Raw genomic sequence first — 72089 nt, 5'->3', positions numbered from 1 at the left:
AAAGCAATAGTTTTCTGGCAGACTGCATAGTTGAATCTAGCCAGAGCAGTCAGGGAAGGTTTCCCGGAGGAGATGACACTGAGCTGGGAGCTAAAGGAGAGCACAAATTTTGAGTGAAGAGAGAGGGGAAAGCAAGGGAAAGAGTTCTTCCTGCAGGTATCATGGTCAGCTCATTCTGCTTTTGCCTAGGACTTTCCTGGTTTTCGCACTGAAAGTCACACAGCATGAGAAGCCCCTCAGTCCCTCAGGCATGCTGGGATGGTTGGTCATTGGGGTCAGGGGAATAGCACAGGCAAAGGCTCTGAGGCAGGAAAGAGCATGTCCCACTTTAGAAACTCAAAGAAGGTACGTGGGACTAGAACATAGAGATTGTTGTGAGAGGAGGCAAGAAAGTTGTCTTCAGTTGGCTTTGTGTGCCATATCCAGGAACATATTCTTGGTCTGAGGAGCAACAGGAAGCCACTGAAGAGTTTTAAGCAGGGAGATGAGGTGAGCAAGGGTGGGCTGTTGTAAGGTTTACCCCACCTGCTGCATACAGAATGGACTGGAAGACGCTGGAAGGAAAAGAGCAGGTTATGGTCTCAAAAGATGTTATTTCTTACTACTACCATGATTGTTATTTCAAAGTGGGGAGAACCATTGATTATAAACTGAGTATTCCAGTTTAGATCTGGGGTATTTGAGGCTGATGGGGAATTAACTGTGAAAAATCTACAGAATAGGGTCTCCGATTTCCATTACAAGAACTTCCAGAGAATGAGGGACCGAAGACTGAATTATCCTCTTACTCAGGTCAGCAATAATAGAGTTCCCCATTGTGAAGGACTGAATTCAGTCAAAAATTTAATTTTTTAAATAAATAGAACAGAAAGGTCAAAATACTGTGAGCAGAAATAGGGATGTGAAATTGGAAATTGCTTAGAAATGTCTTTTACAAACTCTGTTCTATTAACAACTTTTCCAAACTCTCTCCCAAAGGAATTTCTCTTAGATATGCTAATGCCACTCCATTTCTCTAAAGCCCTGTGTCAAATGCTGCTATTGAAAAGACCCTAATAGAAGATACACTTGGAAATCACCTGTGATTAGCAGTTTGATTTAAAATGAAACACCCCTACAGTTTCAAGTGGCAGAACCCAGTAAGTATTGCCTCCTGGATTCTGATCACTGATGGCAATGATAAGGCCTCCCCTACTCTCTACCCTCTGCTAGGACTCTTCCCATCACGTGTCCCTCCCAAGTACCTGACTCCTGGCCGAGACCTATTCATCCTTTAGGATGTGGGTAAACATCACTTCCCACAGGAAGCTGCCGCCAACTCCCCAGGTTAGATTAGAGATTCCTCCTACCTTACACCACCAGAACATTGCTATTTCCCCCTCAGAGGGCATATCCCTCTCTACTGTTGCTACTTGAATTCTCCTTCTTCCCTCACTAGACTGTAATCTGTCCAGGGAAGGAAGTATGTGTTCATTTGTATCCTTTGCATTTCTAGTACATGGGACCAAGCCTGCCATGAGAAGGTTGCCAATGAGTATTTGGTACATGTTGAATGATTATTGCTACTTTGTGTTTGAAGTACTGTATTAACTGACCTGCTCTATGAACATTACCTGATTCCTTTTTTTTCTTTAATGGTTTTTTTTTTTTTGAGGCAGGGTCTCACTGTGTCACCCAGGTTAGGGTGCAGTGGTGCAATTACAATTCACTGCAGCCTCAACCTCCTGGGCTCAAGCAATCCTTCCACCTATTTTTTTAATATTTTTTTGTTGAGACGAGGTCTCGTTATGTTGCCTGCCCAGGCTGGTCTCAAACGCTTCACAAGTGATCCTCCTTTCTTGGCCTCCCAAAGTGTTGGAATTACAGGCATGAGCCACCACACACGGCCAACATTAATTTCATTTGATCCTCTCAAACTCTGTAAGTGGATATAACCAGTTAGTAAACTGAGAATCCAATAATCCGGGGCTTCGGTGAACTTTTCAAGGTCATGTTGCCAATAAATGGCTGGGTGTGGATTCAAATCAAGTGCATGACTCTAAATCCTGTTTTAAACCATGTCACTCACGCATCACTCACAAAGCAAGCGTACAGAAGTGAATAACGTGTTTTGATTTCAAGAAAACTTTTTTACCTTCATGAAATATTTTAGCCTCTGGTGCTTTCCTTCCCCAAGACAGAATGAACCTGAAAGGAAGACCATATCTTCATATGAAAGGCTATGGTCTTTTCTTAACAGTGTACTCTACCTGCCCTCAAGAAAAAACTGTTTGTTATTAACGATTTGAAGTCTAAGTTAATGGGTAATCAAAGCCCTTCCTCATCATCCCTGTAGCACAAATTTGAGACGAAAGGAAGACATATGGTCTGGACCAGGGGAGGCAAGAGAAGTATTTAAGGAAGCACTTGCTTTCAGGCTGAGGAAGCGCAGGGTCAGGCCCAGAGCCAAGACCCTCTTAAAAGCACCCCTGTACCTCCTTGCTCAGGCTGCTCCCACTCCCCAGAAAGTGAGACTGAGCAGGGAATCCCTTTATAGGGACCTGGAGCCCCTAAGCATGAAAATAAAGGAAAAGACTGAGTTCTTCCAAATGAAATTCTAGGTACCTAGCTAGCCCCAGAAGTAAATAAATAACTTGTTAAATAAGAAGGTAATAGTAACCTTAAAACAATAGCCTAAGAAGAGAGGCTTCCAGAGATGTTTGCTTTTCCCCACCGAAACTAAGGATAACATCTTCACATTTGTCCCCGAGTTGTCTTTCAGAAACTTGGACCCACACTGAGGACCTCTGTGGAATGGATCCACTGGCCCATACACCTCAGATAAGCAGAAGGTCAAGACTGAGCTTGTTCTAAGTATCTTCCTGAGGAGCCTGGGGAAAATCACACCCCCTTGGCCGGTTAACATATTTCTACTCACCCCAGATTTTTAAGCAAAGCTTCTCTTCCTTAACCAATGCAAATCAGAAAATCTCCAAATCTACCCATAACCTATAAGTCCCCACTTCAAGATATCCTACCCTCTTAGGCTGAAACCGGTGTGTAACCTCCATCCATTGATTTATGATTTTGCCTGCCTTTAAAAATCCTTTCCTGTGGCCGGGCGCGGTGGCTCAAGCCTATAATCCCAGCACTTTGGGAGGCCGAGACAGGCAGATCACGAGGTCAGGAGATCGAGACTATCCTGGCTAACACGGTGAAACCCCGTCTCTACTAAAAAATACAAAAAAAAAACTAGCCAGGCAAGGTGGCGGTCGTCTGTAGTCCCAGCTACTCAGGAGGCTGAGGCAGGAGAATGGTGTGAACCCGGGAGGCGGAGCTTGCAGTGAGCCGAGATGGCGCCACTGCACTCCAGCCTGGGCGACAGAGCGAGACTCCATCTCAAAAAAACAAAACAAAACAAAAAATTCCTTTCCTGTAAGCTACTGGGGAGGTCAGGATTTGAACAGGAACGACTTGGTCCCTCTTGCTTGGCGCCTGCAATAAAGGCCTTCCTTTCTATCACTGCAAACCTCCATGTGGAGATCTGTTCTTACTGCACTGGGCTACTAGTCGATTCCAGTTCAGTAACAACAGGGGTTGGACTCTGTGAGGTGCAGGGATAAAGAGGACGATTCTGGCTGAGAGATGAGGAAGAGGAAGCCAGAATGACAGGCACAAGAGGAGGGCCACCACCCAGGGAATTCTGGAGAAGCCAATGGAGAGAAGCAATAAGAGCCTGACCATGGGAGGCAGCTTCTTGCCACCACTGCCCAGCCTGCACCTGTGGACTGTCTGCGTTGAGCTGAAGGAGTCAGAGATGTTGACGAGCATATGTGGGACCGTGCTCCAATGCAGTGCTGGGAAAAACATTTCCCTCAAAGCCGCAGAGGTGCACCAGGTGGCACCTGGCTGTGATCACTGAAAGCACTCTCACCAGCTGGCCTTTTGGCCAAGGTCAGGACTTTCCACCACCCCTTCACACATGCCCCAAGGCCATGTCCCAGCCATGTCCTCAGGACCACTGTAAAGGAAGCACAGGGAATCTAAAAGGAATTGTGTGACATGTAGAAGGATGTGTGGGTGCTACATCGGGCATGAGAAAGTCAGGTTTGAATGGTGTCCTCTCTAAAACCTAAAGCCATCTGCAAGTCAGACAGAGAGGCCCTAAGAGAAACCAACCTTGTTGGCACCGGGATCTTGAATTTCAGTCTCCAAAATGATGAGAAATGAGTTTCTGTGGGGTAAGCCCCTCCCTCGGTGGTATTCTGCCATCACAGCCTTAGGACACACATCAGCCTTGCTCAGGAGCACATTCAGACACCGTCAGAAGGAAATCCGTAGCACTATCTCAGGGCTCGACAGTAACCCACACCACTTTGCATATATGAGCCATCAGCCCTTCTCCTTCCCAGAAGTCAGACTCTAACAGGATGCCCCACCCCACCCCTGTCCTGAACAGTCCACAGTTGAGCTCAGGGAGTCAGAGAGGTGGACAAGCGTATGTGGGACCGTTGCTCCAAGGCAGTGGTGGGAAACGCAGATCCCTAAAAGCTTCAGAGAAGAAATGGGATCTCCAAGGAATGACCTCCCCTTTTTCTAGACTTCTTGCAAGACCAGACGGATGTTTCTTTCCATCTAGCAGACCTGGCAGACACATCCAAGTGGCTGACTTCTCTCCCCAGGGCAGGCCTGGGGTCTTCTGCCTGCTCCTCTTCTTGTTCTTGCACCCCTCGGCCTCATCCCAGGGATCCTTCAGTGACTGGTTCAGTACTCATGCACAAGCAGTGGCTGAGAAGTGGTAGAGACCGGGCCCATCTTTTTCACTGTTGCATTCCCATGCTCAGAACAGAATTTTTCTTTTTTTTTTTTTTAGATGGAGTCTCACTCTGTCACTCAGGCTACAATGCAGTGGCATGAGTCTCACTCTGCCTCACTCTGTCACTCAGGCTGCAGTGCAGTGGCATGATCTCAGCTCACTGCAACCTCCAGCTCCCAGGGTCAAGTGATTCTCCTGCCTCAGCCTCCCGAGTAGCTGGAATTACAGGCATGCAGCACCGTGCGTGGGTCATTTTTGTATTTTTAGGAAAGATGGGTTTTCACTATGTTGGTCAGGTTGAACTTGAACTCCTGACCTCAGGTGATCTGCCCACACCCTAGTCTCCCAACGTGCTGAGATTACAAACATGAGCCACCACGCCTGGCATCAGCACAGATTTTAATACATGGCAGGCACAGATTAATATATGTGCAACATATATATTAACGTATATGTTAAGTTAGTAAATATTTGCTCATTCAATAAAAATGACTGATACAGAGAGAGACTGAAAATGACCTGGAGATAGTACAGAGTGGTGGTTAGAAATAGAATCCCAAACCTCAGCTTCTTCATCAGAGAAATTAGTGTAACAATAGTATATACACCCTTCAGGGCTATGTGAACATTAAAGGTAATCTACACAAAGTATTTAGCCTGGCAGTTGAAATATAAGTCCTTAAATGTGATTTATTACATGCTCATGCCTTTCTTTCCCAGGGGCAAGAGTTGGGTGATTTTTTTTTCTCCCTTCTCCTTCATCTGTACCTAAACTAGGCTCAGCGCAAAGGGGTGAACATTGAACATGTGGGTAAATATTCACTAAATGTATATTGAAGTTATCAAATAATTGAGCAAGCAAAAACATCCACTTCTGAAACAGTCTGTTGTATTTCTAGGGCTCATGTGGGCACTGACATTCAGCAAGCCTTCACACAGCTGCTGAATAGATGAGAGAGAAATAGGGAAGAAAAGGTGAAAACTGTAGGAAAGAAGATGGATGAATTGAAGTTCCTAGAATTTATTTCAGTCATGTATGTGGATCTCTATTGGCTTTGTCCCTCTTTTCAGGTAATAACATCCCCATTTTCCTCAGAGAGCCACCTTTTCCCATTGTCAGTCCAGGAAGTTTGGGCAGGGTGGACTCTATCTAGAGCTGTGAGAAGGGGGAATTGTGCCAGTCAGCACGATCCCAACCCACTGGCCATAATGCCTTATTCAGGCTGTATCCATGAGCTAAGTTCACCCAACTACAGTTGTGGGTACAACCTGTGGGTGCCCCTTAGAAGAAAAACTGCTTCTCCTGCTGAGATGAACCAGAGAAGATGTAAACCTGGGGATAGAGCCTGAAATTGTTTGGAGCCACCATAAGAGAGGTCCTGACTGAGGCTAGAGCTGTAATATGCAATCAGAGTGAAGAGATGGCTATAATTTAAGCCTCTGGATCTAGTCTTACTGAAGCCATAACCTCATGGAATTTTTAGTTCATTAAGCCAACTTTTTTTTTTTATTATTACACCCATTTTATTTGGCTTTCTATCACCTGCAATTGAAATGATATTAATAGATCACTGCTAAATTATCTTTGGTGCAAAGTAGGGTACAAAACGAAGAAAGTCAAAACCACAAATTACCAATTCCTAATTATGCAGAATAGCCACCATTTCTGAATGCCTACTACATGACAAGCTCCAGGCCAGGCCCTTGGCATACCCTGGCATTATTCCTTGAAACAGCCCTGCAATGCCCACATCATAAAACTTCTGGCTATCCAATAAATCATATGATCCCTTTTGAAAAAAAGGTAACATAAATAAAACATCCAAATTCCCAATACCCAACACTCCTTTTCTTGGTCTTTTAAAATGCATTTTGTGTCTCAGTTACCATTCTTTGTGTCAGGGGGGAAGAAAAACACACATACAAGAGAAACTCCACATAAATCAATCTTTATTCCATTTCAAAGCCTGCAAGATTTTCCAGATATTCCAAAGGTCTCCTTCCCTGAGTGAAATACTACATTTATTTAATAAAGCAGGTAGGATTTACTATCTGGGCACGGGTAAGCACTTTTTACTTCTCACAAGATAGATGACAGCTGCTGGCGGGCTTTTTCTTCCCTCCTTTTTGCTTTTTTTTTTTTTTCCTCCTCTCTTTTGCTATGACTGCACAACTTTACCCATCGCAATTGAACTACCAAACTGAGCCAAGAAAGATTGTCCCCATGAGAGTGCTATGTAGGTTTCAGGCTTTATTTTCTTTTAAAGACAGCTTTAAAGAATTAGAAATAAATGTTATCAACCGTGGTTTTAAATGATGCTGACTTACTGCTTTTGGGGAGCTGTAACACTGCTCCTCCCAACACACACACACATACACACTCACTTACTCTCCTCTCTCTCTCTCAGCTGAACTCACTGGGGACAGGAGGTGGGAAAGGAGCTCGTGGGGAAACTAAGTTCTCCAAGCCTTCCCAGCCTATATTCACCAGGGAAAAACGAAGGCTAAGTCAGTAGATTGCTGTCCCTTGGCTTAAAAGGAGTTAAGCAGCCAGCGCTTTAAATAGAGTCAGCCTGTGGAGGAGAGAAAACAGCTGGGAGAGGAAGAAAAGTGGTTTGTTTTCATTTGCTGCCAGCGGGACAGAAGGTGAGGGTTTCTCTCTCGACATCTTCACCCATAAGTTGGGCAGCAAGCCAGCCTGCTCTTTGGCTGAAAAACTCCAATTAAAAATGTATGACTTTGGTCTTCTGGAGAGGAGGGGCGAAAAGTCAACTCCGGGTTGTACAAACACTTGAGGCAGCAGAAGTGAATTGAGGAATCTCATTCCCTCCCTTGCCAACCTGCTGTCTGGGAAATAATGCCCACTGATTCTGGGCAGAGAGTGAGAAAGCTCCAAAGTCACATTCCAGAGCCCTTACCAATGCATGTGGTTTCAGCTTGAGCCCCCAAACTGTGATTTCAGAATAGGTTGCTTCAAGTGCATAATAAACCATTTTCCAATTGGAATAACCCCTCTGGTTACTTTTATGCACACGCATATACACACAAACATGCACAAGCGTGAAAACACACACGTGAACACACACATACTCACATGCACAGCTCAATATTTTTCAGCAGCAGTCCTCTTCTTGCCATTGGTCATGACTCGTCAGAGTAGCTGTAGGGGTTTCCTTCATCTTCTTAGGTCTGCTTGCACGTTAGGTGACTCTGGGCAGTGACTGTATCAGTCTTGTTCATCTCTGTATCGTCAGCACTCAGTGGACTGTGATGACTATTACATTTGTTGAATGAAAGGGTAGATGAATGCATAGGGGGTAAAACATTCAATTCTCTATTCCTTTTGCTCTGATGAATGTTTAACATTATTCAGAAGCTTCCCTCTCATCCTGAAGTTTCCTTTTCCCATAAGATTCCTTTTCCACAAAGCATTAGTGACGAGTGGAGAATTTTCCTAGTGATTTTATAAAGGGAAGAGGTATTTGAAATAGATCTTATTCCCAATCTCCTTTTGCCACAACAGAACCTCTCTTCAGATATTCTTGCCTCCAGCAAGGGGCCATGCTTCCTACCCTCTACTCCGTTATACTGAGCAATTTCACTCTGCACCCAAAGTTGCATTTTAGCTTCCATCAAAACAGAAGAAACTGCAGTAGCAAGGACCTTAAAGTAGTTTATGGACCATTGACGACCTTTTGAGTCTAATTCCTCATGCTGGTGGCTTACTCAAACTATTTCTTTCAAACACCGAGAGTTTTGGCCCTAAGTGAGGTTCTGTTAGATGAAATCTTATCAGTTGGTTAGCTCTAAGTTTTAATATTCTAACTCAGCATCACTAAAGTATAAAAGTGTCTTTGATTACTTTTGTTGACCTAGAGTCTTGAAACTAATTCTCTTTTTTTAAACATTTAAATTTAATTTTTTATTAAGACAGGGTTTCTCTCTCTTGCTCAGCCTGGAGTACAGTGGTACAATCATAGCTCACTGTGACCTTGAACTCTTGGGCTCAAGGAATTGTCCCTCCTGAATCTCCTAAGTAGCTGGGACCACAGAAATGCATAACTATACCTGGCTAATATTTTTTTGTAGAGATGGGGTCTCACTATGTTGCTCAGGCTGGTCTTGAACTCCTAGTCTCAAGCAATCCTCCCACTTTGGCCTCCCAAAGTGCTGGGATTACAGGTACAAGCCACTGCACCTGGCCTATGACCAAATTTTTATGCCAGTTACCATTAACTTTGAATTAATCGGAATTCTCTTTTAATGGTTTACTTTAGATGTAGACAGTTTTCTAAAATGTCTGCTTTTTAGTTTGTCCTTATTAATCAATAAATCTTTATTAATAGCCCCCAGAGATCTCTACCTATTGGTATTCTCTTGTGTAATCTCATCCTTACAATGAGGGCTGGTACTAGTGACTTGTTTCCAGTGGAAAAGTATGGCAACAATGATGGGCTGTCACTTCTGACACCAGGTTTCAAAGACTGATTTCCATCTTGCTTGACATTCTATTGCTATTTTGGCATGCACATTTTTTACTTCAATAATGTTTGAATTACAGATGGTTTTTGGTTACATGGATAAGTTCTCTAGTGGCGATTTCTGAGATTTTAGTGCACCTGTCACCTGAGCAGTGTACACTGTACCCAATAGAGTCTTTTATCCCTCACCAACCTTCCTGAGTCCCCAAAATTCATTATATCACTCTTATGCCTTTGTGTCCTCATAGCTTAGCTTCCAGTAATAAGTGAGATCATATCATATTTGGTTTTCCCTTCCTGGGTTACTTCACTTAGCATAATGGCCTCCAGCTCCATCAAAGTTGCTGCAAAAGACATTATTTCAATCCTTTTTATGACTGACTAGTATTCCATGGTGTTTAGATACCAAATTTCTTCATCTACACATTGACCAATGGGCACTTTGTCTGGTTCCACATCTTTGCAGTTTTCAGCACACACATTTCGATGAGGTCAACTGCCCTGTTGAAGAGGTGGTAAAGAAGTATAGGCAGCTTACAGTCAGCCATCAGGAAAGAACTGAGGCTCTCAGTCCATACACCCTCAAGGCAATGAATCCTGCCAGTCACCACTCAAGTGAGCATGGAGGTTAGTTCTTCCCCAGTGGAGCCTTCAGATGAGACCATGGCCTTGGCTGACACCTTAATTACAGCCTTGTGAGACACCTTGAGCCTGAGGTACCCAGCTAAACTATCCTCAGATTCCTGGCTCAAAGAAGCTGTCAGATTTGTTTTTAAGTGTGTCGATTTAAGCCCCTAAGTTTTATGGTAATTTGTTTTGTGGCAATAGGTAACTAATTCATCACCCCCATATCTGGCTCACCAGTAGCCTAACTAGAAATGCTTGACTTCTACTCTGTTGATAGCTTTATCACTCATAATTAAAAGTCAAAGAAAAGTATCTTTCTCCTTATATCACTTATTCTGAACAACACACATGTAGAAGTTGAATGCCACAAAATGAATCACTGGTAACTTCCATAAAGCCTACAGTATTTTACTGAAGTTCTGAGAAGCTCAAAACTAAAGATTAATGATTTCTTAAATCTTTCTGTGAAAGCTTTACATACACCTTTATTTTTCCAGATTTTATTTAAGCTGCTAGTCTTTCTTAAGCAAGTTGCTGAGGTCCTTATGGACCTGCCTGTCCTTCAAGATTATACTTGTAGGTGGAGATCCCTTTCTCCAAGTAGTCTGCCTGCCTGAATCACTCTTTCACTTCTTACAAATAAATGGAAACCTTCATCCCCCAAGAAATCTGCATGATTAAGGTTTTGAGGAGCCATGCCTTATGGAAACAACCTACTTTGGGAATCCATTTATCAATTGCTATATTGATCAGCTCCATAGCAACCATACAAAGCTGGCCCCTTGATATTTCAGTTTCTAACCTTAGGAAAGGAGTTCTGCCTGAACTGTTCACATAACACCATAGTGGATACTAAAGTGAACCACCCAGACCTCCCACCCTCTTCACGGAAGGGCTTGTTTCTCAGCTGCAGAGAACTCATGAACATCAGACTCCAGCTGTCAGCTCCTTCAGGGTCTTCCTCTTCCCAAGGCCATGCTCTTCCTGGGGCAACCTGCATTTGGTAGCTGAACAAGGTGGAGTAGAAAGTATAGAAGGCCTGGCCATTTGGCTCAAATGCAAAATATTCTGAGGGGCCATATCTACTCCAGAGTCCACCACTGGAATAAAAGAAGCTTTGTTGACCTGCATCTCAGTTTGGCTTTTCCTTCTGCCCATTCCTGCTTCCTCTCCCTTCCTTTACACATGTTGATCTCTCAAATATTTTATACCCCCAACTCTGTCTCAGCATCCACTTCCTGAGATCCAAGTTGTGACATCACTGTTAGAGAACCTCTATTTAAACTTTGATTCTTTAGGATAAAATGTGAAAATGCCTAGCAGTGTTTGCTTCTATTTCTGTTTCTACCTATGCGGTTCTGTCTCCAATTTTCTGACCTTACTTGACCTCTTCCTCAAGATGATGACATCCATCAGAGCAGGGACTACTCCTTCTAGCTTCTAGCTATTCAATTATGGTCTAAGAATTAGCAACATTGGTGTCAGTTGGTGGATTTTCTTGGTGATGGTGAATCTCAGGCCTCACTACAGAACAACTGAGCCAGAATCTGAATTTTAGCTGGGATACATCTGATATGGTTTGGTTCTCTGTCCCCACCCACATCTCATCTCCTATTGCAAATCCCATGTGTTGAGGGAGGGACTTGGTGGGAGGTGATTGGATCATGGGGGCATTTTCCCCCATGCTGTTCTTGTGGTAGTGAGGGAGTTCTTAGGAGATCTGATGGTTTGAAAGTGTGGTACTTCCCACTTTGCACTCTGTCTCTTTCTGTCTCTCTCTCCTGTTGCCTTGTGAAGAAGATGCCTGCTTCTCCTTCGCCTTCCACTATGATTGTAAGTTTCCTGAGGCCTCTCCAGCCATGCAGAACCATGAGCCAATTAAATCTCTTTTGTTTATAAATTACCCAGTCCCAGGTAGTATCTTTATAGCAGCGTGAGAACAGACTAATACAACATCCTAGTTAATAAGCACTGTTCTAGTAATCAGTAGCTCCCCACAACTGTTAGTATCACCTAAGCATATGAGAAGGACTAGACCCATCCCTGTTGACTGAGTGAACATAGCTCATACATGGGATAAGAAAGCTTAAGGAAAAGAACAAAGCCTCCCAGTTCTACCCTTATTGATTAGAAAATGTAAATATTTGATTTTGGAGAAAAGGTATGATACACAAAGAAAGGTGACCAGCACAGCCCAATTAGTGAGTGAGGCAGAAGTCCTGGAGCAGTTTCTCATTCAAGCACAACTTCCCTGTCCCACCCACCAGCCTGGGCTTTCCTACTATCAGACAGGTCTTGTCATGTTCATCTAGTTGCCACGGCTCCTTCAAATATTGGTTGCACAAATAAGTGAATATGTGAAATAACCCTGAGATGATGAGACTTCAAGCTAAAGAGGTTGGCCAAATAAGCCAACAGCATGAGGTGTGATTGTTTGGCCTTTGAGCCAAGTCACGTGAATGATGATTTTGGCATTTATCACTCAGGCACAGCAAGGAGATGGAGACGTGCAAAGCTCCAAAGGTCAGCCTTCAAAGCAGGATTTTAATGAACTGGCAGTACTTCATCATTTTGATAATCACAGAAATTAGAGGAGGAAATGAGAGGCTTGGCAGTTCATCTAGTCCATCGTGTGCCTATACTGAACAGGTCTCTAGTGTATCTTTTGTAAGGTTTTATGGCACTTCCTAGTCGAAATGATCTTTGTGCCTCGAGATAAGTGGGTGTCAGTTCACCCTTGTTCCTTTGCTCCTCTCTCCTACAAAGGTCATAGTTCAAATTCTGCTCTTCTCATCTGTGAACTTTCTTACAGGCAGAAGTCAAGTGTAACACTAAAATAAGATTCCTTATTTGTTTTTGTTTCAAGAAATAGTCATTGCAATTGGATAGGACATGCAGCAGCAGCAACAAAATCTAAATCTGTGTTGGACAGATCAGATGTTTCTTTCTCACACTTCCTGCCCAACACAAGTCAGCAGGGAAGACTGTGTTTACCATCACTCAGATCTCCCCAGACTGATGAAGGATATTGTAGTATGTCCTATGGTCACAAGAAAGGGATGGGAACAAGGCAAATTGCACACATGTCTTCCTGGAAGCAGCACACTATGCTTCTGCTCTCATTTTATTGGCATGTCGTTTGGTCATAATTTATCATATGACCTATCTGTGTTCCTGGGAGGTAGAGAATCAGAAGTATTTGGTGAATAGCATGAATGATTGCCATGAGAAAGAAATCTACTGCAAATGGCAGATGTCAATCTCATTCTCAAAGGCCACCTAATAAGAACATAACTCTGTGAAAGTGGTCAAATGGCTTCAACATACCATCCTTTCAAATCATAGGTATTTATTGACTTCTGTGATGATTAATTTGATGTGTCAACTTGGATGCCCAGTTATCTGGTTAAACATTATTTCTGCATGTCTGTGAGGGTGTTTCTAGAAGAGATTAACATTTGGATTGGTGGACAGAGTAGAATAGATGGCCCTCTGCCATGTGGATGAGCCTCATCCAATCCATTCAGTGCCTGAATAGAACAAAAAGGTAAAGGAAGGTTGAATTCACTCATTGATCTTCCCCTGCCCTCCACGCTCCTGTTCTCACGTTTTTACACTCAGACTGGAATTGACATCAGCTCTCCAGCTCTCAGGGCCTTCTAACTACACCACCAGCTTCCCAGGTCTCCAGCTTGCAGATGGCTGATCATGAGACTTTTCAGCCTCCATAATCATATGTGCCAGTATCTTACAATAAGTAAATCTCTTGATATGTTTCTCTGGAGAATCCTGACAGATATAACTCCCTATTATATCAAGACATGCAGTGACAAGAAAAACAAGGTCACTTGATGGTGGAGGTTACATTTAAAAGAGGGAGACAGATAAAAGAAAGTCAATCAATAGATAAATAAGCCAGATAATAGAAGCATTATGAGGTGTTATGAGACTTAAATCTAAAGAGGTTGGTCAAATAAGCCAGCAGCATGAATTATGACCATTTGGCCTCTGAACCAAGTCACATGAACGATGATTTAGGCATTTATCACTCAGACACAGCAAGGAGACTGAGACAAGCAAGGTAGGTTGTGAGCGTGGGCATGTGCGACGGGCCACTGTATTGTCGGTGCCCAAGCAGGGTAAGGAAGGCATCCACATGGACAAGAAGCCTAAGAAGCCCAAGGGTGGGGAGAGAGTTCACATGGGGAAACCAACCCCATGCCAGGTGTGGAGTCCGAGCGGGGTAGCAAAGACTTCCACACTGGTATGGGGAGTTTGGGGGACAGCCCAGCACGAGAAGTCAGATTCTGAGTGAAGTAAGGAAGCCATCCACACAGGGAAATAGGCAGTAGAAGCAGCAGGAGACTCATTAGATCCAGGAATAATCAATAAGTAAATTAAGAACCACGATAGCCAGGTTTTTAATTCTCAGTGAAGTGAGATACAGCTATGGAAAAGGAGAAAATGAAAATAAAACCTGTGTTGTTTGACTGGAATTGAAGGTTATCACAATAAATTCATACTTTTTGATAGATACATCGATGTGTTATAAATGTTTATATTCTGTATATGCTTGTCTTCTGAGAATGCTTAACAACATCAATACCGGTAGCAGTAAGCACACCTAGCTCCCAGATCTTGGCTTCCAAATACCGATACCTACTAAAACAAAAACAAAAAACAAACAATAACAAAACAAAACAAAAAAAACACAGAGCCTTGGAGATGGCTCTTTCTCATGCTGGGGAAGAAAAGGTACAAGTTGAACCTAGAACATTGTTTCATGCAAAAAAACAACAAAGTGCTCAAAAAGTGATGGAAACATGTTTTAAAAAACATGACCAAACAGGAGACAATTTGAGCATTTAAGTAAATAATGACCGCAATACATTAAAACCCAATGAATAAAACTCAAAAACCAGAAGTCCATACAGGCATAAAAAAAAGATCTGTGAGTATTTCATGGGATAGTCACATAATCACAAATCTTCCCACGAAATACCTCTTAATTCTGAAAGGATCAAGAGTTAAGTATCGTGAACCAGCCTGGTAGGCATCACTTTAATCTAATGATCACAGGGAACATTATCAGTAATGCAGACACATTTAAGTTGTGTGCCACCTGCTAGGATGCAAGCCAGCATCACTTCTGCTACATCCCTGGCAAAGACAAATAACCTGAATTCAATCATAAGAAAACATCCAAAGTGGGGGATATAGTACAAAATAAAACCCTGGCCTGAAGCCCTCAAAAGTGTCAAGGTCACAAGTGTTAGTCGAAGACAGAGAAAATGTCCTGGACTGAAGGAATCTGAGATGCATGACAACAGAAAGCAGCACATAACTGAACCTGGAGCCTTTGGCTATAAAGGACATTATTAGGACAATCAGTAAAATTGGAATCAAGTCTGAGGACTAGATGATAGCAATGCATCAATGTAAATTTTCTGATATTTGTGGTTGCATCATAGCTCTGTAGATGAACCTTTTTTGTAAGAAATACATACTGAAGTTGGAGAACAAGGGGCCACACCTTTAAATGGTTCAGGGAAAAAATACAGCACTATAAGTGAAATTTTTATAAGGTTTTTTTATGGCTTCAAAATAACAAAAGAAATAGTTATATTGTACTAAAAAAGATACAAAATATATTAATGTATTAACAGAACAAGAAAAGTTACAGAGGTGAAAGTATGACCACAATTTGGTTTCTGTCTTATTATCTAAAATTCACTATCATGAACAGGTATTCCAATTGTGATGAGAAAGTGTTGCAAAAGGAGTTAATTGGCTTGTTTGTTTTCAATGAATTTTTGGGTTCTCCCAGCATCTTGATTCTTCAGCCACAGCCTCGAAGAGCTTCTTCACACAGCTAGCAAGATGAGGACAGGGTAATCCATGGGAAAGAGCGTGACTCTGCACATCTTAGGGCATTGGGTTTGCCTAATTTTGCCTGTTACCCAGAAGGCATCTTGAGAATCCCCCAAGGAGAAGCTCTCCCGCGCTTAACCTCACAATGAGCAGGCATCTGCATATATTGCCAGCATTAATCACTGGCAGCCCAGACTGACTTTCCTGGCCATCCTCGGGGCAATTTAAGGCTTGTATGTGTTCAGCAAGAACTTCTAGCGGGTGGGAAGCCAGGAGGTTGGGTACCCTCTCGGGGCCTCCAGTCTGTTCTCCAGGGCTGAGGACTAGGAACTGTTAACAAGCCTCCTCTCTTGTCCCAACACTCATAATCAGACAGGTGGGCTGGGGAGAAACATTTGACTGAGATTCCAAATATGCAGCAGGTGCTCTCTGGTGCTCACCCATCAGTAAACCCGTCAGCACCACGAGGCTTTTATTGACAACACTGTGGCAAGTGTTTAATCATTCCTATGTGGAATTTGAAGCAGATTTTTAAAATGAATTTTAAATGAAAGATAAAGTCAAATTCTTGTTTGGGACTGAATAATGGCAATATTTGAAAATGCACTCTAGAACACCTCTAGTGTCTTTCTAGCTGGTCTCCGAAGTTATCCGGATAAAACAAAAACTGGAACAGATTTGAGGGCCCAGACCCCCACCCTATGGACCCAGTAAGTCAGCAAGCCCAGAGGAATCAGCAGGAAAGGCGAGAATAACCTTTCTGCTTTTGACCCACACGTGGCAGTATGGTTTGCAATTTTTTAAGCAAACATACATTAATTTGTTAATTCAGAAAACATAAGGAGGAAAAAATAAACTATCATGAAAATTGTTCCAACAGATGTGACTTTTTAGGTTAGAAATGTAAAGAGCAACCTCATGCTCAGACTCATCTGTTTGGCTCAAACTTGGCGGCTGTATTAAAAAGACAATGAGCAAGGAAAAGCCAATCATTCCCAATCATAATATTAAAAACAGCCTACTTCACATAAGGGTGGTGCTTTATAGTTTGCAAAGCCCCAGCATGCATTTTGACTTAAATAGTAATTCTCTAAGAGTAGTATAGAAACCACTAATGTGAGAATCCTCCGTGGTGCTGGGAAAAAAATGCAGATTTCCTGGGACCCATCTTAGGCTTACAGAAGCAGAAATTCTGGAGATAGGAAGAGACAATTCTTATGCACAGTCAAGTTTAAAAACAACTAAAGAACATTGTTTAAAAAATTTATTTTGTAGAGATGGGGTTCTATGTTGCGCAGGCTGGTCTCAAACTCCTGGCCTCAAGCAATCCTCCTTCCTTTGCCTCCCAAAGTATTGAGATTACAGGCTTGGGCCATCACAGTGGCCTAAAGAGCATGCTAACCCTGTTAGATAGACAAGCAGATACCACCATCCAACAGTTTACTTGCCAAGGTCGCTTAGGAGTGAACTGGAGGAACCTTCACTCCTCCCCACTTTCCAAGAACCTGCAAAGCCACAACAGCAGCATGATTCCTTGTGAACATTCTAGAAGCAGGTCCTAGAAAATCTGCTTATCCCTCCCTGCAGCTTCATTCAAGTGATTGAAGACCAGCATGAGTCCAATTCTTCCAGAAGCTATGCTCCTCCTTGGGATTAGAAGGGAAGTCCTTTCAGTTGCACTGAGCACTGTTTTCCGAAACGAGGGCTCTGCAAGGCAACTTAACCCCTCATCGCCTCACTTCAGTGAGCCCAGATGCTAGCAGTAAAGAGATATGGATGTGCCCAAAGCAGGAAGCACAACAGCGAGTCCCAAGGCTTGGAAATGGGCTGAGAAGTTGGAAAATGGGTGCACAGGTGTGTGACATATGGCCAGGACTGTCCACACCCACCAAAACAGCCCCATGGGCTGGCAACAAGCCGATGTGATGAGAGAATACTGTAATATGATAAAGTGAACATGCTCCTTCTCCCCTTTTCCTCCCCCAATGTTTCAAGCAGGCAGCTTACTTTGTCCTCAGCTCCTCAAGAGAAATGTGTGGAAGAAAGCAAATAGACGATAAGACTTCCGGCCCCCTCAGCCATAATCTACTTAAACCCATAACCAAGTGTGCCTCTCCCCCACTCACAATCCCTACAATCCCAGAACTGTTATCCAAATCTGTGGGGGAATGGACTGGAAGCGATAATAACTGAGGAGAAATTTTCTATCAGCCAGTCTAAATTTGGGTGCAGGGCTTGGGGGGCTTAGAGGCAAAAATAAAATTGAGTTATACATAATTTTTTAAACTTTATTTTCCTTGCAAACCTAAATTTATGAATTAATACTTAATCTGCTGAACTTTTACGGAAGCTGTGTTTCTTGGCTCACAAGGGGTGGGTTGATTCACAAGGAGAAATATTAAATAGTTCTCTTCACTTTGTAGCTCCTGGTATCAAAGTAGGGCAGGGGGGCTTTCTGTGGATTGGATTGGATTGGACCAGAGACGTGAGCCCCAAACTGGCTTAGGTGAACTTTGATGGTTACACAGACCCAGTGGTCTACAGGTCTGATGTCCCAACTTCCCATAAATAAAGGCATTATTTAGAAATCAGACACAATGAACTGGACTAGCAAAGCAGAACTCTACCTTCACACCACACTACCACTAATTCTTGAGACACTTGTGCAAATTAGGAAAGGGAGCTCCTTACTAAAGATAATTTCATCCATCAGAAGATGGTCATAATACGCTTACTAGAATATGACAATTTGATGGATTCTTCTAGAAAATTATGATAGCAAATATACAAAGTCTCTGGTGTCTATGAAAGAAGTAACACACCCCTGGAATAATGCAGTGTGCAACACCCACAACTGTACATGGCAGCTCTGTATCATTCTTTACTGTTTTAGCAAAGCCTGATGCTAAAAGGACACTGGTGAAAGCAGTGAGGTGGTCACTTACAGCAAGCAGGTTGTTGTTTCAAAACACTAAGATCACTGGGCTCAGTGAACACTAATACCACGCTCTGTTTTCTAAATTTTTCACAACTTCCACCCACAAAGTAAAGAGGCACTTATAAAGAGGTTGGGAATGATGAAAAAGCAGACTCAAACTTCAAACTTTCCAGAGGATGGGGCAGATAGTAGGTGCACAATAAGTGTGTAATAGTTTCTTTAGTTTTAAAAAAATGCACCCAAATGCCAGGAGAAGGTTATTGACTTATTTCATTCCTAAGAGTCTTGGACCCTAACTCTTAGAAAATCATTGATGACTTTGTGATTCTTGTTCAACTTTAACTCATGGCATTGTGCCAAGTTGTAGTAATAAAAAAGAACTTCTTCCTTTTAACAACCAATTCAATCAAAGAAAAGGAAATCTTGCAAAACAGGACTGTTTTAATGGCTCTTATGGACTCCATATTTCTGTCTGATCTTCTCCTGAGAAGGAAAAAGGGCAAATGAAGTCCTGTCTCCTCTGAGACCAGCCCCAGGTGCTTCTGACGTTGCTCCTAAATCGTGAAGCCTCTAGAGGCTTCCATTCTGAGGCTCTATCCTCGGGCAGAGAGCTCTAGATGTGGCCTCGTTCCAAGCTCAGAAACAGCTTCCTTGAGTTAAAGCAATGTGGGGCGTTCCTCTCCCTAGAGAGAAGTTACCAGACTATTTCAGCAGCATTTTTCCTTCCAATCAGGCTAGCCACAAAATGGAAAGGCAGAATCTAATACACTTTCTGATGCCACCCGTGGTTCATAAAGTCACCCTAATGAAGAACAGCTGAAATCTTTGCTTGTGCTACAGCATCCTTTTACCTGCAGAGAACTGACCTTAACACTCAGAGAGAATGAAGGAAAAAAAAAAAATCACACAGAACCAGAATCAATTTCACTCCTTTCCATTGAATTTTCATGTCAGATATCAGTGAAGTTTTATCATTACTATTTTTCTGGGGTTTTTTTTTTGTGTGTGGAATTTCTTTTTTTATCTTTGTACGTGACTTTTCTGATTAAATGCTTATGTTAGTATTTACTCCATTTTTTTTTACATTGGAGGAAAAAATCATGAGTTTTTCACTGTGGTGTTAAAAATGCTAACACTCAAAGTAAAAGCTGTTTTAAAAGAATCACTCGTGACTGTTTATGTAATTTGAATAGCTAAGGCAAAGGAATGTAGAAGAAAATAGCCTCACATGACACAGAAAAAGGAAGGTGGATCCATCTGTGGAAATACAGAAAATAATCAAAGTCCCGCGACTCCATCCTGAGAGCTGAATCATTCAGACTGGCCCTCATTATTGATTAAACAGGGTAACTGTCCAGTCAAAACAGTGGACTACAGAATATAAGAAGAGGTTTTTGTATGACTAAGGGCCTAAAGATTTTTCTGATCTGAAGACACATTTCCTGGATTGCTTGGCCAATGGTAAGCAATCCTCTTTCCTGTGTGGTGAAACTGTCACCAGGACAATACAGCCTTGTTATTGGATGGTCACCTTCACACACACCACAGTCTGTTTCCAAGTTAACCACATTCAGCCCCATTGGGTGCACACCCCTCACTATATTCCCGCCCCAAAGGGGGTTCTATATCTGCTTCTTGCTTCTTTTTTTCTTGAGACAGAGTTTCACTCTTGTTGCCCAGGCTGGAGTGCAATGGCGCCATCTCGGCTCATGGCAACCTCTGCCTCCTGGGTTCAAGTAATTCTCCTGCCTCAGCCTCCCAAGTAGCTGGGATCACGGGCATGTGCCACCATGCCCAGCTAATTCTGTATTTTTACTAGAGACGGGGTTTCTCCATGTTGTCCAGGCTGGTCTCAAACTCCCGAACTCAGGTGATCCACCCGCCTCGGTCTCCCAAAGTGCTGGGATTACAGGCGTGAGCCACCGCGCCCAGCCACTTCTTGCTTTTTCATTTTCCCTCTCTCTGGAATGCTATGAAAGAAAACCATAAAATGATTCCACTGGGTGGACAGATCATTTTAAGCCATTTTTTTCCCACTTGTCCTAAAGATTTTTAAGGATTGTGAAAAACGTCACCCAATCTGCATTAATTTCCCTACATTTTCCTCTACTTATTGATTACATCTTGACATCAAAGCTGAAACATGACAAAAATAGAAAAACGGCAGAAAGAGAAAAGAGAGAGACATGAAACTTGCTTCCCTTACTCCGAACTATGAGCATAAAGCGTTTATTGTCAGGAGTCCCTCAACCTCCCTGGGAATAACCAGACCAGTGTCCGCTAGGGTTTACTCAAAACTCCCAGTTCTTGGAAAGTCAGAAAGTCAAAGTTAATGTTCTAAAGGTAACCTCATCGGAAATAAAAACCGTTTTAGTTCAGTACCTATGACAATGTATTTTCTTATTGTAAATTATCACCAATTGTCCTAAAAAATATCAAGAAAGGCTTCTGCCCTTGGATGAATTTTAAACATACAGACTGGCTGCCGAGAAATTGCTGGTGTCATCAATCCTTCTAAATATATTCTCTCCCTCTCTCTCTCACACACACACTCACACACACAACACACACGCACACACCCTTTTGTCAACTGAGCAATGTCTTCTGAAGCCAAATGCCAAGTGTACTAAGATAAAGGTATTGCAGTCCCTGAAGGAGGGGCATTTCAATTACAAAGAAAAGAAAAATACGCCTGAATCTTTACTTCAGAACAAATGCTGACAAAATGAGGAATGTCACTAAGGATTTTCTTTCTTCACAAGATGGTCACTTTCTGTGAGTGACTTACCTGTGTTTCCGTGTGAGGGTTTCCCAAATCTTTTGTGTAGTTAGCGTCTTCCTGCAGTCTGTCCTCTGCACACACTAGCAAGATTCCCTAGAGCCTTTTCTCATCACAGAACAACAGCAACAAAAAGTCTTATGCTTACCAGCATTAAAGCCTCCAGCTAATTGCCTTTGGCTGGGTGAGTTTAAAATAGGAGCGAAAATAGAAGCACTTGTATTCCTGGGTCACCGCAAAGAAAACAACATGCATCTGCTTAGATTTTGGTTATAAGAATCACCTGGAGACTTTGCTTAGCAGCAGCTGCCTACCTGAAGCCCAGCATGGGTGATTCTGAGGCAGGTGGTCATCTTCGAGTTTTACTTAAAGACAGAACTTTCTGAACTTCACAATGCCTAAGAATCATAGGGAGAGTAGAGGATCCTGTTAAATGCAGATTCCAACTCAGTAGGTCTCAGTGAGTCTACACTCTACCTAGGGTTTCTAACAGGCCCCCAGGTGATGTGGACGATACCTTCCACAGATTACACTTTGAGTAACAAGGTTTAAGGAACAGGGACGGAAGTCCTTGCTACTGAACGTTGTGTGACCCAGGTCAGCGGCACAGTAGCACCTGAGAACTCCTTAGAAATGCAGGCTGTCAGGTTCCACCCTAGGCTTACTGCATTGGCGTCTGCATTTTATCAAGATTCTCAGATGATTCTTAAGCATATTCATTTAGGAAGCTGACATAGAACTTCAGGGTAAAATTCACAAAGAAATTATTTTCTATCAGAAAGGTCAGAGGTGGCAAAAAAAAAAAAAAAAGGCACATTTTGATTCTCAGATATTTGAAATCCCTGTTCAAGGCAGGTCTTTATTAGAAGAGAGAGTAACCTATTGAGAAGCCAGCTTCTTAAATCTCAGCCTCCTCTCTACCAAAGGAAACCATTTAGGACAAAAGTTCAATGTTGTTAGTGACACAACTCTGAATGTGAGCAGCTATTTCATGCTTTCACCCTTCTCTATTTTCATTACTTCTCATGTCATTAGATCAACCAATTTGGGGACCTTGCTATACCCAAAGGACAGGTGTCTTAAATAGTAAAGATGAATTGATAAAGCCTAGTGCCTTCCATCAGACGGGGAGGTGAAACCATACATTTGAACATCTGTTGCTCCTTGTGAAGATTCAAGCTTTGCTTTGATATTTAGGGAGATCTGGAAAAGAGAGATGTCGCCACTTCCGTAAACTCTGTACCTTGCAAAGTGCATGACACATTAATAAGGATAATTTAATTGACGTTAGCTAAGATGTTTATATCAAGATTTAAATAGTAACTTGCTAAAAAGTAGAGGCTAAAAGAAAATATGCATATAATCCCAGCACTTTGGGAGGCCAACATGGGAGGATCACTTGAGCCCAGGACTTCAAGGCTGGCCTGGACAACATACCAAAACCCTGATCTTAAAAAAAAAAAAAAAAAAAAATTAGCTGGGTGTAGTGGTGTGCCCCTGTGGTCCCAGCTACTTGTGAGGCTGAGGCAAGAGGATCTCTTGAGCCCAGGAGGTCAAGGCTACAGTGGGCCATATTCACTCCAGCCTAGGCAACACAGAAAGAACCTGCCTCAAAATAATAATAATAATAATAATAATAAGTAAAGAAGCAAAATGAAAACATGCAGCTATCCAACTATCCAGAAAGGAAGGGGAAACAACCTTAAGTCAGAAAAAAAAAAAAAGGAAAAAACTAAAACACAAATCTAATTAGACAATCAGGGTCTAATAGAATCTGGGATCGCAGAAAACGTCTGGAAAGCTATTAGAATCAGTGATATCCTATGTACAAGCTCTTTATTTCCTTCAGTTTTGTTTTCATGAGTTTCTGTCAGGAAGAAACTGCTTGCTACAGACAATTGCTTGCATTTGTTGATCAATAGATCAAGGAAGAGTCAAAGGAGGTAGGGACCATCTAAGAAAGGGATGGTGCTGGCATTGACAAAAGCAGATAGAGCCAATGCAAATACTGTGTTCAATTAGCATTTTTGTGGACCCAGCAATTTCTGAAAACATTTTCGAGTCATAGAATACGCAGGGAGCATCTGGCTCCATTTCTGGAACTACTTCTGACACCACTGCCTCCTTCTCTTTAATGTATCCTACTCAAATTTAGTTTTCTTCCCTTCCTCACGCCAATCTTAATGCCTTCCTGCAGGTCTATTTCCTGCTTGACCCGTATTAGACCTCTAAATTTTAGTAATCACAGTAGGCCCTTAGTTGAGCTCCTACTGTGTGCTCTTCACATGTCTTATTTCATGGTAACAACCAACTACCTGCTGTTTGCAAATGAAGTAACTAAAGCTGAGAGAGATGAAGGAACCTGCCCAAGGTCACAGAGCTGGCAAATAAATATTGTAGGATTCCATCCTATGTCTGTCCAAAATCCATGCATCCTGGCCAAATCCTTCTGTGCCTTGTAGCTTTTTTTTTTTTTTTTTTTTTTTCGAGACGCAGTCTCGCTCTGTCGCCCAGGCTGGAGCGCAGTGGTGAGATCTCTGCTCACTGCAAGCTCCGCCTCCCGGGTTCACGCCATTCTCCTGCCTCAGCTTCCCAAGTAGCCGGGACTACAGGCGCCCGCCACCTCGCCCAGCTAATTTTTTGTGTCTTTAGTAGAGACAGGGTTTCACCGTGATCTCTATCTCCTGACCTCGTGATCTGCCCGCCTCGGCCTCCCAAAGTGCTGGGATTACAGGCGTGAGCCACCGCGCGCGGTCCTTGTATAGCTTTTATTCTCTCCCTCAGTCTTATCTTTTCCAGCCACTGTGTTCAGTGGTGGCTCTCACTTTCTAGAACCAGCTTAGAGTGTGTATCTCAGGATCTCATTCGCACTTCATCTCTCCACCTGGGACACACTAAGGCAGGTTTCGTTCCACATTTTATAGCCACGGCCCCAGTGCCTTTTCAAATGGAGTTCTCTTGAAAGTTTCAAATGGATTTTGTGTTTAAAAATATGTACACTAAAGCTTAGGAATTAGAGACAAGCCCTTTGCCAATTTTCTTTTATGTTCAGAAAAAAATCAATTAAAAAGGGGCAAACCCCAAAGGACGGCCACAATCATGTTTATAAAAAACATTTCTGGATTGATCTGTTTTGATAGTCACCGAACTTTCTCTCTCTCATCATAGGTTTCTATTGGTAATTTAAATACTTTGGGGCCATTTTGCCAAAACAATGACTGATAGTCTATAGCCATCCTTTGGTACCTGCGGGGAATTAGTTCCAGAACCCCCTGAGGTCACCAAAATCTGCAGATGCTCAAATCCCTTATAAAAAATGGCATAGTATTATGTGCACATAATCTATGTAAATTATATTTTAAATCATCTCTAGATTACTTATAATGCCTAATACAATGTACTGCTGTGTAAATAGTTGTTATACTATGTTGGTTTTTATTTGTACTATTTTTACTGTTACATTGTTTTTATTTTTTTTCCCAAATATTTTTGATATTCAGTTGGTTGAATCTCAGATGCAGAACCTGCGGACATGGAGGGCCAACTGTATTTATTCAAGCAGGATTCACCCGTTGCAATGCATACATACAAATTCTGCACACAGAGAACCCGGTGGAAGTCTACATTAGAGCAGGTCCATTTAAAGAGAATTCCACTCACATTTAGAAAATGCCCCTTTTATTTAGTTTCTCTGCACAATCCTTTTTTTTTTTTTTTTTTTTTTTTTTTTTTTTTACATTATAAAATCACACAGGAGGAAAGGTTTTTGACAGGAAGCCAGCAGAAGACAACTTGCCAAGCAAAACATTGAGGATCCATTGCCAGCATCTGCAGATAATTTTTTTCAGAGAAAGAGGAGTCTTCCTGGTGATGAATGAATATTTTGACTTGGCAATTAACACCATTATACTGGAAGACATGCCTGCATGTGTCTCCCTGTAACACCTTGCTTGTTGCCACTAAGTACAAAAGCCTCCTGACCCACGCCCCAAAATTGTTTTAGTAGACTAAAGACCAGGAAATTAAGCCAAATCTCCAAACAAGGCAGGTGTAATAATAATTCCTCCTAAGAAGAGGCCTGTGATCCTCTGTTTGTCTTTTAGTGTTGAAAAAAGGGCAGAACTTTTCCTCAAATCTTCAGTATGAAAATATTGGTCTTTAAACTCATCACTACTCATTCATACCTTGAGCATCCTCCTGATATTTTAGGGGATCTTTTTTAACTTTTTAACAACCATCCCTTCTGAAAGAAGAGTTTACTAAGTTCATTGATTCTCTTTTGGCAAGCTTGCAATTCCTACATTTGAACAAATTAAACACAGTAAAGATTTCGTATATCAGCTCAGAGGACATTACCTGAAAATTCAGAAAGCTTTTCTTCTTAAACTTCAGGAAAAAAGAAATGAGAGAATGAAAGGATGAAAGGAAGGCAAGAAGGAAGAAAGAAAGAAAAAAGGAGCAAAGAAGGAAGAAAGGGTTAGGAAGAGACAAAGTAAGAGGAAATAAATCATGTAGAATACATACTTCCAAAACAGAAAGAAAAAAAACAATTCAACTAACATATATTAATCTTTATTCTATAACAGACATAAATAATTTTATGAATTCATATGACCTATACAAAAGACAAAATAAGATATTGCACTGAATTTAGATATGGGATATTTGAATTTAATATTAGCTAAACAGATAAATATATATAATTTAAAGAGTTAAGGCAAAACCAGATGATACTCCAAATACAACAGAAGGTTTGAAAAATAGGTATAATTAGAAACAACAGCATCCCACAACCAGTTAATAAAGTGGTCATGTCTAAGGAAAAAAAACCTTAGGTTTTTAATAAAGTGGTTATTATCAATCATTTTCATTAAAGTTGAGCAATAAAGTGTAAGATTTCCCTCAGAGGGGAGCTATTTTGCCGAGGCTCGGGGATTGAGCACTTAGATTTCGGGTAAGCAACTTTTTCCTTGTCAGATTTATGATCTATTCTTCCTCTTAGAAAATATAATTTGGAAAATATGACTCTTTCACATATACAATTAAAATACAACTATGAAGGATTCTTTTTTTTTTTTTTTTTGAGATAAGTCATGTTGATGATATCATTGTCAAGGTAAATTTGTGGGCAAGCCATTCATTACCTTGTTTTAAGAGAACACATAATGCCAGTTACTGAAAAAAAAAATTCCCAGTTTTTTACAAGAACCAAACAAACTAATTCCAGAGGAATAAAAACAAATGTAATCAATACACGGTATACAGTTCTTTGGCGGTATCACACTAACCGTTGATTGAAGTCAGAACTTTAGAGTTTTCTAATGCTTAGACCCAGTTGCCAGTCTTTTAAAACTAAACAAATAAAATTCCACATCTGTAACGAATTTAGTAATCCTGGGAAATGAAATTCAGAATAAATCTTGCAGACAGCTTTTGATTGTTACATTTAAGCATAGGTATTATCTGCTTAGAGTCCCAATCCAAATCTACTGAAACAGACACACACCAATAATCTGTAAAATTTTGTATTGGTTCAGACAGGCCCAGAATCCTTAGAATCCATATCCACCCATGAGAAACCAATAAAAGACATCAATCCAATGATGAAAAAATGATCTTCCAGTAACTCAGGAGTGAGTCATCCCTCACCTGGATAAACACCACGGAGAAATTGAATCCTATAGGGGGAACACCAGAAAGCCAGAAAATGTGGAATACTGCCAGCCTCCAACCAAATTACCTTTCTCCAGTTTTAGGTAAACCTTATCCTCTTTATCTAAGTAGAGTAGGACACCATTAGTGGCAGCTTCACGAGTAACATCTTTGTCCCCCGCAAAGGCAGATATTACTGGTTTTCCATTTAACATCAAGTTAACCTAGAAGAAGAAAAATAATAATAATTGAAAAGTTCTCTTTAAAGTCAAAACATCTACTGGAGAGAATAAATAATGTCTAAGATGACAGTCCCAGTAAAATACCTGATGTTCAGGAAATATATTCCCTTCCTTTCAAATTAGCCAATTGTGGGGGCCATACTTTGCATGTCTGCTGAACTGATTTAAATTTTTTTTTTTTCTCATTGGAATTTCCTTAAATTCCTACAAAAGAATAACATCTATGGAGAGCAACCTAGTGAAAACTAGCTTCCCTTCAGCACATAAATTAAGCTTACTGCTTTACTTACCTCTTCCACCCAACAACAATCTTTTGGAAATAAAGCAGGCTTGTGGCTTCCCAGTACATTTGTAAAAGAGACCTTGTACCCACTGACCTAAGAAACCCAGATACAACCCAATCCTACCAACATCCTTGCGAGTTTTTGTGCAGCTGTAACATGCATACTACTGAAAATCATTTGAAATAATGAAGTGTGTGTATTCGTGTGTCTGTGTGTGTTGATTTCTTTTTCTGTTTTCCCTGATGGGAAACAAGCATTAAAAATAATCATCAGGCCAGGCATAGTGACTCATGCTTGTAATTACAACACTTTGGGAGACCAAGGCAGGAGGATCACTTGAAGCTAGGAGTTCAAGACCAGTCTGGGCAACATAGCAGGACCCCATCTCTAAAACAAACAAAACAACAAATTTAGAAATTAGCCTGGTTGGTCACATGCACCTGTAGTCCTAGCTTCTCAAAAGGCTGAGGCAAGAGGATCGCTTAAACTCAGGGGTTTGAGGTTGCAGTGAACAATGGTTGTGCCACTGCATTCCAGCCTAGGTGAAAGAATGAGACCCTATCTCAGAGGAAAACCAAAAAATAAAAAATAATAATCACCACTATCACTAGAGATTTTAGTGATAATTAGAATCAACTCAAAACTGTATTAACTATTTTCTATTCTACAATTTTGATTACACTGTGTCAAGCATTGCATACATTTCTAAATACTGGAGGTTGGGAAAAGCTTTTCCATGGAAGTTAGTTTATTTTCTAGATTTTTTTTAGGTTAGAAGTCATATGGAATAACTTAAATCTGAGGCTGATCCATTCATCCATTTACTAGGACATGTAAAAGTATTAATAGATAAGTGAGTAATCTACCATTCACATTGACATAATGTATAACATAAATACTGAGCATAAGATAAAAGGTTATCCTAGAATTCCATACACATGTATTTGTGTCATTTGGTATTAGCATATTTGGTATTAGCATATTGGAATATTGTTGGAACTAGCTCCGCTGTTGCTTTTGAGTGTAAGGTCAAGCCCATTGTCTTAGAAAGCAGAATACAAAATATATTTTTAACTGTGGAACTGCAATTGGTAAGAATTCACTAGCATCAGAGTAACTGAGGATAAACTCAAGCATATGCATAGAACACCCTTTCTTAAAAAAGTATTTTGAATAGTTGCTCCTTCATAGACTTATTCTTACTCATTAGCTGTATCTCATAATTTTAAAAAATAGCAAATGTTTTATTTATTTAGTATGTACTTGAAAAGCTCTATTCGTCTTACAAGTTTTTTTTTCTTACAAATTCAAATAATTTTTGTACATGCATTAAATGAAAGCATGATCTTACAAAGAGATTTGTGTCACTGAATTTTTACTAAACCATGGATTTTAAAAAAATGTTTGATTGTTATTAAGGTAATAACTTCAATTGTTTATTTTTCTATATGCTTTTTGTCACATCTTAATGGATGTTACAAAGAAAAATATCAGAAATTAAGGTTTTAAAATAAATGATAAAGATGGCTGTTTATGTCTATTGTGGAAAGACAACTTTGGATAAATACTTAAATACATAACCCACTAAAGATAAGCACAGTTGGTTGGGAGTATGGATGGAAGGGGTCAAAACACACACCTGGATAGTTTGGCTCTGGTAGACTTTAATCACGTGAAAACTGAAACTGTAAATTCCTTTTCTTGGTGCTACAAAGACAGACTCCAATGTGAAAAAATTACCCACATTCACCAGGATCTACAAATAAAAATAATAAATAACAATAAGTTATTATATTTTCTTCTGTAACTAAAATGAATTTTCTTCCTCTCACTTTCTTCCTCTCCTCTTCCTTCTTTCCCTCCTTCCTTCATTCCTTCCTTCCTCTTTCTTTCCTTTTTTCTTTTGTTCATTCATCCATTCTTGGCAACTAGCTTAATAAATCATAGAAAATAAAACATCTAGTTCTATTTCTTTCCTCTTAACTGATTTGGAAAATTGACTTGAATATTGGAAGGTTCTTCTGTCTTTTAAATGATATAAGAATAAATAAAGTAACTGCTTTGTATTCATGTCTCAATTTCCAGCAAGGCCCAATCGCTCTGGAAACATCGAGCTAACATTTGAGGGCTTATAAATATTAGCTTTACCTTGAGAAATGGATAAAAGGCATCTGCCATGTGTTTACATTCCCACCTTCTACAAGCCTTTGCAATGTCCAGAGGTGACGTTTCCAAGCCAGCCAATCAGCATCTGTGAGCTCTCCGCAGCATCCCTGGACACACCTCAGAGGCACGGGTACCCCTCCACCATGTGCCATAATCCTTGACACTGAAGAGCTGGTACAAAAAGTGATCTGAATGCCTGGCCCTTCTCTGAGCCGCCCCTCTCCTAAGATCTGTGGCCATTTTTTTTTTTTTCATTACTATGCCAGCTAGGCCTTAATTACAACAATGTGGCAATGAGTCAGCCCTTGGGGGCTGCCAAAGAGGAGAGCATAAAGAAGGATGAACTGTGAAATAGGTGGCTTTCCCTGTTCCTGCCAGGGCTATCCATTAACCTCCTCTCAATCATCTGCTCTTTATTTGAAGTTCAAGATTCAAAAGTGAAAATAGAAACTGTTTCCCAAGAAAGCAACAATGCATTTTGTATTCCAAAATATTCAGCCAAGTTCTATTGGTTATAAAATTAACTCTAAATTTTAATAAGTGACCTCTTAAGCTAAATTCGCAATGTCACATGGGTAAATCTCCTTCTATGAGAAAGAGGGATTGGGATAGAGGAGGTTGTTAAAATAACTAGGGTTTCTTCCATTTCTCTCCAAGAAATACGCCTGTAAGTGGCATTCGGAAATAATAAGATGTCCCTAAAAAGATAAACTTCTCATATATCAATGACAATCTGCTACTATCTCCTTCAAACACTGCATTCTTGCCAATATTAACACACTTGCAAGCCTCTTGCATAATTCCCTAAAAATGTCCTATTACCTCTGGGCAACATACCAAAATGTAGCGACAGTCAAGCAGATGTACCAGTGTCAACACCTAACTTAAAATACATGTACGTGTGTAATTTCATTCTGAGATTTTGCCTTCTTCCAACTGAGCATCAGATTTTTTTGTGACCTGATGATAGATGGTCTTTCAACAAGTCACCAGCTGTGCAGTAATCCCCAACAGAGGCTTTGCAAGGAAATTTTTTTCAAGCACAATTAAAATAATTTGAGGTGCTTAGCGGTAACTTCCTGATTCAGATACAAGTAGCATAATTCACTAGCAATAATGAAAAATAGCTAATGAGTGTTGGCTACCTGTAAAACTGGATGTTGACTCTATATTTGTAATTGCAGCATCCAGGTACATCAAGATTTATAACTAAATGTGTCTTCTTGTCTCTAAGATGCAGGGCTCGCTGAACAGAAGAACAAACCCTTTTCCTCTTCTAACTGATGGAAAGGTCATTGAAAAGAACACCCTGTATAGAGGATAGTGCAATGCCCATAGTATTCCAACATTTAATTAAAGCGTTGAAATACAAACTAGGGGTGGTGCTAGACTTTATTTCCATCAAGATGGAAAATACTGCACCGAAACCCCAAATGGGGCTACTTAATTCTTTAAAAATGATGGCTATCAAATACTAAGCCCCTAGAGAGGCATTCTCTGTCTTTGGCCAGCTGGAGGGTGCATTAGTTAGGAAAAATTAAGCAAGGAATACAGATGTCACCTCGTGCTTTCCCTGGCACATCCTGCAGCACCACTTAACCTGTGCCCCCTGCACATTGTAGCTTTGCATACAACTGTGAACTGTGATTTTGGAATTTAAAAAGACTCTAGATACTGTTGGGGCTGAAGTTAAAACTCCCAGGACAGTTTTTTTCCTTAAGACCCCTTGCTAAATGTAAGCTGATATCCTGGGGTTTTTCATCATGCCAAACACGGAGCACCAGGTCGCTAAACAGCAGCTACAGCTTCCGTCAGTTCTTCCCCTACTCTCATCAACCTCAAAGTCCGTCTTTCCCCAGTTATTTGCAATTCTCTGAAAGGACAGGAGCCCAGGAAGCGAGAACCGGCTCCCAAGGGCTTTCCTACGGGAGCTCAGCACAGTTGCCAAATTCCTTTTCCTTCCCTCCTCCGCAACTTTTCTCTAAGTACCAGAGAAGGGTTTGCTGCCTACTCCGAGGCAGCGGCAGTGGCAGCGGCGCCTGGCACAAGAACAGTGGAACCTGCAAGCGAGATCTGACCCCCAGCCCTGCCCTCCCGGCCTCCGCTGCCACCAGCCCGATCTCTGCAGAGTGTGGAAGCCCGGGGCTCTCTTTGGAGAGAAGCTTCTCTACCTGGGAGAAACAAATCAAACATTTATCCTGTCCCGCAAAGGTACCCAGGGAGCAGCCTCAGCGGCACCCGTAGAGGAGTCTGAGCCAGGGGACCAAGATCTGGTCAATAGATCACGACGTCCAGGGACCAGGTGCCCTTCGGCTCCCGCCGACCTGTTGCTCGAAACTTGCCCTGAGCTCTCGCTGCCCAAGCCTCTCCCCTCGGGTCGGAGCAGCCTCTTTTAGGGGCCCGGAAGGAATAGGAGCCGGGGCTGGTGAGAGGGGTAGGAAGAGAGACAGTACAAGTTTCAGACCCAGGCATATTTGGGAAGGTGAGTGCTTCACATGATTCCCCATTTCCCAACCGGTCCAGCTTAGCCTGGGCAGGCAGCCTCGGGCTGAGGTGCCTGGAGACCGCCCGCCCCCTAGGTGCTCGCGTCCCCCCGGGTCTGACCTGATCGAAGTAAATGATGCGCGTCTTGTTGCTCATCTCGGATGGCTCGTGGTTGGTGCTCCGCACCGCCGAGAAGGCGACCTTGGAGTTGGCCGCCCGGACCGATATCCCCAGCGGGGAGGAAGAGGAGCCTTTGGAGTCCGTGGCCGGGTTCGAGTCGCACACCACCAGACACTTGCCCTCCAGCACGATGGGCTCCGTGTCGTTCTGTGCCCAGACGGGCAGCCCTGGCAGCGTGAGGACCAGCAGCACAGCCGGCACCGCGGACAGGGCCCGGCGCCGGGAGCCCATGGTGAGCCGTGTGGACAGCCGCAGCCGGCTGGCGCTGGTGCTTGCCCGCGTCGCCTCCTACCCCGGGATCCCGGTGCTCGGGAAGATGCTAGCGGCTAGGTCGACAGCGCTGCAGGAGCGACGGCGCCTGCGGCGGCGCGCACACTTCCACCAATTCTGTGGCTTGAAGTCAAAGTCTCCCCTAGAGCTCTCTCGCTGGCTCTGTTACCTTTGTCCTTTAAGGAGCTCATGCAGAACCCCTTACCCTACCCTCCTCCACCCAAGAATCAGCCCTGCCTGGGGCCCCTGCACCCGATCTTGTTCCTAGACATCTAAAAGTCATCAAACCCTCACATTCACACCTCAAAGCAAAAAAATAATAATAAATTCTCACCCCAAACTCAAGCACCACCAGGTAAACCACGGAGCAGGAACAAAAAGAGAGGACTCAAAGAGAAGCCACAAGGGTGGCGGTTGCCCAGCGGCGCGGGTGCCAGTCCTGTCTGGCTTGCGGCAGGGACGAGTTACAGAGGCAGAAGGTGTTTCCCAGGCTGAGAAGAACGTGAGGCTGTGTTCATGGCCAGGACGCCAGGGACTCCCACTTTCGCTTGGTCAAAAATTCCCCCAAACCTGGTGTCACCCAGAGGTAGGGAGGGAGGCAGCGGCTAGCCAGGTCTCTCGCACAGAAAGCGCAGATTCACAGGATCAGGTCCAGGGCGCCGGGCGCAGCGTGCAGGGCGGCTGGTCCGGCGGGGTCCTCTCCTGCCTGGCCTCCCGCCCCGAGTCCCTGCGCACAACTTTCTCGTTCCTCGTGCGCAGCTGGGAGAGCGCGAAGCGGGCACACGCGCTCTATTTATAGGAGCGCAGCGTCCGGCTGGGGTTGGCTTATCGCGCAACCCGCGGGCTCCGGGAAAAGGGAGAGAAGGTGTCTGGTGACCCCATCTGAGCAGCTCTCTCCTGACGTTTAACGCACCCCAGAGCAAGCGGGGTGCCCAGCACTGCTGATTGGCAAGGTTCGAGGCCACTCAGCCCCTGAGAGCGCGTGGCGTAAAGGGTGTGTGCCCAGAGAGGAGCCCACAACCCTGCGAGGGCACCAGCTCGGCGCCCGCTCTCTCCTGTTCGATCTGGATCGGCGGAGGGGGCGGCGGGTCCCCTCGCCCCTCCCTATCGCGGGACTCTGCCGCCGAGTGCCCTCCGAGCGGAGCGCGGCGCTGCCAGGCAGGGTCGCGAAGATGGATGAGCCGCCGCGGATCCGCGCTGCGCGCTGCCCCAAACCTGGGGAACGGCGGGCGTCCCGACCGCTCCTGGCCGGGAGCCCGCCCCACACAGCCCTGGGGCCTGGCGAGCTCAGGGAAGCCTCGGGGCGGACTAGAGTCGGTGGGGGCGGCTGGGAGGAGGTGCCTGATTCCTTCCTTCCGCTCCGGGAAGATGAGCCTCAGAAGCCGCAGGGGCGCGCCTTCCCCCAACACCGCGAATCCTCCCCAGGCATGGCCAAAAAAAGAGTGAGAGAGGGAGTTAACTCAGCAAGAATAAGTCCTCCGAAACCGTGCCAACAACAATTAAAAAAAAAATAAAATAAAGCCAAACCCACTAAGAATACAGCATTTTTCTCCCCTTTGGATGCGCCTCCCGCCCCCTGTACCACTCCACTGCCATCTTGGCCTCTGATTTGCAAGAGTTCCCTTCCTCTTACGCAGCTACCACAGGGAAGGAAGGTTTGTCTCTGTCTGGACCCGGCTGTGTGAACTTGACCCAGTCACTAACCCTCTCTGAGAGGGCTGCGCGGCGTTAACTAAGGTCCTCCCTACCCTACCCCGCCAGCTTTCCACTTCTGTGATGCTTTGTGGTCATGGCGCCCCTTCTTCAATTTCTTCTAGACTTCCAGCTGCCAGAGGGCAGACACCGTACGGTGTCTTTGTTATACCTGATGTAAATGACGAGTTGATGGGTACAGCACACCAACATGGCACAAGTATACATATGTAACAAACCTGCACGTTATGCACATGTACCCTACAACTTAAAGTATAATAATAATAAATAAATTTAAAAAAAAACAGTATCCCCTCCAGGCATTCGGAACTCCTAAAATTGCATTGGCTAGTTATGAATGGACGGGATGTTTGTTGAGGGAGGTCCTTGGGATGGACGACTCCCATTCCTTCCTGACTGAAGGATGCTCTCATGAGCGTGGCATTCCAGCCCTCCACAACATAAGGTGAACCTCGTCTCCAGCCTTTTTCCCTTCCTTCAGAAGGGCCTGGCATTGAGGTATAAGCACTAGCTCCAACTGTTAAAATTGAAGACACTACGAGGAATACCGTGACCCTCACCTCCCTATAATCTCTCAACTGAAGTGTTAATACTTGGTGCCACACGGGCCTTCAGATTCTGCTCCAGTGGGGCCAGTATCAGGTGTTTTGACTTTATGATTTTATTTGGGGTAGGGGGTGGTCTCGCTATATTGCCCAGGCTGGATTCAAAATTACTGGGCTCAAGCGATTCTACTACCTCAGCCTCCCCAGTAGCTGAGACTACAGGCCAGTATCAGTTCTGACTGGCAGGTGCTAGTGCCATGCTATTTGTTAAAACGTCGAATGTTGCCAATCTAAGCTACAACCAAACAAGGTGAACTAGTGCCTTCTAAAGATGGTCACCATTTACCCAGCTTTGATGCCCCACCCTAAGCCCAGCACAATCTTCACCTGATCCCGCTCTGCACTTTGTAACTCTCTTCTAGCTTTCAGGGATGTCTGCCTGGGTAACAGCGCAATTTCTTCTCATTTGATGCAGTCTTTTGAGGGCGGGTGCTGAGTTTAATCTAGTTCCTTTTATTTCCTGTAGGGGTAAGCACCCCACCTTCCTTGTCTGGGTCAGTTGTTGAATAACTAGAACTTTGGTTGTTCAATTTCAGGCTGGGAGAAGTTTGACAAAAAAAGAAAAAAAAAAGAAGACTAAAAGACTGTTGAATTGTTTAATAGAAAATAAGCTATCTTCCTCACCAATTCCAATATATTCTGTCTACATCCTTTTCTTATCCAGGCACTTCCTGCCAGGAAGAACTGAGATTTGAAGAAACTTGTTCCTTCTCTCACCAAAAATATTCATTTTTAGTCCCAAAATCTGCATAGTGACCATAGTAAAGACTCAATAACTGATTGAGAAATGACTGAATGCTTCCTGATAGAAGGTAATTATCATTCATATTATAGTGTAAACTGCTTTAAATGAGTCTCTCTCAGTAAAATTTAAAATCAAAGCCTCCTCAGTAATTGGGGATAAGGGTCTTGGTTCCTTACTAAAGGATGTTCTGTTATTCAAAGTGTTCTGAAGATGAGGAACACAGTGTTTTCTGTGGGCCCCTGCTAAGAGAAATTATCTGATGTTCAGAGGGTCCTGACTTTTATTCCCACAACAGTTGATTAAACACGAATAGCCCCTGGGTTCTAGGACTGTCAATGCATTTGATACCAGAAGTCCAAGACTTGTATGGCCCAACTTGGCCAGATGACTTGGGGCTGCCAGATTTTCTCTCTACAATCTTAATGAGACATGGAGATAGCTTCCAGTAAGCACTACATGTTGCAGAGAAAAGGTCTGTAGTCTCCCAAACTGATGTGGCCATGTAGGAGTCACCTGCAAGCTGAAGCAGAAGAGGTATTGGAATAAACCAGAGGACTGGCCACACTTGTAGAAAGAAGCCAATTCTGGAGCATAAGCATTTCTGAGAAGTAGAGGGAGTGAATAGTGAATCGCCATTTCTGAACTCTTACTTACAAGAGTTCCAGAAACATTTTCTCCTAACCTTGGGTTCCTTGGTATCCTCCTATGTCTTTGAAATAAAAACTCAATTCCCTTGAGCTAGTTTTAGTAACATGCTGCTCCCTGTCATCCAGAATCCTCGTTAGAACATTGTCCCAGAAACCATACCACAAAAGGCTTACTAAAAGACTAACAAATCCAATCTCCTCCTGTAGGAAATTCTTTACCAACATTTTGGGAAAGGAGGCAGCACCTGCTCCTCACCCCCTACTCCAGCCCCAGCATCCCCAGGAGAAAAGAAACAAGACCAAGTTTAAGTTTCTCTCCAACCACAGCATAGATCTGTTTCTTTTTTCTTTTTCTTTTTCTCGTATTTTTCCAGTTGAAAATATGCTATTAGAAGACCTAGCTGTGACCCAAATATTTTCCCTTTCTGAGATTCCCATATTGTATTTGATGCCTAGGATTTATTTTTTTTGCTAGACCTTTAGAAATGAGGCAGAAATGCATTTCAGTTCTCTGCAGCTGGGCTTAACTTTAAAGTAAATTAGAATCTAAACTATCCTTGCATAGGAAAGCAATACTTCTGAGGTCAGTAAATTCAATGACTGCTTGTCCAGTCATCCTTTAGCGAAACCAAGTTTTAAGCAAGCCCAAGACAGTAAGGATCTATGAGCTATTTTCTGATTGTGAAGAAAAAGTTTCTAAGAAGGCAAAGACAGACACACACAAGGTATTCAGCTCTAAGGGCCTCACTGTGCTTGAATGAAAGCAGAATCCATGCATCATGTAGCAGAGACAGCCGCAGGTCAATCGTGCAGAAGATGGAAAATCGAGAGAGAGAGAGAGCGCGCAGTGAGGCTTGCATCATACCCAGACAAAGGTCCACTGAGTTGCTTAATTACCCTTTGCTCTTTATAATGATAGTTATCAGCCCAAGCAAATGATCTTTTTTGAGGGAGAGTAAGTAGCTTAAGAAGAAAAAGTCTCCATGAACAACCAATATGTGAGAACTTACGTAGCCTGGAAAGTTCCAGAGTCGTGTTGAGTAAATCTTCCTAGCTCCTTCTGGAGACAGCCAAATGACAGACTTGTTTCGTATGAGGATGGTATTGTGGGAAAAAATACACGGATGCTGTAAAAAACACTTTTCAATTGGTTTTAGAATGTGAAAATTGTTTGGGACAGTTTCTCTAGACAGTTTATTCCACTCACCCCATTGGCAAATAAGGTACGTGTCTAAGACATTAGTGAGCAGTGAGACGTCTTGGTCGTGGCTGCAGACAGATTTTGATGCCCCTTTTTGGCTTCGCATGATACCCTGAGCATGTTCTAGTCATTATGTTTATGATAATGATTTTAGTTGATTTATTTGTTGTGTTTTCCCTGGACTAGTAACTCTTTGGGAGCGCAGAATTTAGCAGAGAGTAGGTATGCACAAATAAAGTTTACTGAATAAAGTAACATCATTGCTTTTATTTCTCATAAGGGAAACAGTATAACATTTAATCACTATGATCTGAGTATGATAGGAAAAGTAAAATTATTTCAGAAATGTTGGGGGCTTAAAATGTCAAGTCTACTTTAGTTACTAAGAATGGAAGCCCAGTGAGAAAAGGCTTTGTGGAAACGGCCATATCTTGAAATGTGTTGAGTTGAACCTTGAGACTGTAGTAAAACCTTAGAGAGAACCTAAAAAATTCCCCCCCGCCCCCCATCTCTCTCTCTCTCTCTCTCTCTCTCTCTCTCTGTGTGTGTGTGTGTGTGTGTGTGTGTGTGTGTGTGTGTCCCTCTCTCTCTTTCCCTCTCCTGGGCACATCTTCATTATTCTTTGGCTCACTTCAGTCTACCATTCTCTGAGGCCCACATGAGGGAAAATGGCAGCTGATATGTCCAGATTTCACACATAACAAAGCCATCCACCCAGAGATGCCCCCAAATCCTGGAGAAGAGATGCACTGTGGCCATCTGGGTTCAGATGCCCAATCCCAAACCAATGAACTTGGCTGTAGAAGAAGAATTATGCTGCACACACGAATGATTTCCCAGCAATGAGGTGGGTAGAAAATTGTGGCGGGGCATGGGAAAAGGAAAAATCCTAGAAAGGTAGTATAAGCAATATGTGGCAAAGGGAAGAAGAACAAGAGGTAGACTAATTTGTGTTGTGTGATTCCAAGTTAGTTCCCTGCAAGTGTGTACAGATGTGTGTTTTCAATACACAGAGGAAAAATATGAAAAGTTGGCAATAACTTGTCAAATTTAAAGGAATGGAATCGATGGAAATACTATTAATTGTATTTCAGATGTTTCCTTATTATATATGTTCTCACAGCAATTGTGTACTACATTGTTATTGATATTTAAAATATTTTTTAAAAAAGAAAGGGATTCTGAGTAGATCATCCAGTAGTGATCTATCACGTTCACATTTTTTCTCCGTAATTTAAAGTTTAAAAAGTGGCATTGATTGAACAGCAATCTGCCTTCTTTTGTTATATTGATCCAACTCTAAAAATCACTTACTCCAAGTTTAGAAAGATGCTCTGATATAGAAAGCCTCACAGTATACATTTAAGAAAACAAAAATTATATTGCAATGGGTAACACTGATGCATACTATCAAAATCTCTGGCTACATTTTATTCAACTTGACTTTCTCTATACAGTATGTTAGCATCCAGGAAAGCCATAGCTCAGTGCTGGGTGCATGATATGTGCCTGGCCACTTGTATTTATGTTGCATAGATAAGAATGGTCTAAATGTGGGGTCCAAACCAATGGCTCCTACTTGTAAGAATCAGTTGGGAGGCTTCTTTCCAACATAGACGCTCTGGCCTTACTCTGAGATAATGGCTCTGCCCATGAACTGGGAAGGTTTACTTAACCAGCACCCAGGTAAATCTGAAGCAGATGGTGCTTTGACTTTGTAGATGCCATTGGTGTGATGCCACAAGAGTCCATTTGCATTTGGGTTTTTTAGCTCTATGGTTAAAAACAGGGTGTTTAGAGTCAGCTCTACCTCCTACTAGCTTCATGACCATACAGCAAGTTACAAACCTTCCTTCATCCAAGAAAATGGCAATCATGAAAATCATATTCAGTCCATAGCTTCTTGTGAGAACTGAGTGGGGGAAATGTGGGCAGAGCATTTAGCTCTGCACCTGGCACACAGGAAAGGCTCAATTAAGGGTAGCAATTATTATCATTAATCTGTAGACTCTACTAATGACTAAAGGTGTCAAACCACCGCATGCTAAGCCAAGGCCTATTAACTATTGGTAAACAACAGCCCCACTTAACCTCACAGATATTAGAATAGGGGAAAATGAAGTGTGCCCAAGTGTGAGAGCCGATCCAGGTTCAGATGCCCAGAGAATAATCAAATCCGAGTTTGCAGGGCCAGCCATTGCCGATAGATCAATGCTTCTCATTATGCACAGCTAAGGCTCTTGAATGAAGCAAAGACACCGGGCATGTCTGTGAGCTCCCTACAGGGGACGGACAACAGGTTTAATTTTATTTTTCTTTCTTTCTTCCCATACTCTCAATCATTATGTCTCATCTGGAAGAAGCATTGAGTGGAAATAGATGGATTCCTCAAAGTGGAAATTATATAGAAAGTCAAGAACAGCTGGTCAGAAACAGTCGCCACAGAAACAGGAATCCAGAAAGCCAAGTAGATACCAGAGAATAATGCAGCAGTTGTTAAATATCTAGGAGCCAACACGGGCATCTTAGGAGCTAGTATGCCAACTGTGGAGAGTCCCAGACAGTTTTAACTTTCCTGACTTGAGCAGCATGTGGTTTGCGGGAAGAGAGAAAAACAGCTTCAGTCCAACAGGCAACTCTCCTCGCCAGGGCATTCAGTGAACATCTGTCCTTGGTAAGCGTGAGATGGGAAGTGTGGATCTGCTGTTGCTGCTGTGATAGGCTCCATTCCTGCTGCCTCTCAGATATGAGCATCTTGCACCGTTGAGTGTGATTTTAGTGTTTAAAGGGAAATATTTTCCTACAACATGGCCACTAAAACAAGCCAACCACTTAATCTGGTGTTCAGCCGAAGAAACAGCAATCTGTTTTGACACTGAAAGGAAAACTGGCTGTGGGGAGCTCTCTGAGAGCTGGTGTACCAGACACCATGGTAAGAACTTCAAAAGGATTTTCAAGGTAAGTTTTGATTCTAGGAAATTTTTTCCTTGTGTACTAATTTTAGAATCTAACCCTGGAATGTAATGCAACTACATTTTGTTTTGTTTGGGGTAATCTCAATTGCTGATAATCTCTCTCACTGAATTCCCACCACTCGTGTGAGAGGTAGATCTTGTTGCCACCATTTTACAGATAAGGAAATACAGCATCTGAAAAGCTACTGCCAACAAACAGGGTTAGATTTCATGACCGGATATCTGTCTTATATCCAGAGGTCTTTCCCTAGACCGCATGAGAAAAGTTGAAACAAAAATACAAGGAGCTCCTAGAATGCTCAGAACTCATTATTTTGTAGTGGATGACAACAAATTCAGAGGAGAAACTGAGTGTATTCCAAGAATAATTAATGTCAATAATGTGCAACTGACAAAGTTCAGAGGAAGAAGACAGGCTTCATATCACAAAATTTTTAATAAAGGTTACTGACTATAAACCAAGGTGGAGGAATATATGTTTTTATTACACACATATGTATACATATTAAAATATTTAATATACTAAATGCAATTCAATTATAATTAGATTTCATATATTAAATGTAATGAGATTATAATTAGATGATAAGTGGTTAAATTCTCCTATGATCTTCTCATAGTTTTACGTGCCTTTCATTCCTAGTGGTTACCAGTGTTGAGATGTTACATTTATTTGTCTTATTTGACTAAAAGAATCTTCCTAGCCAATAATAAGCTCAATGAGGGCAGAGGTTGCCCAGGCTAGTCCCTGACACATGGTACGGGTATATTAAGTGTTTGGTGAAGTAATGAATAAAATGATGCTGCATAGATTCTAACTTTGGCTACCTTTTTCAAGTGTATTTCCAATTATAACTAGATAGTCTCAAAAATTTGCTTATGTTTTCTCTAATTCTCACCAATTATTTATGATGCATAATAACCCATCCTTCTTTACTTGGAAATTGAATGTGCTTCTGGAAAAAGTGCTGTAAGTAGCCCTTCCTTTCCCTGGATGCCCATTATCACAGCTGTTCCTTGTTTTCACATTCCTCACACTGGGTTATGAGTATCTTAGCTTTGGCCAAGCTACCAGCTCAGCCACTTTCTTATCTACCACTGGGGTTAGCAGAGTAGCTCCTCTTTGCTAGGTTGTAGGCTCCATGAAGCAAAAACTGCCCTGCTTTGTCCTTTGCTGCTAATTGGGACTGGGGGGATTCCAGAAGCAAGACTAATAGGGTGGGCCATGGCTTCGGAATCCACTGGCTTCCAGCTATTTCAGCTGGCCAAGAGCCTCCTGAATGACACACAACGTACCAAGTAACTTGACTTTCTTGGCCATCTGTCTGTTGGCTAAATAACTACCTCTTGGACAGATCAAATCATCACTTACGCAGCTGGTGTTTGGCAACTGACTGAGCTGAAGCCCTTCTGGGCTGGACCCAATATTCCCTTACCACACACACGCAAAATGAATTTTATGGGGTTTTGTATGGGTTTGTAGTCTTCATAAGGCCAAATAGAGAAATCAAAATAATTGAGGAAAGAGACGGACTATGTTTTAGAGCTAATGGTTTTTAAGACCAGAGATATTCTGAATTGCTCCCCTTTATTGCTTTTATTTTACTTTATTTTATTCTTTTTCTTTTTCACCTTTCCATGATTCCTCTGCTTTTCTTCTTCTTTTCTACCTCCTTCCTATTTTTTTCCCTAGAGTTCCCAGTTTTACACTCCAACCAAGATTTAATTAGGACTTAGTACGTACTGGGTAAGCGTAGCAAACTGCAATGCCTTTGGGGACTGTGGTGGGCATCTCCTATCCTTTTGGTCACCTTTTTGGTATCCTTCCTACATCTGCAGGTTCTTCCTTCTTATTAGGCAGAGCCCCTCTCTCACTAAAGAAGCATCAAGTACCAGATACTCATTTTCCAGCTTCTCTTGCCATAAGAGGACAAGCACATGACCCACGCTCCGTAAACATACCCACCCCAGAGGTTGAATTAGAGGCCTGAGAGGGAGCAGGAACCTCACAGAAACCTTACCATGGAAGGTGGCAGCAGGTTTCGTGGTCTGGGACAGGCACCAGCATCAAGCATCCAGGGTGAGTGATGCGGGTGCAGCAGGCTATGAGGTCTGCGCTACGCAGCCAAACCATCTGTCTTGGTGATCCTGGTGCTGCAGCAGGAGCTGGGATGTCATTCCTGTCTGCTTCACTGCAACCCAGTTCTCCAGTCCTCTAAGATACTCTCGAACCACAGAATACACTTAAATAAATTCGCTTTCTACCGAAATTTGTCAGTCGACTTTTGCTGCTTGCAAATAAGAGTCCAGATGGATAATGACGCCAAACAGGAGACACTAGTAGAAGACAACTGTGAAAAGAGGGAGCAAGCATCTTTGCCTCACCTCCAGCAGCCGGCTGCTGTTACACCGTGAACAGTGTGAATCCGGTAATGCCAGATACTTGGCTTTTCAATAGGAAAATAAATTCAGATTGTTTGCCAACTTTTAGATGTTAGCAAGTAATTCAAAAATGTTTGCGGGCTACCTTAAACATGATTTTGGGCTACACATAGCTCTAGGGCTGCCAATTTGCCACCTCTTTAGGACTTGGTTTTACTTTTAAGGAGCATTTCAGGAGACCTGTAACAGACAGATTTCTTTGTAGTAACTTTTGTAGGTCTCATTTACGCTCTCCATTTTTTTTTTTTTTTTTGAGATAGAATCTCACTCTGTCACCCAGGTTGGAGTGCAGTAGCATGATCTCAGCTCACTGCAACGTCTCCCTCCCAGGTTCAAGCCATCCTCCTGCCTCAACCTCCCAAGTAGCTGGGACTACAGGCGTGCACCACCATGCCCAGCTAATTTTTGTACCTTTAGTAGAGACAGGGTTTCATCATGTTGCCAGGCTGGTCTCAAACTCTTGACCTTAAGTGATCCATCTGCCTTGGCCTCCCAAAGTGCTGTGATTACAGGTATAAGCCACCATGCCTGATCTGAGCTCTACATTTTACAATAAAATCAGATCCTGTATTAATCCATTTTCATACTACTATGAAGAAATACCCAAGACTGGGCAATTTACAAAGAAAAAGAGGTTTAATGGACTCACTGTTCCACATGACTGGGAAGGCTTCACAATCAGGTGGAAGGCAAAAGAGGAGCAAAGGCACATCTTACATGGTGGCAGACAAGAGAGTGTTTGCAGGGGAACTGCCCTTTATAAAACCATCAGATCTCATGAGACTTATTCACTATCATGACAACAGCAAGGGAAAGACCCACCCCCGTAATTCAATTACCTCCCACCGGGTCCCTCCCACAACATGTGGGGATGATGAGCACTACCATTCAACATGAGATTTGGGTGGGGACACAGCCAAACCACATCAGACACCTTAAAGCTTTAATAGAAAATTGTTGGGTACTAGGATGGTCTGAATGGGAGACATCGTATGTTAATAGCAAACTGCCACAGTTGTCCATGCCCTCCTGGTCAAACCCACCCAGCCAATCAAATTATTTGGAATCATGCCAAATCTCCAGCCTCAGATAGTGCCTCTGTCTCAGGGAAGCACCCAAATAATCTCCTGGTTTTCCTGCTTCAATTTATGGTGCCTTGCTTTCTCCTAACCACAGGCCTTGCTTCATGTCACGACCTCACAAGTCGAAGTCTTAGGATGGTGCATCCCATCAGTGAGACCTATATCTAAGTGATAGCTGCAAGACAGGGTTTGAAAAGTGTGTTCCTGACATTTTCAGCTTACAAAGTGGAAGGTCATTCTTCCTCTCACCGAGACTCATAAGATGCATAATTCCCTGAACATACAAACGGCTCCTGATGCTGGTGGCCAAAAAGTAATGTCCATCTTCACTGCATATCTTTATTTGTACTTCTGTGGTACCCCTGTACAGACAAGGCTCTGTTTTTTTTTTTCTTTTCTTTTTTTATTCTCAAGCCTGATTCCCCTTCTATCTCCCCATTAACATAGGGAGAATCTGACAATATCTACCAAAAATAGACTATGATTTCTGTAGAACTAGATTGCAACTAAATATTACATAATGAAAGGCCGGGCGCGGTGGCTCATGCCTGTAATCCCAGTACTTTGGGAGGCCGAGGTGGGTGGATCACCTGAGGTCAGGAGTTCGAGACCAGCCTAGCCAACATGGTGAAACCCCATCTCTACTAAAGATACAAAAATTAGCTGGGTGTGGTGGTTGGTGCCTGTAATCCCAGCTACTTGGGAGGCTGAGGTAGGAGAATCGCTTGAACCTGGGAGGCAGAGGTTGCAGTGAGCCGAGATCATGCCATTGCACTCCAGCCTGGGTGATAGAGCCAGACTCTGTCAAGAAAAAAAAAAAGAAAAGAAAATGCATAATGAAAGTAGACTTCGTTGCATTTAATCTTTCCATTAAGACTCTATATTATTCTCATACCATTACATCCATCTTCTTTTACTAGTACATGCTACTACCACCAGTGGTTCCCAAAGTAGGTTCTTTATTAGGACAACCAAGGAAGCACTTAAAAAGTTATAAGCCCAGACCTACTGGATTAAATATTCTAAGGAGGAGGTCCTGGTATCTGTATTTTAAAGCTTTTTTGGTAATTTTAATGCTCATCCTGGTGTAGAAATCTTTCCATTTTGAAGATGGGGATGGCTCCTTGGATAAAATCAAGGTTTCTTAGTACAATGGACATCTTGTTTCTGCATGCAAGCGCATGCCTTTCCATTGAAAAGCTTCTCCCACTTCACTCAAATCTCATGACTGACAGGGACAATGTTGATCACAGCACCCTCTTCCTGGTCCCAGGAATGAGCATGTGATGCTGGCCTAGTCAAGTCATATTGCCCCATCCTCTGGTCATGGTGGTTGCTCTAGAGGCGAGTACATCACCCAAGCAAAACCAGCTAAAGTTATTCTAGTAGGATTTTATATTTAGAGGCAGAAGAGAACAGATCCTGCCTTTGCCTTCAGGGCAGAAATTGAGGCCAGCAGATATAATTTTCTTTGTCAGCAGTATTAGAGAATGATGCCAAGATAAAGAAGGATGGATGAGAAAAAGAGAGATAAAGGTGATATTTTTCTTACAATGTCTTTGCCCACTCATACGCAAAGCCCCCTCCATATCTGGACTTTGCCAAAAGGGAGCCCATACATCCTTTTTATATTTGAAGTGGTTCAAGTTGAATTTCTTTCCCTTAAAATCAAAACCTCTAGCCTAAAGGGGCGTATTTTGTTTTGAACAGAAAACAGTGAAAAAATACAAGGACAAATGAATTTTCTGATTTTTGGTAAGGTGAATCAGCATAAAATGAGCATTTGCCTAATCACTTTTTTAATATTCTCAGCTCTAACCAAAAGCATGACTTGATTTAGCTCACAAGAAAGCATGAATAAAGAAGCCAGTCTGATTTGATGTAGTGACACGAAAGGACTGTGAAGGTTCAAAGTGACTTTTTCAGACAACCGAATGAGGACTTTGGACCAAATGAGCTGGGAACAAATGCCCTTCGTGAAGACAGTTTAAATAGTAAAATGTAAACAACAGCAAGCCCAGCAAGTAATTTTGTTACCCACACTGTTGACCAAAAAAATTAAATACATGCTACTAGTACCTCCAGCTGTTCTGTGGTCAGGATTAGGCAAGCACAGAGAGGCAGCTAAGCTACAAATACTGAAAGGAAGGCAGGATGTGTTTCATCACAGATGCATGCTGTAGATGGGACTTAAAGGTTTTACACCAAAGCCCACCAATCCAGTGACCCTAGAATTTCCTTTATAACAAACTAGTGCCAAAGAAGCCAGATTCATGTGCAAGTAATGATTGTACATGGCTTGCCAAAGGCCCATTAAAATAGCCTCTCAAAAACACAAGTCCACATTGCTATGGAAACACTGTCATTCCAAACAAAAAAAATAACAGAAGTTATTCTCAAATTCTGTGCAAACTGTTGGATCTGCATGTGTGTGAGCATGCGTGTGTTTGTACACACACATATACACACACGCATACACACTACACACACACACACACACACACACGTGCGGGAAAAAGCCAGCATATGCTCATCCTCTTGACTGCAGATTTGCATTAGAAAGCTTTTTCCAAAGGAAATGTTTGGAAACGTCTTCATAAAAAGGACCTACAGATGTCATTTTGCTTTGGTCCTAGGGTAAGGAGGTCTTGTTTGATAGATGAAACATGGAAAAGAGAAGTGTCATAAAGCTTTATTGCTCTTTTAGCTTCCCCTCCTGATTCCCTTTCCTGGGTTTTCAATACTCGCTTCATCGCCTTGAACATCCCCTTCCTCTCAAGTGCTTGAAGCTCCCTTTCCTTTATTTCCCTTTGGTCAGAAAGTTCTGAAATTGTAACTTTCTTGGCAACAAATAAGGCATCAGTATAATATTTTTACAACACAGTCTATATTGAGAAGTTGGCAGAAACACAGAAGATTTGCCTTATCTAGAAGTGGGAGTTCTTCGCTAATGACCTCCCAGAATTTCTTTTAGAAATCTGACAGCTTCCACTTCCACAGCATCTTCCACCATCACTCTGGTCTGACCACCATCGTCTCCCACTGCGGTCCTGGAGCATTTTCTAACTGGTCACTCTGAATCCAGGGACCCTCTTCTTTTCCAATCCCTCACTGATGCCAGAATGATTTTTAAACTTCAAAGATGACCATATCATTCCCCTGATGGAAATGACTCATTAGTTTCCCATTTCCATTAAACCCAAAGTCCTTACTGTTCTATGACGTCCCCCTCGCCTTCCTCCCCAGTCTCAGCACAGTCCAGCCTTCTCTTTGTTTTCTGATAGCCTCGCTCTAGCCACAGAAGTCCATTGTAGCCCTTCACATTTAGCCTTGACTGTTTCCATCTCAGGCCTGTGCATGCAGATCCCTCTGCCTAAAATGACTCCTCCCCACCCTTATCCCCACCTTGGCTCCCTCTACATTTCTTCAGGGCTGCTTGAACACCACTCCCTCATCGAGTCCTCACCTAGAATGTCCTAGCATGCCATCACCTCCCAGACACACTGTTGTTGTTTGTTGTTGTTGTTGTTAGTTATCACAATTACCATTAACCAATATGTTGTCTTTTCTGATAGTTTACAAACTCCATGAGACCTATGATCGTAACAGTCTTGTTCAGAAGTATAATTCCTATACCCAGCATGGTGCCTAGTACATAAGAAAAATTCAATATGTTTTGTGGAATGAATGGATGAATTAATTAATAGATCCTAGAAATTGGCACCCCAGACTATAAATCACTTAAGGAAGAATCTCTTGGCTTGTCTGCCTGTTGTGTTGTAGACTGTAGTGCACAAATATAAATCTGCATGATGGTAAGTGTCCTAAGCCAGATCTCTGCTAAAATGTAAATGTCTTTTAAGTTCCAAATTAAATACGGTCCAAGCCTCTGCCCTCAAGGTGGTGGCAGGAAAAGGTAGGCAGGCAGAATAAGCAAGGAGGAGAAGTTATCTTGGGAAATGGACTTTAGAACTGAGAATGAAAGATTTCAGGAGTTGTTGCCCAAGAAAGTCTGAAGAATCCTGCTGGGGTTAGAAAGCAAACTTGACCTTAACAAGGGAAGCTAAGGTCATGGATCACAGGGCACAACTTCGATACAAGATCAGGGATTCAATGGGAGAATGGGGCAACGAATGTAGTCCATTCATAAGGAGAGAAGATCTTTGTGACAGGCAGGTGAGAACTGACTCCAGGAATGGAGAGTATTCAAACGGGAGCATGGTATTCACTCAGATCCCAGAACATGCTTTGGGGACTTAAGTGTTAGCTCAGAGGACCCACATTAGGCTAGACTTAACTTGCTGTGGTTTTCTGTGGCCCAGGCAGTGGTGCAATCTCGGCTCACTGCAACCTCCGCCTCCCGGAGTCTCCTGCCTCAGTATCCTGAGTAGCTGGGACTACAGGAGCCCACCACCACACCCGACTAATTTTTATATTTTTAGTAGAGATGGGGTTTCGCCATGTTTGCCAGGTTGGTCTCGAACTACTAACCTCAGGTGATCTACCCACCTCAGCTTCCCAAAGTGCTGGGATTACAGGCATGAGGTACCGTGCCTGGCCTTGCTGTGGTTTTCTTGATTCCTTCAGCCATAATTCATCTCTCTTCCTCCAATGGCTGACAGCAACTGCAAGCACCTCTTCTACTGCACGCAGCACATTCTGCCCCAGGTTTGAGTTATCTCTTGGGTCTTCCTGGCTAGCCCAGGAGCACTGTCGAGGCCCTCTCCATCACATCTGTATCTCCTCCCTATCACAAGAAGCTCAGTGTTTGACACATGGAAAATTGAACCTGAATCTCTCACATGGAATTCATTGAGTGGTTGTGTAAGAAACTTGTACCAATAATTTATGAATTGCAACATGCTCTACAAATGTCACCTGTATATCCCAAGGCTGTATGTTATTTAATATCAAACTCCCACACAGTTAGATGAGCAGAAAATCTAGTCTCTCTCTCTTTCTCTTGGAGATCCCTCTATGGTATGTTTAGGAATTCTAGGAGGATTTGTCCAGTTTGAAGGGTCCTTTCTGCAGACAAGCTTGTAGTGGAAAATGCTTCCACAGTTGGACAGTCCAGACAGGCTATGGCAGCAGTCCAGGGCTATGGCAACTGTTACCCAAAAGAACAGTGCTGTTGATGGAACCTTGCTCTTCTCCTTCTGCTACTGACATTGTGGTTGATCCTCATGCTGGTTCCTCGGGGTGCAGAGGAGCAGGCACCTTTTTGTAGTTCTTACTATAGCCATGAACAAACCTTACCAAAAACAGCCTGGACCCTCAAACTCAATTCATTCATCTGTTCTTTCTGCTTAGATACATAGAGCTATTTCCTCCTAAGACACAGGGTCAAAAAGAGTTTCACTATCATCCACATAACACCCCCAAAATAGCCCTCCTTTCCAATAACTTAGGTTTGAGTTAGGTCAAAGTCACCATTTCAAATTCCGTCTTTTCTAATGTGATTTTTATCTATGGGGCCTTTTGTCCTATCTGCCACCCAGTCTTGATCAAGGCCACACAACTTTATGGCAAATGTTTTAATAATTTTAAACTACAAGTAAAGGAGTCAAATCCTCTTAGAATGCCCCCATGGTCTTATACATATTGCTCTAACACCTCCCCATAAACCTCAAAGTTGCAGTGAAAATGAAGTCCATATGTTCCATGAAACCTTCATTCCAGAACAATGGTTCAATGTTTGTTTTTCATTTGTGTAATGAAAGAGCTCAATTTACTATTTTTCAAGATATAAAGGAGTCTTCCAAAGGAGTAATAAAGGCTTCTGCCACTAGAAAAAAAAGTATACCTCACTTTTTAATCATTGGTTGCCCAACTTTATGAATAAGTAAAGTCCCAGCTCTACCAAGTACTTTACTGTATATGTTGCTAACATTCTGGAGGTATTTTCATTATGATAGACACATAATGTACATTGAATTAACGAAAATGAAATGACAATGTTGATTAAAACAGAGATGTGATTGGCTTGGGGCCCACATAATTCACTTTAGAGCATCCATTCATTCAAGCTACATAGTCGACATTTGCCCTTTATTTGTTTAGCAACTATCAGGTATCACAGCATGCCCTGTACTCTTGCCTCCGGAAGCCTGTTCTTCTCATTGTCAACAAAGAGTGTGTTTTAAAAACCAAATACTATCGTGCTCTTCCCCTACGCAGAACCATGCCACAGTTCCCATTTCTCTTAGAAGAAAGTCCTGGCCCCACCTCTCCAAGGCTTTGCAGAGCTGGCTCCTGTCCTCCTCTCCATTCCTGTGCTGAACCACATGGCCCTTCAGTCATATGTGGCCTCCCCTGAGGTCCCCACGCGAACCATGTCCCTTGTTGCCACGGGAACTTCACATGAAATAATCCCTCATTCTAGCCATCTCCTGCCTCATGTAGTTAAATCACCTTCATTTTTCAGAGAGCTGCTTTCCACCAGAACTTTCTGTGATGATGGGAATGCCCTAGATCTGCCTCACCCAATACAGTAGCCAGAAGCCAACAGTGGCCACTGAGGACTTGAGATGTGTCCAGTGTGACGAAGGACGGAATTTAAAAGCTTATTTCACTATAATAAATTTAAAAACCCATAAGCATGTAAAAAAAAAGCTCAACATCACTGATCATTAGAGAAATGCAAATCAAAACCACAATGAGACACCATCTCACACCAGTCAGAATGGCTATTACTAAAAAGTCAAAAAACAGCAGATATTGGTGAGGTTGCACAGAAAAGGGAATGCTTATACATGGTTGGTAGGAATATAAATTGTAGAGAGCAGTGTGGCAATTCCTCAAAGATCTGAAAATAGAACTCCCACTCGGCCCAGTAATCCAATTATTGGGTATATACCAAGGAATATAAATAATTCTACCATAAAGACACATGCACGTGAATGTTCGTTGTAGCACTCTTCACAATAGCAAAGACATGGAATCAACCTAAATGCCCATCAATGGAAGACTAGATAAAGAAAATGTGGCACATATATGCCATGGAATACCATGTAGCCATAAAAAAGAATAAAATCATATCCTTTGCAGGAACATGGATGGAGCTGGAGGCCATTATCCTTAGAAAACTAATGCAGGCACCAAATACCACATGTTCTCACTTATAAGTGGGAGCTAACTGATGAGAACACACAGACACACAGTTGGGAACAACAGACAGCAGGGCCTACTGGAGGGTGAAGGGGGTGAGGAGGGAGAGGATCAGGGAAAATAACTAATAGGTACTAGACTTAATACCTCAGTGACAAAATAATCTGTACAACAAACCCCCATGACACGAGTTTACCTATATAACAAACCTGCACAAGTACCCCTGAGCTTAAAATAAAATTAAACAAACAAAGGCCAGGTGCAGTGGCTCATGCCTGTAATCCCAGCACTTTGGGAGACCGAGATGGGCGGATCACTTGAGGTCAGGAGTTTGAGGCCAGCCTGGCCAACATGGGAAACCCAGTTTATACTAAAAATATAAAAGCCAGGCGTGGTGGCGCACGCCTGTAATCCCAGCTACTCAGGAGGCTAAGGCAGGAGAATCGCTTGAACCTGGGAGGCAGAGGTTACAGTGAGCTGAGATAGGGCCAATGCACTCCAGTCTGGGTGACAGAGTGAGACTCCATCTCAAAAAAAATAAAAATAATAAAAATAAATAAACACCCACATCTGGCTGCCATATTGGATAGCGCAGCTCTAGAATTCAGTTTAAATGTCTTTCCTCACTCTCTAAGTTGAGGTAAATATCATATGTTAGTCCTGTTTTTTTGTTTTTTTTTTTTTTGAGACGGAGTCTCACTCTGTCACCCAGGCTTGGAGTGTGGTGGTGCGATCTCGGCTCACTGCAAGCTCCGCCTCCCAAGTTCATGCCATGCTCCTGCCTCAGTCTCCCAAGTAGTTGAGACTACAGGCGCCCACCAGTTCTATGCTTTTTAATCATAGAACTTACTATATAAATTCCATCTGTTCATCATATGATTGTTTATCTTCAGTTTCCCCTATTAGTCAACAATTTCCCTAAAGTCAGGGGTCAGGTCTGTTTTGTTCCATATTGATCCGTAGGGCATAGTACAAGTGCTGGCATGTGGTAGACAAGAATGTTTCTGAATGAGTGAATGAATCAATGAATAAATGAGACTGTGGCTGTGTGACCAGAAAATCACTGCACATCTCTAAACCTCGATTTCTTTATCAATAAAGGTCTATGAGTCCCTTCAAGCTTAAACATTTTGTAGATTTCACCACTAAATAAGAAATTACAGAAATGTGGAACGAGGTGGAAATTTCTAGACATTACTTGAGACTATTTTGTTCCCATAATGACTTTTTCTAAAGCATCTAAGAAAATGGCAGTAATTTATGGTTGGAAGGTCAAATATGCCATGAATTTTTATCAGAGCACAGTCCTGCCACTTCATTAAGACACACAGAATCTGTACAATCCATATTTGACTATTGAAACAATTCATTGAGGTGACCATTTACATTTTTTTCAGGAATGAAAAGCTTTTCCGACTCAAAGTTAAAATCTGAGGTCTCAAAATGTGAGAGACACTCCTGGTAATCACTCTGTCCCTGATTTATGCAATCTAGCAACTAATAAAATATGGATCAGAGAGATTTAATATAAATTTGTAATTATCTTTTTACTTCTTATTACTTTGGGTAATAACTTTTGTGGCTTTCTCATCACATACTCTCCTTTCAGAACAAAGTAAACCATACCAAAAGCACAGAAGGGTTCATTTGGCTGAGTTGTCAAATGAATTGTATAAAAAATAGAATGATGGAGGGTTTACATTGAAATTGAAAAGTTTATAGCCAATTTAAACTTGGCAAGAGTCTTGTGTACAATACTGGCTTAATCATCTATTGTTAAGATTCAGAATTTAGAAAAGTTATAGTCATCTTCTGGACCTAGCCTAAGAGTTATCCTTCTTCCCATATTGCCCCAGCCATGCTGAGGTTCTTCCCTCCTCTTTGCCCAAGGCCAAGGCTTAATAAACAATCCATGGCAACAAACTCATCATGTAGACAGCAAAGACAGCATAGCACAGTGGTTAAATGCACAGGCACTGGAGGAGCTGTTTATGTTTAAACTTAACCTCTTTCTACCTTAGCTTCCTCAACCGTAAAATAGGAATAATAGTAGTACCTGCTTTGCCGTTGGTGTCAGAATGAAATGAGGTAATACCGTAGAGTACTCAACACAAAGTGCTCAAAGAATACTGACTATTGTGACAATGATAACAGCGGGTCAAAGAAGAAATACTACAAATCTGTGTATGAAGGTCCAGTAAGTACTGGACCTACAGTTTTTCAACACTGTAAAACAGACAATGTTGCCAGTAAGTTTCAGGAGCTACCTTTTATAATAACATTTGTGTTGAATTTAATAACTACCAACTATCAAGAACCTACTAAGTGCCAGGTGTACATAATCCTACTCTATTCTCCCGGTAACCTAAAGATGTGGATGTGGTGGTAGTAGTTGTAGTAATTGATGTAGTGGTAATAACAATAAAAATAAAATATAACAATTCCTGAGTACATATTGGGCCCGGCACTGTGATAAGCTTGTTATATGTATTACCTCATTTAACACCTCTCAGCAAACCTACACTACAAGAGTGATAATTACTTTCATTTTAGAGAAGATTATTGGCTGAAGAACTAAGAAGCAAGTCCAAGAGCCAATAATTCATGTGGAAAGCTGAGAGCGGAACCAGGTTTTTCTAGCTCTTGATGGATACTACCCCACGTCAATCTTATGGTCTTGGGAATTTAGGACCGGAAAACAGAGTATGGGTTAGTTAACAGTAAAAATATGAGCTGTGTGAATATGTAGACCAGGGCTGCGGACAGGATGTGGTAAGTGAGGTTCCTAGGATAAAATATATATTTATACATAGATGTATATATACATATATATATGTACATATATGTATATATTTATACATCTATGTGTGTATATATATATACACACACACACACACAGACACACACACACATTAGGAGGCCCTTAACTCTCAGGAGGAACTCAAAGTAGGTGATATGAAACCAGAAATTTTTTGTGCAGATCATTGGAAATGACAGCAAATAGGCCCATTTATCCTTCTACCACAGGGTTCCAAAAATTCACGTTCTCTACCTACTGGAGACACAGAATCATATACCCAACTGACTGGGGCTGTGTGTTAGAACCTAGAGGATGGCACTGCATCCTCTAAGAAAAGCATCTCCAAGCTTTGCCTCTGCTGCACCTCCATTCTGTTGCTCAGGCTGGCTGTTTCAGAGTCTCCACAAAGTGGTAGGACCCATGTGCCCACGGCCACATTTCCTTTACTATAAAGTGATTAAGCACAATTTTATGCCAGATTCTGTGCAGATAGATCAAATACTGTAGAGTCTTGGAACATGGTACTGGCAGAGGCCCTGCAAGAAGGACAGGAAAAGTTAGCTGGCATAGGTATTGACATGACTCAAGATGAAGCGTTGTGCCTTGCGAGTGGAAAGGAGATTGATGTAATCAATTTGCCACCAAGTGACTGACTGGACTCCTTAGGCAATAGTGTCCTAGCACATGCTTGGCACACATTGTGTAGCCGGCAGGTTGGATAACCAGCACTAGTAGTAGCTAGACAAGACTTGGTGATTGAAAACTCCTTGCTACTGGGCCATGCACATCTTCCATCCCTGCTACCATAGCTACTGCATCATCCACTTGCTGTGCCAGCATTGACTGGCCAATGACAGATACTGGCCACAATCAGCTAGTCACGTTATTCTGTCTCCTTGATTATTTAGTGCTTCTTCTCCGGTGTTTGCTCTCTGGTGGGCATTGGAATTCAATACAAACAGGTTCACACCTTGTGCCTACTCACATGGTTCATCCACATGCTATTTCCTCAAACCATCTTGATCCCATTCTTTCAAAGCCTTTTCTTTTTTTAGGTCCCCAACCAATCATCTGAGCAATCTCCACAGCCTGTGAGTCTATATTCTATTCTTAGGGCTCATCTCTTTTCACTTTCACACAGTGTATGGCTGGGAGCACTGCCTAAAGTTCTGCCATTGGGAGGATTTCTCTCCTTTATTCTTTTCTGGGACATCCCTGCATGTGCAATAGCTTGATCTCACATACCAAGCCAACCCATCCATGCAACAAATGTGGTCCCTTTCATTCTTTTTCAGGTGGTCATAAGGGAACCCTCATGTGGCCTCATGTGCATACCAATAGATAAGCAATCATATGGCCCTGGGGAATGACATGGGGCTCTGGATCACCTGTTCATGGAGCTGACTTGTGCTCTCCAGCCTTGCTTCTTCCCAATACCAGATGTGCCATGTACATCTCTCCATGCATTGCTGCTGGGCCTGATAGATCCTACATCATTCTGGGTCACATGGTCACTTGATATTCCATGGTCAGGGACTCCATCTCTACAAAGGCCACTGGAATGCCAGGAGCTGCTTTTAAAATGGCATACAATTATCTGCTACAGATGGCATGGCTGCATTCCAGAAACCTAGGGCTCTACATTATTTTCCTACTGGAGTTTGCCATAAACTGCATTCTGCATCTTTCCCATCAGATACTTCCAATGCCATTTGAGCTTTCAGGTCATATGTCCAAGCAGCAGGACCAATTGCATTTCAGTCTGGACTTCTGCAGAGCCCTTTTCTGCTATCAACCCTACTCAATGCTGAAAGCTCTGGTGTTTATTCAGTTTCCCGCCTTGATAAAAGGGAGTCAAGTCTTTATACCTCCTTGATAAGTCATTGAATGCAGGCTACTTCCAGGACAAGGAGGCTCTCTTTAGCCAAAGGAAATTTCCAGAGAGCAATCCAACTAGGAGCCATCAATCACTAACAGTCTCAGGAGCTGAAAAAAGAATGCTTCAGTTCTGAAAGAAGGATCTGGGTGATATACCACAGAATCCACTATAGGATCTGCTTAAAAGACCTGAAAGAAACTTGCACAGAGAGAACTAAGCAGATGCACGGCAACTGCAGGAACCCATGTATCTCAAGTGAGAGAAGGAAACACAGACAGACAAACTGCCTAATGTTTTGCTAACTCTTCCCTAAAATTGGATTTTTAAGTATCTACTGAATCTTTAAGGTAGCTCAGCTTCCCATAAGCTAATCTAATTGAATTTCTGTTCCTTGCAACTGAATATTCCCTGTGTCTGTAAGATTTTCTACCTAATGGCTGTAAGTAATTTGAAATAAATAGTAGGAATTCAAACTTCCAGGGTTCGGGAATGTAGTTCAAAGGTTAGTACAGTATAGTCATTGGAAACTTAAAGAGTTCTTTTAGGTTTTGGGGGGTTTTGTTTGTTTGTTTCTGAGATAGAGTCTCACTCTGTCATACCCAGGCTGGAGTGCAGTGGCGCCATCTTGGCTCACTGCAACTTCTGCCTCCCGAATTCAAGCAATTCTCCTGCTTCAGCCTCCCAAGTAGCTGGATTACGGCACCTGCCACCACGCCCAGCTAATTTTTATATTTTCAGTAGAGACGGGGTTTTACCATGTTGGCCAGGCTAGTCTTGAACTCCTGACCTCAGGTGATCCACCCACCTTGGCCTCCTAAAGCCTGGGTTTACAGGCATGAGCCACCGCACCCGGCCGTTCTTTTAGTTTTAAATGTAACATGAAGTAGAAATTTTAAAAAGTATATGAAACCTAAGGGTCTGATTAAATATTATGACAATCCTCAAAATTAAGTCAAACAACTTAAAGGCTTTATTTTATCCAAGTATGGCTCTAATAGCATATACACAATTTAATTCCTAAAGACCATACAATTCAGATTTGTGGATGGTTACAAAAAATGCAAAGCCAGAGAGATGTTTACTCTGGAGCTATCTATCTGTGATGATTTATGAGATTATCTTGAGAAATACAATCTGTTTCACCTTTACTCACCCTTAAGTAATAACACTATCTTAAAAAGTCTGTTGTATCAGTTAGCTATTGCTGGGTAACAAACCTCCCCATATATCAGTGGCTTTGAATAAGCATTTACTATTGCTTATGCATCTAAGGGTCAGCTTAGAAGTTTGTCTGGTCTGTAATGTGCTTCATGACGCTTCTGAGATCAGTTGAACTTTACATGGGTGGTACTATTTGACTGAGATCTTATAATATACATGGTTTAGGATGACTTTAAACAGAACAACTGAACTTGCTTTTATATGGACATTACCTTCTCGTAGGCTAACCTTGGCTTGTTCTCATGGCAGAGGTAGGGTTCCAAAAGCCTGAGTTGAAAATGTGCAATACCTCTTGCAGCCCAAGCTTGAAGTGACATATAGTCACACTCATCACATCCTATTAGCCAAAGCAAGCCACATAGCAAGCCTTGATTCACGGTGGAAAAACACACTCCACCCCATGATGAACCAAGTTTCAAAGTCACAATGGAGGGGTATGAATACAGTGAAAAGACAGGTTAGAGTCATTTTTGCAATCAAGCACAACTATAACAGATTAATATTCATCCTAGTCAACCATTTTCTAGCTGTGTGACTCTGAATAATTTAACTACTTGATCTGTTATTTATTTTCACAATTTATAAAATAGGTAATAATATACAACCTCCCTAAATGTTGTTGTGAATATCAAATGAGATAACACATAAAATACATGTCACAAAGCCTGGTACAAACTCAACAAATACTAGCTATTATTTCTTGTTGATAATATTTATATACTTCTTCATTCATTTGTTAAACTTGTTTTATAGATCCAGGAGTGGGGGTAGGCAGGTATGAAGGGAAGGTAACAGTATACTCAGAAGTGAGGAATAAATGCCTTTACCTTATATTCCACCAAATCAAATTCTCTCTGGCCTAAGTTATTTCTTGATGAGTAGTTTCCTAAGTTACTTTATGACAAATAAAAACTTCACAAATGGTTTCCGAGGATAAGACAGAGTTCACAGAGCAGCCACAGAGATGTCAAAAACAAAAGCTGAATGAATATGACAATAAGTGCATTGCTTGTGCATTTAGGTTTATTTGCATTTTTCATTGATATTCTGTATGAGTTCAGAACAGTAGCTAATCCAAGTTAAATTTACAGCTTGTAAAACAACTAGGTTATTAACAGGACACTCTTCTTATGCCCTGTGCTTTCAAAAATATTATAAATAAAGGGAATTTTTAAAATATTTTTAACAGAGAACAAAAGAGACAGAGAAGATTATGCGAAAAAACTTGCTAATTTCCAAATGTAGAGTTTTATCCTAATAAGAATTTCCTTTTCCAAACTCACACCACTTTGGACCTTGAATATCTTCACTGAATAGTTTCTTCGTCTTCTACCACTGTATCAGCATTTTCTCAAATCCTATTCTTTTTAATGATGACTAGTTGAATAAATTTAAAAAAGTAAAATTTTAAAAAACAAAAGGTATGCATGTAGACTAGAAAATAGTTAAACATCAACTCAAAATTAACTGTGGAAAAAATGCGACTTCCTATTTGAACAACTAGATACTCAGAAATTTCATAACTTACGTAAAATAAGCCCTTTTTTTGAGATGGAGTTGTGCTTTGTCACCCAGGCTGGAGTGCAGTGGCGTGATCTTGGCTGATTGCAACCTTTGCCCCCTGGGGTCAAGTGATTCTCCTACCTCGGCCTCCTGGGTAGCCTGGGACCACAGGTGCATGACACCACACCCAACTAATTTTTTTTTTTTTTTTTTTTTTAGTGGAGACAGGGTTTTGCCATGTTGGCCAGGCTGGTCTTGAACTCCTGACAAGTGATGCGCCAGCCTCCACATCCCAAGGTGCTGGAATTGCAGGTGTGAGCCACCGTGCCTGGCCTGAATTTCTTGAAAGACACAAACTACCACCTCACACAATGAGAAAGAGATAAATTAAATACATATATCTATTAACTGAATTAACAACTAATAACCTTCTAAAAAAGAAAACACCAAGGCCCAGATGGTTTCACTGGTGAATTCTAATACTTAAGGAAGAAATGATACCAAATCTATTCAAGAAAATAGAAGTAGAGGGAATACTTCCTAACTCATCATATGAGTACAGCATTGCCCTTGTACCAAAACTAGATAAAGAAATTCTAAGAAAGAAAAACTACATATCATTATCACTTCTGAGCATACATGCACAAATCCTCAACAAATATTAGCAAATTAAATTTAACAATGTATAAAAAGAATACCATGACTGAGTATGATTTACTAAATGTGCATAAGGCTGATTTAACACTTGGAAATCAACATAAGACAGCACACCAAGAGGCTAAAAATGAAAATTCATATAATTATATCAACTGAAGCAGAAAAATACTGAAAAATCCAACACTCATTCATTATCATTATTTTCAGCAAATTAGAGATAGTGGGGGAATCTTCCCAACTTGATAAAGAAAACCTACAAAAAATCTACAGCTGACACCATGCTTAGTGGTGACAAAGTGGATGCTTTTACCCTAAAGGTTAAGAACAAAGAAAGATTGTCCTCTCTTATTACTCTCTTTCAACATCATACTGCAAGTCTTAGCTAGTGCAATAAGGCAAGAAAAAGAAGCAAAAGTCATATGGATTGAAAAAGAAAAAATAAAAACTGTCTTATTCACAAAAAACATGATTGTCTATGTAAAAGTCAAAACTCTGACAGAAAAGAGATCCCTCCTGGAACTAAGAAGCAAGTATAGAGACATTACAGTATAGAGAGTGGTCAATATACAAAAAGTCTAATTCCTTTTTTAAAGAACAGCAAATACCAATTAAAAGTTGAAATTAAAAGACAACACCATTAATAATTGTGCCCCCAAATAAATAAAATACTTAGGGATTAATGTTATAAAATAAAGAAAATATAAATAAATGAAGAAATATTCCATGTTCATGAATTACGTCTTAGTTCAGTTTGGGCTGCTATAACAAATTGCCATAGGCAGAGTACCTTAAACAGCAAACATTTATTTATCACCATTCTGAAGGCTGGAAAGTCCTGTTGCAGGAATCAGGGAGACCAGAGAGACCTCAGGGTAAAGCAGGAAGATTTTATTGAGTGCACTCAGACTCAGTGGATTAACATCCCGAGACTGGACCCAGAACAAAGACAACACTTGACTTTTATATGCACTTCTAAAAGGGGGTGGGCTAGCCTGAAACAAGCTTACAGTGGCATGAAGCGTAGTGGTGTGAAGACAAGGATACTATGGCAGAACAAAGGTAGTTAATCAAATTGTGACAGGTGCATAACTCAGGATTACATATGACCGTTGCCAAGCAACCCAGATGGCTGTTATCTAGGCTTGCTCAGGCTTCTCCTGACCTTCACTGTATTTCTTAGATAAAACAGAATACTTGAAGTTACTAGTTACAGAGAACAGGAATCTATAAACTCATAAAATTTGCAAAGGTACAGTCACATGGAGATTGGTGGGATTCGAGGGGGACCTTTACTTTTTCTTATCCTTATGTTGAGGGAGTGCTGGGAGTCTCCAGAGCACATTCCTTTTTGTCCTAGCTTCTTAGACAGTGTTTATCAAGGCTTTTCCTGTGTCTGGGCTGTACCTGTTGCTGCCTCTGGGATAAGTCAGCCTAATACAGGAAAATTTATTTCTTTTTCCTTTTAAATTTTATTTATCTTTATTTCTTTAATTTCTGCCTCAGTCCAAGATTAAGGTGCTATCAGATGGAGTGTCTCTGAGGACTGACATTCTGATTTGCAGATGGCCATCTTCTTGCTGTGCCTTCACATGGTAGAGAACAGGGAGGGGAATCAAGCTCTGTTTGGTCTTGTCTTATAATGGAACTAATTCCATTCATGAGGGCTCCACCTTTATAACTAATTACCTCCCAAAGGTTCCACTTCCTAATACCATCATAATGGAGGTTAGAACTTCAACATAGGAATTTGGGGGTGACACAAACATTCAGTTTATATTATTGGAAGATTCAATGGTGTTAAGATGTCATTTCTCAACAACTTGATCTGTAGATTGAATACCATTCCAATCAAAATCCCAGCAAGCTATTGTATAGATACTGACGGACTGATTCTAAAGTTTACATGGAAAGACAAAATCCTGCAATACTAAAGAGAAAGAAAAAATTTAGAAGCATCATATTACTTGATTTCGAGATTTACTACAAAACGACAGTAATTGAGACAGTGTGGTATTGGTGAGAGAATAGGCACACAGGTCAATAAAACAGAAGGGATTGCCTAGAAATAGACATAAATAAATATGATCAATCTTTGAAAAAGGAGCAAAGGCAATTCACGGGGCAAACAATAGCCTTTTAGCAAATGACACAATTGGATATGCATATGCAAAAAAGTTTAGAAATAAAAAACCCTAGACACAGACTTTATACTTTTCACAAGAGTTAGCTCAAGATGGATCATAGACCTAAATATAAAAAATAAAACTTATAAAACTTTTTGAAAAGATAGGATAAAATCTAGGTGATATAATACCAAATGATCCAATGATTCATGATCCATAAAAAGAAAATTGTAAGATATACTTTACTAAAATTAAAATATTCTGTGCTATGAAAGACACCATTTAAAAATGAAAAATCAAGATAAGACTGGGAGAAAATATTTCCAAAATAATCTGATAAAGGACTTTTATCCAAAATATACAAATAATTGCTTTATTTCAAAATCAACTGTTAAGTATATGGGATCAGTGTTAAGTATATTGAGTGTCTACAATGATAGATTATCCAGACTTCAAAAACATTTTTTTGGTACAGCCTAGACAGAACCTACAGTATCATTAGAAGAAAAAAGACAAAAAGAATCCAATTCCACAGGACAAGTAAGGAGGGAGATTGCATGATGCTTAAGAGCACATGCATTGAAATCAGAGGCTTGGAGTAGAACCCACATATTACTTATGAAAACTTGGATCCATTAGCCAATCTAAGCATCCATTTTCTTTATTTTTAAGTGAAAATAATAAGTGTACCTACCTCATGGGATTAACAGGATGAATGACTGAGAACACATATTAAACACTGAAACTGGCACAAAGAAAATGTTTGAAAAATAGTGACTTTAACATTCTAGTATATGAAAGCCATTTCTAATCAAAATAGTACACCCTAAAGCCTAAAATGTAAAAACGGACAGATTTCACTACATAATAATGTTTAAACTTCTGAATGATAAAATATACCATAAATAGAGTCAAAAGCCAAATTGTATATTGGGAGAAAATACTTAGATATCAAAGTTTAAAGTCTATAATATACAATAAGCATCTACAAATTAATAAGAAAAAAGACAAATAACTCAGCTAAAATTGGCAAATAATGGGAACAGATAATTCATAGAGTAAGTATTGCAAATGTTCCATAAATATATAAAAAGATATTCTACTTTAATAAGTCAAGGAAATGCCAATCAATACAGTAATTCAGACAGTGTGGTACTGGTGAAAGAATAGACACATAGGTCAATAAAACAGAAGGGAGTGCCTAGAAATAGACACAAATAAATGTGTTCAACCAATCTTTGAAAAAATAAACAATGAGACAATACATTTTAGTGATCCAACTGGTAAACATATTAAATATAGATGCCACCCAGGGTCAGTAAAGTTTTATGACAAAAGACATCCTCTTACACACTATTGGTCGACGTGTAAAGTTATAGTCTTTGGGAGAGGGTAATCTGCCAACAAACACTATAATTTAAGTACATAGCAATGACTCCTTTCATTATTTACACTTGGAAAATATTAATTAATAGAAAACTTATACTTACAAGTAGAATGTAATAGGTCATGGTAGGCCAATTATCCCACTAAAATAACTATTTAAAAATTGCATAAATTATAAAACCATGTTTTTATTTCTAGGAAGCAAGAAGGAGCTGATGAATTCAAATTTCAAGCTAGAAGGAAGCTCTTCAACTCTTTCAGGGCTGAGGAGACAAAGACCTGCCAAAATTGCAATAAAGTTGTGCCCAAGGATCTAAGAAAAGCCAGAAGTTAAGACTTACATTTTCCTACCTGGCTCCATGTATTGTAATTATCAAGAGAAAAACAAAGAATAGAAACAGATCCATAGATGACCTTGATATTTATATTAGCAAACACTGACTTTAAAATAACTATGATTAATATGTTTAAAATAACAGAAGGAAATATGAACAATGTGGATGAAATGATGAAGGATTTTGGCAGAGATTCAGAAGCTATCAAAAGGATCCAATAAGAATAAGAGAAATAAAAAATACAATATCTAAAATTAACTAATTGGATGGACTTAATACTATAATGGAAATTAAAGAAGACAGTATTTTAAAAGCCTGATTAACATGTTGATTGAAGTTTATAACTAAATTATATATTTAATGCAAACTTCTTTGTACAGGGCATAGAAACCCTCAAATTTGGGTAGAGCATATTACTACTACAATTGCTGCTCTGATTTTAAACTTATATATAAACTTTTATATATCACTTTTTGTGGATGCCTGTAATCTCAGCTACTAGGGAGGCTGAGGCATGAGAATCACTTGAACCTGGGAGGAGGAGGTTGCAGTGAGCCGAGATCACACCATTGCACTCCAGCCTGGGTGACAGAGTAAGACTCCATCTCAAAAATAATAATAATAATAACAACTATTTAATTTCAAAAAAGAAAGAAGATGGTATTATTAAATTGAAAGACAAGTCAGCAGAAAACTTTGAAACTAAAGCACAGAAAGAAAAAAAATGGAAAGAAAAGATCAGAGCATAAGAGAAATGTTGGATTAGTCAAAAAGCAGATGAGAGACCCAGAAAAAAAATTAATAGAAGCAATATCAATATGTGAAAAGATATGATATTATTCCAAACTACTGAAAGATGTCAACCCAATCAGAATAAATACAAAGAAAATCACACTTAGGTACATCACAGTTCAACAACTAAAAACCAAAGATAAAGAGAAAATCTTAATAGTTGACAGACAAAAATACATAGTCACATTTCCAAAGAGGAATGTTAAGAATTTTCACTTCAATGTTGTTTGTAATAGCAAAAAGAAAGAAAAGAAAAGAAAACAATCATAAAGTCCATTTACAGAGGAATATTTAAATGTCTTACAGAATCTCCATTCTTTGGAACAGACTTTTGAAAGAATGAAATGGACTTTTGTGCATTTATATAAAAATATCTTTAAGACATATAGTTTATTTTTACAATATGTAAATGAAATAATACTATACATATTATTTAACTTGTTTTCCCCCTTAACTATATAATTATAAGCAAATACTTATGCTTTAAATTTTCAGAAAGGAGAAATTTATAGAAGGATATGTATAGATACATATAAAACAATAAATGTATGCAAAGATAACAGCAAATTAATGATAGTAGTTTTTTATTAGTTTTCTCTTATAATTGTTATAAATTACCACAAACTTAGTGCATTTAAAAAATACAAATTTAGTACCTTATAGCTCTGGAAGTCAGAAGTCCAAAATGGTTCAATACAGCTGTGTTTTCTCTGTAGGCTCTGGGGGAGAATCTCTTTTCTTACCTTTTCCCAGCTTCTAAAGGCGACCTGCATCCCATGACTATGACCCCTTCATCACTCCAGCCTCTGCTTTGATTGTCCAATCACTTTTTCTGACTCTGACCCTCCTGCCTCCCTTCTCTAAGGACCCTTGAGATTATACCACATCCATCTGGATAATTCAAGATAATCTTTCTATCTTAAGATCCTTGACTTAATGACATCAACAAAACTGCAATTTAAGTAATATAGTCACAAGCTTCAGGGATTAGGATGTGAACATCTTTAGGGGTGAGGGGCCATTATTCTGTCTACCAACATGGAGTATAGGAGAGTATTTCTCTAGGCACTTTAGAATTGTGTGAATCTTTTACAAGAAAAATATGTTTATTTTCTATTGGTGTAATTAGAAATAAAATGAAAATTAATAAAGTTCTTAAAGTGATTAAGAGTACCAATCGAAGGCAGGTTGAAGGTCAACATTACTAAAAAAATTATGGTGTGTATTTAGTATAAACCACTGTGGCCACCACCTTTGACACAGTCCTTAGCCTACAGCCCTCAGTAAAAAATAGAGCTGAGACCCTTGAGAGAACCTCTCGAGGTGCCAATTGGCCTGACACGCCCTTTGTACTGGCCAGACTACTGTGTTGAGACTTCCTTGACTGTTATATCTGCTAAAGTTGAACAAAAATAATATGCCTATTCTCTCTTTTGATAAAGAAACTCCAGAAATGGAAGTTCTGGAATAAAAAGGAAACTTTTATTTGTTTGTTTGCTTTCTTGTCTGTATTTGGGTCTTTTAAAAAATTCAGATAGCCAAATGAGAAATCAAGCTATATCCAACTCACAATGTGATTGCTCACATAAAGCAATCTTAAAAGAAACTTCAACTGCTTCAGAGACCAATGGTTCCTTGGACCGATGGCATGAACAGAGATATGGTCACTTGGAGTGTCTTGAGTTAAGATGACAAAGGTTATAAGGCCAATGTAAACCTGGATATATCTGATTTTGTTTCAGCCTTCATTTGTACTTTTTTAAAGGCAATGATACAATCTGCTTATGTCATAATTACCATCAGCATTAATGATGTGTCTGTCATTCCAAGACCGAAAGGAAGAATGTTTGAAAGAGAGAGAAAAATCAAAGGATGTTTATAATGAGAAAATTACATGTCGAAGGGGAAGGCAGTAATTCTTGACAATATTATAAGAAAATTCTTAAAATAGCACCAATTTTTCTTGTTAACAGCTTTGGAAATGAGAGAGCAGCAGTATTTTGGTGAGCATGATATTTTTATGTAAATAACAAGTTGCCAAGAAGATAACTAGGAAATTGCAGACTTCAGAAATTAGGTTCATCAGCCATTTGTACCTATCCTGCCCCAGGAAGAAAGCCTTGTCTGAACTCTTCAAAAACTTGAATGGAGCCAAGATAAGCCATTCTTATTATGTGTTCATATTTTTTAACTGAACTCATGTAAATTCCTTTATAGGAAGTAAAAGTATTTGTAGGAGATTGCAGATCAAATTCTGGCTCTGTTTCTCACTACATATGTGACCTTAGACAAGGTCTTTGAGCTTTCTGAGCCTCAGCATCCTCATAAAATGGAGAAAATGATATTTACTTCCTAGGATTGGTGGAAAGATTAGACAAAGCACTTAATATAGTGCCTACCATGTAGCTGGCATTCAAACATACAACATTCTTATTGCAATTATGATTCATCACCCCTCACAAACCCTCTCCTACTCCCCCACACCTGCCCTGTCTTAGGTTTCCTGTTTCACACCCCTTTCAACACCCTTCAAAAGATGCATGGTGTGATTGCAAGAACATGAAACTGAATTTTTAACTATACCAAAACCTCTCTACCAACCAGCATGTGTCTTGGATTATTTTTTTCCTCCATGCAGTCGCATGTGAAAGTGCACACTTACTCCAAATGGGAGGACCATTCATCAAATCACTCTTGAAACCTCAGTCTGGGGATTGCCTTCAGTTCAGTTCATTTCAACCATTCTTTCAGGAAAACCTCTCATTGTCTTGTGAGCATCTCTGGTTTTTACCAACAAGAGCACCCAAATCCCTTTTTTATTCAACCAATATTCAATGAAACACGTTATGTCTGAAGAACTATGCTTGCCTGTGTAGGTATTCCAGTAAAATAGACAGGATCCTTGACATCTTGACACTTACAACGTAGTAAAAAGACAACCAATAAACAAATAAAGTAGATAAATATATCATCATACATTGGGACAAATGCTACGAAGGAAATGGACATGGTACAGTAATGGAGGATAACTGTAGGGATGCACCTATTTAGTCAGTGAAGAATGATAATCTCTTAAGTACATAGGGAAACCATTGAAGGGTTTTAGGCTGGAGAGTGACAAACCTGGACTTACAATTTCAAACAGGCACTCAGGCTGCTCTGTAGAAAAATGAATGAAGGGCAAAAGTGTATGTGAGGAAACCAGTAAAGAGTAGATATCCAGGAAAGAAATGGTTGCGCTTCAGATGAGAACCCTAGTAGTAGCTATAGAGAGAAGTATACACATCTGAGAGGGATTTTTGAATTAGAAAAGGCAGAATTGGATGCTGAAGGTGGGGAGTGGAAAAGGAGGAAGCCAGGATAACTCCTAGGGAAGGTGGATCACTGATGAAGCCACGGAGCTTCAGCTTTGGGTTCTTCCTTATAGAGAAACCCCAGCCAAGGCTTTAGTGAAGGTCTTACCAATAAGTTCTTGGGGTATCTGTGTACATATTTTAAATGGAAAGTCCTCAAATTACATAAACCTCAGGCCCCTCAAAGCCTGTATTTTCCTGCTCCCTGCTTTGTACTGTAACCACCAGGTAGACAGGTACCCATTTTATGGAGATGAGAAACAAGTGTTGTGGGAAGGGTTGGAGTTCCATTTGGATATGTGGAGTTTGGGGTGACATTCAGATTATCAAACAAGATTCTAAATGGCTTCTGAATCTCTCCAGATATCAAATTTACTTTCAAAGAAAAAAATTCTATCATTGACAGTATTCAGCTTCCAAATTGGTAGCTACTGATATTTTTACATTATCTTTGACCTAGCTGGGCACAGTGGCTCACGCCTATAATCCCCACACTTTTAGAGCCCAAGGCAGGTGGATCACTTGAGGTCAGGAATTTGAGACCAGCCTGGCCCACATGGTGAAACCCCATCTCTACTAAAAATACAAAAAAAAAAAAAAAAAAATTAGCTGAATCTGGTGGTACATGCCTGTAATCCCAGCTACTCGGGAGGCTGAGACAAGAGAATCACTTGAACCTAAGAGGTGGAGGTTGCAGTGAGCCCAGATCACAGCACTGCACTCCAGCCTGGGTGACAGAGTGAGAGTCTGTCTCAAAAAAAAAAAAAAAGAAAAAGAAAAAAGAAAGAAAGAAAAAGAAAACCTATAGGCATTTCCTCTGAGAAAATGCACTTTCACCTATGGTTTAATTCACCCTAACCCAAGAGCTCACCGTTCCCCTAAATGCAGTCACCACACCATGACTCTAAATGCAGTCACCACACCATGAGAGAGGTGGTTAGCAGATGTTCTTTTCCCCAAAGATTATACTGATAGGCACAACACCTTTTTCATGTATGAATTTTGAAGTATTTGTTAAAATCAGCACTATTGCTTCACCATCTCACCTTATTGCTATAATGGCAATACATTGGAAGACATTCGAAACAGCATGATTTCTCTGCTTAAACCTTTTGAGAATGTTTATTTTCAAAGCACATTCCCATCCTTTGCATGTTCCCAGGCAATGGTATTTTAAAGAACTGAATGTATTTCCTAGCCTGGATAACATGCGCACTTTTTTAAGAACATTCGTCGATCACTGGAGAAATTCATGAATACTAAATATTGTTCTGCAGAATGTTTTTGCTGGTTCTCCTCTGGTGTCACTCAAACATCGTTTTGTTTATTCACCAAGTCATATTACAATGCCTCTGACTTTCCTGCCTAATTCCATGATAAACTTGGAAATGGAAAGCATTAGTAGGTGCTCCTCCTCCCACTTTGCTGATAGGAAAAGAAAAAGGTTATTTGTCAGATCACTGAACCATCGATACAAAATCCATGTAGACCTAAATTCAGTTTCCTATGACGGTAGCAGCTTCTACATAATTTGGTTATCTGGAAATTAAAGGGAACCCCTGTAACAAAGAGAGGCTTCAGTGTCTTTGCAGTTCCCCACTATGGAACTCACATCCTATTTTTTAAAGATAAGCCTCTTATCCATTTATCACCTCCACTAGACAGGGAGCCCCTTGAGGATAAAGGCATCCATAAATCTACCTTTCTGGCCACACACTTTGCACACTGTAAATATGAAATGAATAATAAACTTGTTTTGGCTACCTAGCTTCGTGAATTCAAAATCTGCATGCTTTTGGTTTTGTGTCTCAGCTACAATGTTTTAGCACCTGCTGTCCTGCAGGTACTTTATGAAGCATGTTCCACAAATCACCTCATGGATTCCTCATGGGAATCATGCTGGCATGATTGTCTCCATTTTGCTGATGAAGAAACAGAGGCTTTGAGGAATTTAGTGACTTGCCCAGATTACTCAACATTCATGAAGCCTTGTCTGACTTTCACGCTCCCGCTCTTTCCACTACCCCATACTGATTCCATTGGCCACTCTGCTAATGCTGACTTGGCCTCTTAAATGTCTATCAGGCACTCCAAGTATGGTCCTACCTCAGGGCCTTTGCATTTGATCTCTCAGCCATTTATACCACTCGCTTCCTCATATCATCCACACCTTAATATCATTTCCTCAGAGAGGCTGTGGCAGACCACACTCTCCAAAATGGAACCCCTCCTTTCCCATGGCCACTGCTCTGTTTTGTATTTTTTTGTCTGCTTGTAGCACAAAACCATAACTCATCTATGGTTATCTTACATTACATGATACAACTTGAGTTCAACTCTTTCCTAAACTTTTAGAACTTAAAACATTTGGAGACTGGCTGCAGATGACTTACTTTTGTAGTTATTGGGTTTCCCTCCATTTGTTTTGTGTTTGTAAGCAGCAGTTTTACCATTTACTGATGCATGTGGCTTAAGCAGATAATAGAAGGAGCCAAACTGAAGGCAGGTGAGCAGCGTAACCACCCCTGTGGAAACTTGTATTGTATTCCCTTTGATTTGTGGGCATTTATCATTTCCTGTTTCTTCTTTTATTGCTATACGCACGAGTTTCCATCCACAGAAAAAGTTAACTAAAAATTAATCCACAAAAAAGATTAAAATGTGATGTGTTCCCTAAGCCTTGTTTTCATTTATCAGCTTTATGTTCTTACTAGTAAAATCTTTCGGCACTTAAGTTTGTATTCAATGAGAATTGGCAGAGTGTGGGGGCATGAGTTTAGCTGTGATGAAAATTTCACAAAGGATGTAATTAATAACAAAAACAGCAATCAGGATGATAGCTGGAACTTCGTGAACGCTCACTACAGTCAAGGTCGCTTATAATACCCTGTCACATAAGCACTATTACTACCAGGGACGGATGAGGAGACTGAAGCCCAGCAGTTGGAAAACTAGTTGATAATTGAGTGGTAGAGGCAGGATTTAAACTCAGGCATTCCGATCTAAAGCATGCCCTCTTGGCTGCTTGGTAGCTGACTATTGCAGGTGCATTTGGGAGCTGCTACCAGTTTTCCTTTCCCCTGATTCAGTATGATCATCCTCCAGGGACTGTTAATGGAGCTAGAGTCGAGCTGACAGAATCAGAAGCCTGATGTGCTGGGAGTCGATGTTAGATGCATCCTGAATTTGTCCTAATAATGAGGTTTAATATTTACTCGATGCTTCTCTAAGTGCTTACACATTTCATAACATCTTTTGATCTCCCCATCAACCCTAAGAGGCAAGTTATGCTCATTTTACTTTTAGGGAGACAGAGGAAAAAAAAAAAAAGTCCAGATCCCTTGCCCCAGTTTGCCCAGCTGCTAAAAAGGGAAGACAAGAGTCAGACCCTGGTAGCTTGCTTCAAAAGCCAAAAGCCATCCCCTCACCCACTGCCTTATCTTTAACAGACTGAAGCGTCTTGTTAAGATGCAAACTTCATGGTGACTCTTTATCTTTTTCCCTTTTTTTTCATCTAAATATCTCAAGGGACAGACTGTGCTAGGAGTCTTTAAGCCATGAATACTCTTTAGAACTTACAACAGTAAAAAATAACAAGGGAGTAGGAAAGAGAAACGGTTTCCATAAATCAAGAGGGTTTTCTCTTCATATGGGCATTTCCAAATGGTGTGGAGTTTTCCAAGCAACAAGATTTTTACATTTGTGGGGGATTTGGATTCAGTTAATAGCCTCAGATTTCACATGATGAAAGTAATTCTAAACCTGTCAAAAATTCTGACCCATAAACCACATCTATATGTTGGAACCAGATCAACCCCAGAACAGTCAAAAATCTTATTTTTCTAGATGTGTCACCAACTGGGCAGTAAGTAGTGAACACTCCCCGAGTAACAGAACTCATTTGTGGAAGCAATTAGAAGAGAAGCCCTTTAAGGATCAAGAAATGAACCATCAAACTCATGTCTTTAAATATGTTTTCAAGCACAGTCTCACTACCATTTGAAAATAATCGGAAATTGTCAACAAACTCCCACATCATGGTGAAAAGCAATACCGTAATGGTCTACATTTTATAGGTATTCTGACACAGAGTTGAAAGGTTGAGTAGAAAACTACTTCACAAACTTAGTGTGCACAGGAATCACCTAGAGGTTGGGATGGAGGACAGTTCTTGTTAAAATAAATATCTAATTCAGCAGGTCTATATTGGAGCCTAAGATTTTGCATTCCACACAAGTTTCCAGGTAATGCCAATGCTGCTGGTCCAGGGGTCACATTTTAAATATACAGCTTAGATCCTGAAAATGTCACAGGCTCTGAAGTCAGGAAGATCTGGGTCTGAACCCCATTTCTGCCACTTTTTGGCTATATGACTTTGAGCAAATGTTTATCAAATGTTTATCCTGTCCAAACTTCTGTTTCCTCATCTGTACAATGGTGCTTGATAAGGCAGAGCTCCATAAGATTGTTGTAAGAGTGGAATGTAATTACTTGTGCAGTGCATAAAAAAGTAGGAATTCAATTATCAGAAGCCATATTAGTACTAATTCATATTATTTACATTATTATATTAATTATTATTAGCCAAAGTGATTGAAACAAACTGGGAAGGGATGCTAGAGTGAAGTTGAAAATGTTAATGGAATCCCAAAAGCCATCAAATGAGTTTCTTTATTTATTGGGCACCTTTCTGTGCCAGCCATGGTTTGAGAATCCTGTATGTATAGTAGCCCCCCAATACATAAGGGATA

General features: G+C 41.1%; 1 protein-coding gene across 1 annotated transcript; it reads right to left on the bottom strand.

Moving 5' to 3' along the window:
• Positions 1 to 26533: 26533 nt before the first annotated feature.
• On the bottom strand, positions 26534 to 34255 carry CBLN4 (cerebellin 4 precursor). Its single transcript, XM_008013590.3, has 3 exons — positions 32440 to 34255; positions 29309 to 29425; positions 26534 to 27367 (listed from the first exon to the last, which is right to left on the bottom strand). Exons 1-3 carry the CDS (start codon positions 32728 to 32730, stop codon positions 27170 to 27172), a joined length of 606 nt encoding a protein of 201 aa, XP_008011781.1. The 5' UTR covers positions 32731 to 34255; the 3' UTR covers positions 26534 to 27169.
• Between the last annotated feature and the right edge of the window lie 37834 nt (positions 34256 to 72089).

The sequence above is a fragment of the Chlorocebus sabaeus genome, chromosome 2, assembly GCF_047675955.1.
Source record: "Chlorocebus sabaeus isolate Y175 chromosome 2, mChlSab1.0.hap1, whole genome shotgun sequence".
Taxonomy (NCBI): domain Eukaryota; kingdom Metazoa; phylum Chordata; class Mammalia; order Primates; family Cercopithecidae; genus Chlorocebus; species Chlorocebus sabaeus.
This window is presented reverse-complemented; position numbering and strand designations above follow the sequence as displayed.

Bases quoted from the DNA above. Each gene is read 5' to 3' on its own strand.
- CBLN4 (XM_008013590.3), bottom strand. From the start codon at position 32,730: ATGGGCTCCCGGCGCCGGGCCCTGTCCGCGGTGCCGGCTGTGCTGCTG. The intron at 29,426-32,439 runs GTCAGACCCGGG...TTTTATTTGTAG, and splicing joins GCATCATTTACTTCGATCAG to ATCCTGGTGAATGTGGGTAA. The intron at 27,368-29,308 runs GTGTGTGTTTTG...TTCTTCTTCTAG, and splicing joins ACCAGAGCCAAACTATCCAG to GTTAACTTGATGTTAAATGG.